The sequence below is a fragment of the Aquila chrysaetos genome, assembly GCF_900496995.4.
Source record: "Aquila chrysaetos chrysaetos chromosome W unlocalized genomic scaffold, bAquChr1.4 W_unloc_2, whole genome shotgun sequence".
NCBI classification, from domain to species: domain Eukaryota; kingdom Metazoa; phylum Chordata; class Aves; order Accipitriformes; family Accipitridae; genus Aquila; species Aquila chrysaetos.
Genome location: NW_024470322.1, coordinates 2,836,604 through 2,908,692, shown reverse-complemented (window position 1 = coordinate 2,908,692; position 72,089 = coordinate 2,836,604). Strand labels below are relative to the sequence as shown.

The following is a 72,089-nucleotide window of genomic DNA, read 5'->3' as shown; positions in this document are numbered from 1 at the left end:
GACGGTGCACCGGCGGCAATATCGCACCAACCGAGACTCTCTGATTCCCATCCACAAGTTGATTCGCCAACTGGAGAGCCAAGGAGTGATCAGCAAAACTCGCTCACCCTTTAATAGTCCCATATGGCCAGTGCGAAAGTCTAACGGGGAGTGGAGACTAACAGTTGACTATCGTGGCCTGAATGAAGTTACGCCACCGCTGAGTGCTGCCGTTCCAGATATGCTAGAACGTCAATACGAACTAGAGTCAAAGGCAGCCAAGTGGTATGCCACAATTGACATTGCTAATGCGTTTTTCTCAATCCCTCTGGCAGCAGAGTGTCATCCACAATTTGCCTTTACTTGGAGGGGCGTCCAGTACACCTGGAATCGATTGCCCCAGGGGTGGAAACACAGCCCCACCATTTGCCATGGACTAATCCAGGCTGCACTGGAAAAAGGTGAAGCTCCAGAACACTTGCAGTACATTGATGACATCATCGAATGGGGCAACACGGCAGAAGAAGTCTTTGAGAAAGGGAAGAAAATAATCCAAATCCTTCTGAAAGCTGGTTTTGCCATAAAAGAAAGTAAGGTCAAGGGACCTGCACAGGAGATCCAGTTCTTAGGAATAAAATGGCAAGATGGATGTCGTCAGATCCCAATGGATGTGATCAACAAAATAGCAGCTATGAGTCCACCAACTAATAAAAGGGACGCACAGGCTTTCTTAGGTGTTGTAGGTTTTTGGAGAATGCATATTCCAAATTACAGTCTGATTGTAAGCCCTCTCTATCAAGTGACCCGGAAGAGGAATGATTTTAAATGGGGCCCTGAGCAACAACAAGCCTTTGAACAAATTAAACGGGAGATTGTTCATGCAGTAGCCCTTGGACCAGTCCAGGCAGGACAAGATGTTAAAAATGTGCTCTATACTGCAGCCGGGGAGAATGGCCCTACCTGAAGCCTCTGGCAGAAAGCACCTGGGGAGACCCAAGGCCGACCCCTGGGGTTTTGGAGTCGAGGATACAGAGGATCCGAGGCTCGCTATACTCCAACTGAAAAAGAGATATTGGCAGCATATGAAGGAGTTTGAGCTGCCTCAGAAGTGGTTGGTACTGAAACACAGCTCCTCTTAGCACCCCGACTGCCAGTGCTGGGCTAGATGTTCAAAGGGAGGGTCTCCTCTACACATCACGCGACTGATGCCTTGTGGAGTAAGTGGATTGCACTGATCACACAATGGGCTCGCATAGGAAACCCCAGTCGCCCAGGAATTTTGGAAGTGATCATGGACTGGCCAGAAGGCAAAGATTTTGGAATGTCGCCAGAGGAGGAGGTGACACATGCTGAAGAGGCCCCGCTGTATAATAAACTGCCAGAAAATGAGAGGCAATATGCCCTGTTCACTGGTGGGTCCTGTTGCATTGTGGGAAAGCATCGGAGGTGGAAGGCTGCTGTATGGAGTCCTATACGACAAGTCACAGAAACTGCTGAAGGAGAAGGTGAATCGAGTCAGTTTGCAGAGGTGAAAGCCATCCAGCTAGCGTTAGACATTGCTGAAAGAGAGAAGTGGCCAGTGCTCTATCTCTATACTGACTCATGGATGGTGGCAAATGCCCTGTGGGGGTGGTTACAGCAATGGAAGCAGAGCAACTGGCAGCGCACAGGTAAACCCATCTGGGCTGCCGTACTGTGGCAAGATATTGCTGTTCGGATAGAGAATCTGGTTGTAAAAGTAAGTCATGTAGATGCTCATGTACCCAAGTGTTGGGCCACTGAAGAACATCAAAATAACCAACAGGTGGATCAGGCTGCCAAGATTGAAGTGGCTCAGGTGGACCTGGACTGGCAACATAAGGGTGAGCTATTTATGGCTCAGTGGGCCCATGATGCTTCAGGCCATCAGGGAAGAGATGCAACATATAGATGGGCTCGTGACCAAGGGGTGGACTTGACCATGGACACTATTGCACAGGTTATCCATGAATGTGAAACATGTGCTGCAATTAAGCAAGCCAAGGGGTTAAAGCCCCTGTGGTATGGAGGGCGATGGCTGAAATATAAATATGGGGACGCCTGGCAGATTGACTATATCACATTCCCACAAACTTGCCAAGGCAAGCGCCATGTGCTTACAATGGTGGAAACAACCACCGGATGGCTGGAAACATATTCTGTACCCCATGCCACTGCCCGGAACACTATCCTGGGCCTTGAAAAGCAGGTCTTGTGGCGACATGGCACCCCAGAGAGAATTGAGTCAGACAACGGGACTCATTTCCGAAACAACCTCATAGACACCTGGGCCAAAGAGCATGGCATTGAGTGGGTGTATCATATCCCCTATCATGCACCAGCCTCTGGGAAAATTGCGCGATACAATGGACTGTTAAAGACTACATTGAGAGCAATGGGGGGTGGACTTTCAAACATTGGGATACACATTTAGCAAAAGCCACCTGGTTAGTCAACACCAGAGGATCTGCCAATCGGGGTGGCCCTGCCCGGTCAGAATTTTTACGTACTGTAGAAGGGGATAAAGTCCCTGTAGTGCACATAAAAAATATGTTAGGGAAGACAGTCTGGGTTACTCCTGTCTCAGGCAAAGGTAAACCCATTCATGGGATTGCTTTTGCTCAAGGGCCTGGGTGCACTTGGTGGGTGATGGGGAAAAGATGGGGAAGTCCAATGTGTGCCTCAAGGGGATTTGATTTTAGGTGAGAATAGCCAGAATTAACCTGTATGATATTAGCTGCTATATAACCCTGCCACTGTATGTTATCATTGCTATAATTGTTATAGGCTATATCCATAGTACTATAGTAAGAATCACCTAGATCAAGCAAGAAAGAACTGTGATAAAACTGAGCAAAGCGCAGTAGTGATGGAACCAGAACTGACTCCAGCATGCAACAATCCAACGGTGCACACCATCCTCCTGCTGCGTCAAATGTCACCTGCTCGTCACACTGCACTGAAACCCAATTCAGCTCTACCAACTGAGAGGACTTTGCACCATCCCTCCTGCCCAGAAAGACTGGTATGACAGATGGAGCCCAGAGTCAGGAACTAAATGAACTCAACGAACATTTAATGAACATAACCCATAAACTAAAGGAATGATATGTCTGTGTATGTATACATATATACATATATCATTGTTCATATGTCTCAAAGGGATGGAAAAGCTGATGATGATTGACCAGGATGTAACTAAAGGTATGGGAACTGAGCATGACGTCAATGGTATAGAATAAGGGGTGGATATTGTCCTAGTTTCAGCTGGGATAGAGTTAACTGTCTTCCTAGTAGCTGGTACAGTGCTATGTTTTGAGTTCAGTATAAGAATGTTGATAACACTGATGTTTTCAGTTGTTGCTAAGTAGTGTTTAGACTAAAGTCAAGGATTTTTCAGCTTCTCATGCCCAGCCAGCGAGAAAGCTGGAGGGGCACAAGAAGTTGGCACAGGACACAGCCAGGGCAGCTGACCCCAAAGTGGCCAACAGGGTATTCCATACCATGTGACATCCCATCTAGTATAGGAACTGGGAGGTGGGGGGCGGGGAATCGCCGCTCGGGGACTAGCTGGGTGCCGGTCGGCGGGTGGTGAGCAATTGCACTGCGCATCATTTGTACATTCCAATCCTTTCATTATTGCTGTTGTCATTTTATTAGTGTTATCATTATCATTATTAGTTTCTTCTTTTCTGTTCTATTAAACCGTTCTTATCTCAACCCGCGGGTTTTGCTTCTTTTTCCCGATTTTCTCCCCCATCCCAGTGGGTGGGGGGGGAGTGAGTGAGCGGCTGCGTGGTGCTTAGTTGCTGGCTGGGGTTAAACCACGACACCTTCTAAAGTTTACTGTTGAAAATAAATATTCATTAGACCTTTCAACTTTGTTGTCTGTAGTGTCCTTTAAAAAAAACAAGGGCGGGGGGAATAGTTAAAGTACACACACAGCCTTGCAGTTGGTTTGTAAGTTTTATTTACAGAATACATTTATGAAAATCTTTACAAGAGATGCAGGTCTGGGGCTTCTGAAACATAATTTGAGTAGCTCTTGTCATGGGGAAAGCTCCATATTCATATTTTACAAAATGCATTACCATCTCATCATTCTGAACTAATGCATTAGAATACAGTTTAAAAAGCTGTTCAAAAGGCAATCCCTTGTTATGGTGACATAGGAAAAAGATGCAGTGGTATCCACAGCCTGTGGAGAGGGGATGCTGAAGTTGCTTCCTCTGGAAAGCAATGTCCATAGTGTTGTGTTTTAAAAAGGACATGATGTTTTCAGGAAAGTGAACGTTGTTTGGGGGATAGCCATCAAAAAACTCTGCACAGTTTTGATCTGCCAGGAAATTGCTAGCTGTTCTCAAAATCAGGTTGCAGTGGTTTTGCTAGGGTTTGTTTGCTATCCACATAGAGGGCCACAAAATTTATTGCTGCTAAACCCAGTTATCTACACATCCAATAAAAACAAGTTTGCCCCATGAACATATTTTCCTGCTTACTGACACAACTGCCAGATGGTATGCTGAACAATTTCATGCCCACCCAATCCACCACATATTTAGCGTTTGCCATAAGTAACACCTCAGCATGTTCCAAATACACCGCAGGTGCCACCTGCACTTTCTTCACAAACAGCAAGGCATTGGTAATAACCAGCTTGCAAGCCCCTGACACTGGAGAGGTCATCAAACAAAAGCTATGTTTGCTGCGTGTCAGCCTAATGTTTACATCTGCACCATTCAACAAAAGTTTGTCAGTCCCCTTCTCACAATTTCAGCTACTATGAAAATTTCTCATAACCTTTCTCAAATCTCTCTTTAGTTCTAGACACCCTGACACGGTCTCCCTATTCAAGCAGAGGCAGAAATTCTTTAATTTTAAGCACATTCCCTGTTACAGTTTCCAAACCCTTGCAGAGTTTAAAGGGTTCATTCATGTCCACAGGCCTGGATCTGATAGTTCAGTGGAAGCTATGGTTATAGTTCTTTATAAACTCCGACAACACATCAATGTAGTAAATAGTGTTGCGTGATTGTATTGAGTTTGTACGGCAAGGTTTTGGTAGTGGGGGGGTACAGGGGTGGCTTCTGTGAGAAGCTGCTAGAAGCTTCCCCTATGTCTGACAGAGCCAATGCCAGCCAGCTCCAAGATGGACCCGCCGCTGGCCAAGGCCAAGCCAATCAGCAACAGTGATAGTGCCTCTGTGATAACATATTTAAGAAGGGGAAAAAAAAAAAAACTGCTGCGAAACAGCAGCCAGAAGCAAGGAGTGAGAAAAACGTGAAACAACTCTCCAGACACCAAGGTCAGTGAAGAAGGAGGGGGAGGAGGTGCTCCAGGTGCTGGAGCAGTTCAGTTTTGATACTTTATGTTGGGCTGAACCACATATACACTTTGTCCTTCCATGCTAGCCTGGCTAGCTCAGGAAGACATTACTCTCTACTAATTATCTCAGGGAAGGCTATTTAAACAACCTGACGACCTACTGGTATAGTCATATATGTAAAACAAAGGCCATCCTCCAGTCCCCTTTGTGTTGAGATAAGTTCAGCTTTCTTTACGATAATTAGTGATTGTTCCATATGTTCTTCCCTGAGCTCATCATTCTTGCCCATCTCCTCTGAGCCTTCTTCTACTTGGGGGGGGTTGATCGGTCACATGTGGACATGAAAGTAGAGGCCAGAGTACACTGAAAGGGATCTATACAATGATAAACTTTCACCTTCCCTTTTCACCGTCCTCTTTCACATAGAATGTGTGATGGGTCCTCACCATGTCATTCCTGTATGATCTGCAGGCCTCCCTCAAAATTTTTACATCTTGCTGGCAATAGTAACTCAGTTCTTTTTGCAAGTAAAAAAAATCTTCTCCTGATTAGCTGTGTGCCATGCCAAGAATTGCTTTTTCTCTTCAAGCATTGTGCTGTCCACTCCATAATATTCCCATGATGGAAGAGAGCTCACATAACTTTGATTTTCAGCAGTGTTGAAAAATGGGGGAAATAAATAACCTTTGCAGTCCTTGATAGACATTGCCTGGGGAAGGCTGCTTAGTTTCATTGGTAAAAAATTTAAAGAGTCTATGAAACATATACTCAGGCTAGGTGCTTCTATGCACATGAGTTTACCACCTTGAGTGATTAATTGCACATCCATTTTTTCCTTCAGAAGCTGATTAACAACAAAGTAGCCATCATAGTCTTTGGCATTATGTGCTAGGATATTTTAGCCCCAAAACTTTGTGTCCATAAACAGTTGAATAAAGTCCATGAGACGTGTTCCCTTTAAACTCCCATTCTCTTTCAGTTTATCCTTCTGCCCCTTATTCTTCATTCCAAGGTGCATCCAGTGCTAACTACATGGCAAAATGTAATTTGGAACATGTGCCCCAGTTTCCTACTATGGTGGGTTGATCCTGGCCAGCAATTAAACACCCACCAGCCACTCGCTCACTCCCCCTGCAGTGGGATGTGGGGAAAAATTGGAAGACCAAAAGCAAGAAAAAACTTGTGTATCAAGATAAAGACAGTTTAAGAAGCGAAGGAGAAAAAGGGAAAAAAAGCAAGTGATGCAAAGGCAATCACTTACCACCTCCCACAAGCAGACCAATGTCCATCCAGTCTCTGAGCAATGGCTACAGCGGAAAGACTATCCCCCAGTTTTTTATTGCTGAGCACAACGTCATATGTCATGGAATATCCCTTTGGTCAGTTCAGGTCAGGTCTCCTGGCTGCGTCCCCTCCCAACTTCCTGTGCACCCCCAGCCTATTTGCTTTGTGGGGGCAGGGTGAGAAACAGAAAGCCTTGATGCTGTGCAAGCACTGTTCAGCAATGGCTAAAACATTGGTGTGTTATCAAAAACTGTTTTTGTCACAAATCTATAACACAGCACCATATGGGCTGCTATGAAGAAATTAACTCTATCCCGGTGTTACGGATGCACAACTAACCAAATCCAATGGGTGTTAAAACTCAGATTTATTCTTCAGCAAAAATTAGTTAGAAGTCCGGTAACATTTTATAAAACCACAGGCTCAATGATGTAAAGAGAATTAATACTACACGGCCGACTTAAGAATCCCCACGATTTAAAGTGATGGCTCAAAACGCGCATATCACTCACCTAAAAGCTGAGGGCTCTCTCCCTCGAGGAGTTACCTCGGGCGGTGCCCCAGCCCGAGGGGGAGTCCCGAACTGCAAACCCGCTGCTCCGAGGAAGACTGCCCACGTGTCCTCTGGCGGGACCCCGTTTATACCCCTGTCGAATCTGACCTGTGGTCATTTAATTCTATTGGCCAGGAGGATCACCTCAGTGTGCCTGGTGCATCTTGATTGGCCAGTTCAAATTTCAACCTGCAGCCTCCAGGGTTTCCTTCCCCTTCTCCCTTCCTGGAGAAGTTTCGTTTCCTGCTGGCGGGATGGGGGCCGGATGTACTGCCACACCCAGCCACCTACATATATTCCATGTGATAGACCCTGCTTCTGGATTTTTGGTCACAGGCATGAAGCTCTGATACTCGTTTACATTACAGATCTGTTCATAGCACATTCTGCATTTCCAGCCTTCACATTTGTGATGCTTTTCCACATAGGCCTTGCATTTTTCACAGAAAATCATAGCCAAATGAACTGGTTTTGGCTGGGATAGAGTTAAATTTCTTCATAGTACCTTGTATGGTGCTATGTTTTAGATTTGTGACCAAACCAGTGTTGATAACACAGGGATGTTTTAGTTATTGCTGAACAGTGCTTGCACAGCGTCAAGGCCTTTTCTGTGTCTCACACTGCCCCACCAGCAAGTAGGCTGGGGATGCACAAGAAGATGGGAGGGGACACAGCCAGGACAGCTGACCCCAACTGACCAAAGGGATATTCCATACCATATGATGTCATGCTCAGCAATAAAAGCTGGGGTAAAGAAGGAGGAAGGGGGGATGTTCGGAGTTATGGCATTTATCTTCCCAAGGAACCCTTACATGTGATGAAGCCCTGCTTTCCTGGAGATAGCTGAACATCTGCCTGCCGAAGGGAAGCAGTGAATGAATTCCTTATTTTGCTTTGTTCGTGCATGCAGTTTTTGCATTACTTATTAAACTGTCTTTATCTCAACCCACGAGTTTTCACACTTTTACCTTTTTGATTCTCTCCTCCATCCCATTGCGGGGGGAGTGAGCAAAGAGCTGTGTGTGGCTTAGCTGTCTACTGAGGTGAAACCATGACACCAAACTATTGATTTCTTTTTTAATAGCCCTGTGTCTCTGGAAACTTTCCCCAAACCTGCACAACAGCCTGCTGCTGAGGCACTTTATCCTTGTGTGGTGGGTTGACCCTGGCTGGATGCCAGGTGCCCACCAAAGCCGCTCTCTCACTCCCCCTCCTCAACTGGACAGGGGAGAGAAAAATATAACAAAAGGCTCATGGGTCAAGACAAGGACAGTTTAATAAAGCAAAAGCAAAGGAAAACAAAAGATTTTATTCTCTACTTCCCATCAGCAGGCAATGTCTGGCCACTTCCTGGGAAGCAGGGCTTCAGTACACGCAACGGTTGCTCCAGAAGACAAACGTAAATAATGAATGCCCCCACTTCCTTCTCCCTTTACTTAGCTTTTATAGCTGAGCTGACGTCATATGGTATGGAATATCTGTTTGGTCAGTTTGGGTCAGCTGTCCTGGCTATTTATTTCCCCTCCCAAGATCTTGCCCAGCCCCAGCCTGCTGGTGTGTGTGGGGAAATGTTGGAGAGACAGCCTTGATGCTGTGCCAGCACTGCTCAGCAGTAGCCAAAACACTGGTGTGTTATCAACACCTTTCTAGCTACCAATACAGACCACAGCACTATGAGGGCTGCTATGGGGAGAATTAACTCCATCTCAGCCAGACCCAGTACACCTTGTCCCCAAGTTAACTGCACAGTTGCGAGACAAGCAGAGCCAGCAATAATATTTACAGCTGTGCCCATGGTTCTACAGTTTATGACAAAGCTCACAAATGTTTCTCACTCCAAACACCTTCCTGACATCCTTAACACCATAATAATGTTCATCATGTAAAAAGAGGAAACAGGTCTTGGGATACCTGACTATCATTTTGCTTAAAAATCCCTCAACTTTTTTTCCCCTCAGACAGGAGGATGACGTGTATATTAACATGTAGCAGATCCTCAAACAAGGGGATGTCACTCAGCATGACACACAGACCACCCCAGTTTGTCATGTAGCTCTTTCACTCCACTTAACAATTCTGCATATCAGATCCCTCACTGCTCTAAGTGCTGCAAGACTCCCAGTAAGAGAGATTATTGTCGCTGTCATTTAGATCATTTAAATAGTGCTGCTTTTTATCTATAATTTCAGAATGGGGGATAGACTGCAGGGTTCTGCATACCCCACCCCCAACAGCTTTTACAATAATGACAGCCAGGTGGAAAGTCTGATCAAAACACAGCTCTCCTATAAAGTAAGAGTGCTGACCCAGTCTAAAAATTTTTCTGCATTAATATTGCTTAAATTAATAGTGAGAGAATGTAAAGAGTCATGCATGTTGACAGCTTCAAGATGGAGCTGAGCATAATCACCAGGTTCAAGCAACTGGCATAAACAATCAAAAATTTGCTCTACACCCTGAACAAATGTTTAATAAACTTCATGTAGCGATACCTGAGCTAAATTAACAAATCTGTATTCTCCTAGCCCCAAACCTCTGGATCAGCCATTCCCTCTGCTGCACATACTCCATGGAAGCCACAGGGCAGTCTGCCACCTCCTCCACCACCCCTGCTACATTGGAGGATGGAGGTAAAGATGGACTTTCAAATGTGCCAACAGGGCTTGGGAGTGCAGCCCGTGGCCCCTCCTGGCAAACAACCTCATTGTGAAATTTTTGGGGCACAGCCTCTTGCTCTGCAGAGGGCTGCAGCAACTGGGAAGTCCCTTCCAGGGGGTCAACTTCAGCCCTACTAGGAGATGTTCACTTCCCCATTAGGTTCATAAATGCAGTTTCCATTTAAGGGCCCTTGTGGTCACCGTAACCCCTTGCCAAAAAGACATTTGCAGTGACACAAAATTTGTTTAGCTTCCCTTTTGTAGCTGTAAGTCCCCCCCACACACACAAGCGTAGGCAAAAGGAGCTCCACACCAGAGCCCACACTCTCTGTGTGAAACTAACCCTAAAAAACTAACCCTGGAGAAGTTCATGGAGGAGTGTCTCCCGTGGGAGGGACCCCACGCTGGAGCAGTGGAAGAGTGTGAGGAGGAAGGAGCAGCAGAGACAATGTGTGATGAACTGACTGCAACCTCCATTCCCTGTCTGTCCCCCTGTGCCACTCAGGGGAGGAGATATAGAAAAAAAAATTGGAGTGAAGTTGAGCCCAGGAAGAAGGGAGGGGTGGGGGAAAGGTGTTTTAAGATTTGGTTTTATTTCTCATTACCCTACTCTGATTTGATTGGTAATAAATTAAATTAATTTCCCCAAGTCGAGTCTGGTTTTTGCCCGTGACCATAAGTGGTGAGTGATCTCCCTGTCCTTATCTCAACTCACAAGCCTTTTGTTATATTTTTCTCTCCCCTGTCCAGTTGAGGAGGGGGAGTGATAGAGTGGCTTGGTGAGCACCTGGCATCCAGCCAAGGTCAACCCACCACAGTGATGTAAAATATTTCTACATCGTCAATTTGAGTGTCCTGTTAAAATGCTCTATGACAGAAGCTTTTACTTCATTATTAATAAAACAAAATGGTGAACATTCTATTGCTTTAACAGCTTGTTTAAAGGCTCATTTAAAAATTCTTTCCCCTGGTCAGTCTGTAATTTGAGACATTCACCCCTTGCTTAATATTGTTTTAAAAGCCTGTGCTATTTCAGAACCTCTTTTGCCTTATAGACCAATGGCCCAGGCATGCTTTGATAGTATGTTTATCATTGTTAAGATGTACTTCACTATCGTGTTTGGAAAACTGTTGCATATCCACCAAGTCTGCCTGCCATTGTGCATCCACCTCTGCCACAATCACCTTGTTATTTTTAAAGTGCTTTCTTGCTGCCTTGTGTAAGCTGTAAGCATCCTGGCTTGCCAGCCAGGTGGCTACTTGGCTTCTGTTCAGATCAGCAATTCACCTTTTAGCAGCTTGAAAAAGGTAATTTATACCCCCCCAAAGCTTCCCACCACCCCAGGAGCATAGTAAATCTCTTTTAACAGAAGTGATGGCGTAGACATGCCTACCGACTCACTGCTATTACATGTGTGTACAAAATGAAACGCTGGACAATCAATTTAATTCAAATTCAGAGAAACTTTATTAACAAGGTATGAGGAGAGTTGGTTGCCAGTCAGGCTTCTCCAGGCATTTTCCTTTTTCTCCTTGAACTTCTATGTCACTTCTATGTCCATTCTCCTTACTTTAGCTGCTGCAGGCCTAGACAGGAATGCAGACAAATCAAGACACACTTCTGTCTTCTACCTCCTCAGTCAGTCAGCCAGAGCTTTCTGAAATGTTCTATAAGGTCATTGACCTAAGGATAAGGAAACAAATTTAGCACAAGCCTGAACCCCATAGTGGTCTAACAAGTAGCTATAAGTCCTGCCCCCCCCCCCACTGTGGGCAAAGGGAGATTACCCTCTCTGTGTGAAACTTACCTCAAAATTCAGTTTCCGATTCACAGGCCCATTGGCCAATTCTTCTGGTACATGTGGTATTTTTTGGAAAGCCTGATAGCATATGTCCATACATTCTGTATGGTATGTCTAAATATTTTGATGGTTTTAATATTTTGTACCAGCCATGGAAACTGGTTTGCTGCTAGATGACTGTAAAGGTGCGATTCGGTAAAAAATTATTAGAAATCTTATATAACACTATGATTGAAACAATAGACAAAAGTATAGCCAAGCAATTAACTAGTAGAGGCAGTTACTCATAAGTTTGGCAGTTCTTGGCTCTTATGACTAGATGTTCCTGTACGCTAGAAGAGAACAGTGTTGAAACTGACCACATGTGATTGAAACTGCGTTAAGCTTCAAGATCAAAGAACAAGGACAAGAACAAAGACTTCAAGGACAGCCAACAGAATTTCAAATGGGTCGGTGGTCGTAAAAGCAGCCCTTCGACTCGAATTCTTCATTGCGCATGATCGGATGTAGGCAGTACTATGATAATCAGTTACAATAATTTTTATGTATATGTATACTAATCTGATTAATATGCAATTGTTACTCCATATAACCTGTTTGTGCTGAAGCTGTGACATGCACGCTAGGTGGAATTGTCCCCCCATGCATCCAGCCCTGCAATAAAGAATGCCTGCTTTCTAAAACTCCAAAACGAGTATTAGAGAGTATTCCTTTACAGGCCATGAATTTCGGTTTTAAGCCTTTTGGGCTTTTTATTATTGTCCCACATACACATTCTTATGAAGCTGGCATTTTGTTCTGTTTTTCCATTTTCGCAGACAGCGTTGCCTGTGTCTTGCAGCACCGTGCAAAGCCCAGTAATCCTTCATGGTCATCCTGTTGGGCTGGGCCCAGATGTGGGAGGCCTCTCGGTCCATCTCACAGGGTTGGTCTCTTCTTTGCACAGGGTGAGGGGTTGTGCAGGGGCCCCATGACGGGCCTCCTAGGAGGGGTCCGTAGCCCTTGGGTGTGTTCTAAATGGTTTGTGTCCCCCACCCTTGTGATACCCCCTGCCCTCTCCTGACCCCAGACATGTTAAGGCTTGTTCAGCAGCCTAGTAAAGTGGATGGTGGTGGTGAACCCATCTTTTACTTTTTTTTTTAAATTCCTTTCTATTCACATTTAAACTTTAATTATTCATTTCATTAGCTCTTATTAAAGAATGCTTTCTACATTTTATACCCACACATTTATGGATATAAATATTTAATTTGTATCCTTGTGTGTGTATATATGCTACATATAAAATATATAAATATATATATAAAAAAATTGTATCTATATATAAATAAAATATATATTTATACGTTGTGGTGGATTGGCTTTGGCTGGGCAGCCAAACTCCCACCCAGCTGCTCGCTCACTCCACCCCATCTCATCAGGGAGAAAATAGGAAGAAAGGGAGTGAGAAAGCTCACAGGTCAAAATAAAGACAGGGAGATAGCTTACCAGTTACCATTGCGGGCAAAACAGAGTTGACTTGGAGAAAGTTAACTTAATTTATTGCTAATTAATATATATATTTAATTACTAATTTGGGTATTGAGAAACAAAAAGACAAAAATTAAAACACATAGGGAAAACACCTTTCCTCCCCACTTTCCTAGGCTCAGCTTTACTCCTTCACTCCAAACTCCTCTTCTCCTCCCTTATTATAGCCACAGGTTATACTCAGTCCCTTCAGTGAGGCAATGAGCAATGCAAAGGCAGGAAAGGGGTGTGTTACAGTCAGTACAAAGCAGTTTCTCTCTGACACTCCTTTCTTGTCACATTTTTTCCTCTGCTCCAGCATGTGTATATAAATTTATATATGAATATTTCTTGGTCCAAAGGAAAAGGGCAACCAGTCAGAGTGTGCTCTGAGATGACGTGGGTATGACAGTTTAAAAAAATGGCAAGGAGCCAGCCAATCACAAAGCAGTATGAAAACACATGGGGAATCGCACTGTCAAAAATGGCAGCCTCCATGTATACAGTAAGAGGGGGTGTCCTTTTCTGACATTCTTCCAGGTAAACTGGAAGATGGTGGCTGGTCCTGGCAGCCAATCTCAGGCAATGTGAAAACACATCGGGCACGACGTTGTAAAAAATAGTGGCTACCTGCCATAAAATGGCAGCTGAAATAGCATAGCAGACCCTGTGTATTTACTGGGAGGGCGCTTCCTGCTCTGGCATCCTTCTGAGGTAAACAGGAAGGGGTGGCTGGTCCTGCCAGCCAGTCACAGGACTGTCTGAGAACATGGGGTGTGACTATGTCAAAAAAAGCAGTAAGCCAATCACAAAGCAGTATTAAACCATGTGGGGGTATGACATTTTACATAATGGTGGCTCCTTGTCATAAAATGGTGGCTGAAATAAAATGCCCCCTGCCACTACCATGTAGTGGGGTGGGACTTCCAGGTCCTTATACCATGTGATGGGAAGAGGGGAGGCTCTTCTGGGGCATGCAGAATATGTGGCTGCCTGCAGGGGGCAGGACTTCTGCTGGAAGCTGGTGTCGTTGGCACCTGTGACTTCTTATCTTGGATATCAGTTGCCCTTATACTACTATGGAGTTGTGCGCCACATCTTAATATCAGGCTCATTTACATGGGGTTCATGAAAAACTTTACACAACTTTATAAAAAAATAGCAATATTTTACTGCAATATGGAGTAGGGATTGTAGGGCATTGGTAACAGGAGTCTAAAAAGGTCTAGCTTTCCTGTTCACCTCCAACTAATATTTAGAGATGGAGCTGGTAGGAAGCAGATATTTGTATGCCATTTATTTTTAAACATTTAATATATGATTGCTCAAACTTGCTAGGAGACAAGAGGACAGAGTAGTTTTTCTTTATCTGCAGTCCTGGAAAAGCAAGGGTGCTGGCACTCTGAGCTTCCCTACTCTGTTTCATTTGACCTGCAAATCAGATCATCTATGGTGAAAGCACTGTCCAGTTTTCTGCCTGTTTGGTGCTTGCTCCCTCTGCTGAGGCCAGCTTGGCTGCTTTGTGCATTTAGCTGAGTAGTGTAGACTCTAGAAGCCAAACTTAGGCTTGCCTGCTTCAGATACTCATCCGGAATGTGATGAATTATTCAATTTAGAAGGAAGACAGTGTGTGGTGGGTTAACCTTTAATAAAGGGTAAAAATGCCGCACAGGCAGAGGAGGAGGGGAAAAAAAGAGTGAGAAACAGCAGTGGTCAGAGAAGGAGAGGGAGGAGATATTCCATGTGCCGGAGCAGATATTCTCCTGCAGCATGTGGAAGACCCCATGACTGGAGCATATTTTCACATTGCAGTCCATGGGGGACTGTGGCAGTACATTCCCCCCCCCCATCCTGCCAGCAGAAAACAAAACTTCTCCAGGAAGGGAGAAGGGGAAGGAAACCCTGGAGGCTGCAGGTTGAAATTTGAACTGGCCAATTGAGATGTGCCAGGTACACTGAGGTGACCCTCCTGGCCAATAGGATTAAATGACCACAGGTCAGCTTCGACAGGGGTATAAACGGGGTCCTGCCGGAGGACACGTTGGCAGTCCTCCTCGGAGCTGCGGGTCTGCAGTCGGGGACTCCCCCTCGGGCTGGGGCACCGCCCGAGGTAACTCCTCGAGGGAGAGAGCCCTCAGCTTTTAGGTGAGTGATATGCGCGTTTTGAGCCATCACTTTAAATCTTGGGGATTCTTAAGTCGGCCATGTAGTATTGATTCTCTTTACATCATTGAGCCTGTGGTTTTATAAAATGTTACCGGACTTCTAACTAATTTTTGCTGAAGAATAAATCTGAGTTTTAACACCTATTGGATTTGGTTAGTCGTGCATCCGTAACAGGGACCCGACATAGGATCAGTTGGATTCCTGATGGAATTGTTGCCTGTGGAGAATGCACGCTGGAGCAGATTTTTTCCTGAAGGACTGCAGCCTGTGGAGAGGACCATGCTAGAGCAGTGAAAAAATGTGAGGAAGAAGGAGCAGCAGAGAGGAACTGTTATGAACTGATCATAACCCTGCATCCCCCATTCCTCCCTGCAGTGCTGGCAGGAGGGGAGTAGAGGAGTAGGGAATAAAGGAGTGATGTTGAGCGTGGGTGTCGTGGTTTAAACCCAGCCAGCAACAAAGCACCACACAGCTGCTCGCTCACTCCTCCCCGCCCCCCTCTGGAGGGATGGGGAGGAGAATCAGAAAGGAGAAAAGAAAACAAAACGGAACCTTGTGGGTTGAGATAAGGGCAGTTTACTGGGACAACACAAAACAAGAGAAGTTACAACAACAACAACGGTATTAATAAAAGAATATACAAAGCGAGTGATGCACAGTGCAACTGCTCACCACCCGGAACCCGACCTTCCACCACTTCCCCCACCAAAAGCCGAGAGAGCACCCCCCCATTTATATACTGAGCATGATGTCACATGGTATGGAATAGCTCCTTGGCTAGTTCAGGTCAGCTGTCCTGGCTGTGCCCCCTCCCAGCTTCCTCTGAAAATTAATGCTATCCCAGCTGAACCCAGGACATTATCCACCCCTTATTCTATACCATCTACATCATGCCCAGATCCTACACTTTCCAATTAATCACCACCACTTTCCCTGTCTTTGAGAGAGATATATATATATATGTACACCCACATACATGAATAGCATTCCCTTAGTCTATGGGCCATCCCTCTAATGTGACCATCAATTTTACTTAATCCATGACTTTGGGGCTCCATCTGTCGTAACAGTCCTTCAGGGTAGGAAAGATGGTGTGAGGTGTTGGATTGTTGCATGCTGCCTCTGGAGCTTGTGGCTGGTACATTTGATGCAACCCATGCCCTTGGTCTGCAGGTTGAAGATGTTGATCTTGAGGAAATCACTGGGGGTGAGTTCAAGCTCCATCACCACTGCACTTTGCTTGGTTTCAAAGTCCATTCTTCAGTCATTTGGGTAATTTTCACTGTCATACCCTTGATACGGCATATAGACACTATAGATACAATGACATACATTGGCAGGTTATTTAGCAGTTAACATCTGTGATGGGTTGACCCTGGCTGGTTGCCAGGTGCCCACCAAAGCCGTTCTATCACTCCCCCTCCTCAGCTGGACAGGGGAGAGAAAATATAACAAAGAGCTTGTGGGTCGAGATAAGGACAGGAGAGATATCACTCATCACTTACCGTCACGGGCAAAACAGACTCAACTTGGGGAAAATTAACTCACTTTATTACAAATCAACCAGAGTAGGGTAATGAGAAATAAAACCGAATCTCAGAACACCTTCCCTCCACCCCTCCCTTCTTCCCGGGCACAACTTCACTCCCGGCTTCTCTACCAACCCCCCCCCAGCGGCACAGGGGGACGGGGAATGGGGTTTACGGTCAGTTCATCACACGTTGTTTTCTGCCGCTTCATCCTCCTCAGGGGGAGGACTCATCACACTCTTCCCTGCTCCAACGTGGGGTCCCACCCACGGGAGACAGTCCTCCACGAACTTCTCCAACGTGGGCCCTTCCCACGGGCTGCAGTTCTTCACGAACTGCTCCAGCATGGGTCCTTTCCACGGTGTGCAGTCCTTCAGGAGCACACTGCTCCAGCGTGGGTCCCCCACGGGGTCACAAGTCCTGCCAGAAAACCTGCTCCGTGGGCTCCTCTCTCCACAGATCCGCAGGTCCTGCCAGGAACCTGCTCCAGCGCAGGGTTCCCACGGGGTCACAGCCTCCTTCGGGAAACCCACCTGCTCCGGCGTGGGGTCCTCCACGGGCTGCAGGTGGATATCTGCTCCACCGTGGACCTCCATGGACTGCAGGGGGACAGCCTGCCTCACCATGGTCTTCACCACGGGCTGCAGGGGAATCTCTGCTCCAGCGCCTGGAGCACTTCCTCCCTCTCCTTCTTCACTGACCTTGGGGTCTGCAGGGTTGTTTCTCTTACATGTTCTCACTCCTCTCTCCGGCTGCCGAATCTGCCTATCCCAACTTTTTTTTCCTTCTTAAAAATGTTATCACAGAGGCGTTACCGCTATCACTGATTGGCTCGGCCTTGGCCGGCGGCAGGTCCATCTTAGAGCCGGCTGGTATTGGCTCTCTCTCGAACACAGGGGAAACTTCCAGCAACTTCTTACAGAAGCCACCCCTGTAACCCCCCCCGCTACCAAAACCTTGCCAGCAAAACCAATACAACATCATACAGCCTAATTCACTGGCTATTCTTTCCCAAAATCAAATCTCCTTGAGGTACACATCGAACTTCCCCATCCTTCTGCATCACCCACCAAGTGCACCCCGGTCCTTGAGCAAAAGCAATCCCATGAATGGGTTTGTCTCTGCCTGAGGCAGGACTAACCCAGACTGTCTTCCCTAACATACTCTTCATGCGCACTACTACTATCTCTTTCTACAGTATGTGGAAGTCTTGGTTGGGTGGGACCAGCCCAATTGGCAGATCCTCTACTATTAACCAACCAGGTGGCTTTTGCTAAATATATATCCCAATGTTTGAAAGTCCCACCCCCCCATTGCTCTCAGTGTAGTTTTTAGCAGTCCATTGTATGGTATGATTTTTCCGGAGGCTGGTGCATGATAGGGGATGTGATACACCCACTCAATGCCATGTTCTTTGGCCCAGGTGTCTATGAGGTTGTTTCGGAAATGAGTCCTGTTGTCTGATTCAATTCTTTCTGGGATGCTGTGTTGCCACAAGACCTGCTTTTCAAGGCCCAGGATAGTGTTCCGGTCAGTGGCATGGTGTCACGACCCAGACTGGACAGACCAGAGAGTCGTGTTTAATTCGAAATTCCCTCGGGCTAAATTAAGGTGAAATGACACCAAACGATCAGTTAAAGATTTTATTCATGACAGAAGCAAACTGAACTGGGGAGGCATGGTAGTAGGTGGCAGGGTTTCTCACAACAGGAATTGGCATAGGACTACTTCTGTAAACTGTGTAACCATATACATCAATTCAGGGAATAAGGAGATCCCTCCCTTTGAGTCACGAGGTTCAGAGCAGACCACCCTTGCTTTCCAGACTCCTCCTCAGAGAAGGGCCCAGGGGCGGCTGGATCTACTCTTAGTCTCAGACTTGGTCAATGGTTTATATCTTGAAACGGATGAGGTGTAGGGATTGTGGAAAAGGAAAAGGAAAGAGAGAAGAAGACAGAGAGAAAAAGGAAGAGAGAAAGATTTCACCGGTCCTGGGTCCAGCGTTGGTTCAGTCAGCCGAGGGGTCCAGTCAGCCAAGGGGTCCAGTTCCGGTGGGCTTGCGCACCCAGGGCTTCAGTTGGTGTCCTTTTATCATCCTTGCCCCTCCTTCGGGGGGGGCACCCAAACTCCTCAGGTTAATGAGCAGTTTGTGAGCCTTTGGGCTTGGGGGTCCTTTGCAGAGTAACTTCTCCTTCCCTGCAGAAGTGGCCATTGTTTGATCTTTGTATCAGAAGAGCTTATCAGAACAGGGAGCTGCACCCTCCAGCACGCCCTCCCCCTCCTGTTGCTGATGTCTGAGCTGATGGGCTTTTCACCTTGGCTCCTTGCTGTGCAGGGTTTGTCTTTAAGCAGAACTTGCCCCACCGCAATGTTTGAGACATTAACTCTTTCAGTCTCTCACACATGGGGCACAGAATATGTTTCCAGCCATCTGGTGGTTGCTTCCACCATTGTAAACACGTGGTGCTTGCCTTGGCAAGTTTGTGGGAGTGTGATATAGTCAATCTGCCAGGACTCCCCATACTTAAATTTCAGCCATCGCCCTCCATACCACAGGGGGTTTAACCGCTGGGCTTGCTTAATTACAGCACATGTTTCACATTCATGGATAACCTGCACGACAATGTCCATGGTCAAGTCCATCCCTCGATCACGAGCCATCTATATGTTGCATCTCTTCCCTGATTGCCTGAGGTATCATGGGCCCACTGAGCCATAAATAGCTCACCCTTATGTTGCCAGTCCAGATCCACCTGAGACACTTCAATCTTGGCAGCCTGATCCACCTGTTGGTTGTTTTGATGTTCTTCAGTGGCCTGACTCTTGGGTACATGAGCATCTATGTGACATGCTTTTATAACCAGATTGTCTAGCCGGGATGCAATATCTTGCCACAGTGCGGCAGCCCAAATGGGTTTACCTCTGCGCTGCCAGTTGCTCTGCTTCCATTGCTGTAACCACCCCCACAGGGCATTTGCCACCATCCATGAGTCGGTATAGAGATAGAGCACTGGCCACTTTTCTCTTTCAGCAATGTCTAACGCTAGCTGGATGGCTTTCACCTCTGCAAACTGACTCGATTCACCTTCTCCTTCAGCAGTTTCTGTGACTTGTCGTATAGGACTCCATACAGCAGCCTTCCACCTCCGATGCTTTCCCACAATGCAACAGGACCCACCAGTGAACAGGGCATATTGCCTCTCATTTTCTGGCAGTTTATTATGCAGTGGGGCCTCTTCAGCATGCGTCACCTCCTCCTCTGGCGACATTCCAAAATCTTTGCCTTCTGGCCAGTCCATGATCACCTCCAAAATTCCTGGGTGACTGGGGTTTCCTATGCGAGCCCGTTGTGTGATCAGTGCGGCCCACTTACTCCATGTGGCATCAGTTGCATGATGTGTAGAGGAGACCCTCCCTTTGAACATCCAGCCCAGCACTGGCAGTCGGGGTGCTAAGAGGAGCTGTGTTTCAGTACCAACCACTTCTGAGGCAGCTCAAACTCCTTCATATGCTGCCAATATCTCTTTTTCAGTTGGAGTATAGCGAGCCTTGGATCCTCGATATCCTCGACTCCAAAACCCCAGGGGTCGGCCTCGGGTCTCCCCAGGTGCTTTCTGCCAGAGGCTCCAGGTAGGGCCATTCTCCCCGGCTGCAGTATAGAGCACATTTTTAACATCTTGTCCTGCCTGGACTGGCCCAAGGGCTACTGCATGAACAATCTCCCGTTTAATTTGTTCAAAGGCTTGTTGTTGCTTAGGGCCCCATTTAAAATTCTTCTTCTTCCGGGTCACTTGATAGAGAGGGCTTACAATCAGACTGTAATTTGGAATATGCATTCTCCAAAAACCCATGACACCTAAGAAGGCCTGTGTTCCCTTTTATTAGTTGGTGGAGACATAGCTGCTGTTTTGTTGATCACATCCATGGGGATCTGACAACGCCCGTCTTGCCATTTTATTCCTAAAAACTGGATATCCTATGGCAAAACCAGCCTTCAGAAGGATTTGGATTATTTTCTTCCCTTTCTCAAAGACTTCTTCTGCCGTGTTGCCCCATATGATGATGTCATCGATGTATTGCAGGTGTTCTGGAGCTTCACCTTTTTCCAGTGCAGCCTGGATCAGTCCATGGCAAATGGTGGGGCTGTGTTTCCACCCCTGGGGCAATCGATTCCAGGTGTACTGGATGCCCCTCCAAGTGAAAGCACATTGTGGCCTGCACTCCGCTGCCAAAGGGATTGAGAAAAACACATTAGCAATGTCAATTTTGGCATACCACTTGGCTGCCTTTGATTCCAGTTCGTATTGAAGTTCTAGCATATCTGACAGGGCAGCACTCAGTGGTGGTGTAACTTCATTCAGGCCACGATAGTCAACTGTTAGTCTCCACTCCCCATTAGACTTTCGCACTAGCCATATGGGACTATTAAAGGGTGAGCGAGTTTTGCTGATCACTCCTTGGCTCTCCAGTTGGCGAATCAACTTGTGGATGGGAATCAGAGAGTCTCGGTTGGTGCGATATTGCCGCCGGTGCACCGTCGTGGTAGCAATTGGCACTTGTTGTTCTTCAACCCTCAGCAACCCCACAATCGAAGGGTCTTGAGAGAGACCAGGCAGGGTAGACAGCTGTTCAGTGCCCTCCATCTCCAAGGCAGCTATACCAAAAGCCCATCGATACCCCTTCGGGTGCTTAAAATAACCTCTCCTGAGATAGTCTATGCCAAGGATACACGGAGCCTCCGGACCAGTCACAATGGGGTGTTTCTGCCATTCATTCCCAGTTAGGCTTACTTCAGCTTCCAATACAGTTAACTCTTGGGATCCCCCTGTCACACCAGAAATACAAATGGGTTCTGCCCCTTTATAGCTTGATGGCATTAAGGTACATTGCGCACCAGTGTCTACTAGAGCCTTGTACTCCTGTGGGTCTAATGTGCCAGGCCATCGCATCCACACCGTTCAGTAGACCCGGTTATCCCTTTCCTCCACCTGGCTGGAGGCAGGGCCCCTCTCATTCTGGTTAGAGTATCCAGTACTCGCTTCTCATAAAATTGGCTCAGAAGTCCCTTCAAGAGAATCAGAAATAAGATCAGCCCTTCTACTCTGTTTGGAAACTGGAGCGGCATTTTTCCTAGTAGAATCCCCTTTTGTGGTGGTTTTTCCTTGCAGCTCACGTACCCGTGCATTTAGGACCGAGGTAGGTTTTCCATCCCATTTCCTCATGTCCTCTCCGTGGTCACATAGGTAAAACCACAGGGCACCTTGCAGTGTGTACCTTCTATATTCTCTCTCTTGGGCAGAGGAACGCTCACTCCTAATAGCTGAGACATTGGTCCTTAGAGGTAGGCAATAGGACGTATCCTCTTTGAATTGCTGGAAATCCTGGGACAACTTCTCCACAGCCAAAATGCAGGCTTGTAGGGAGGAGGAGAGATTTTCTTTGTATTGACGGAGTTGGCGAGCCACTTCATCCACCATCGGTTGCCAGGTTGACTGGCAGATCCTCTACTGTTAACTAGCCAAGTGGCTTCTGCTAAATTTGTATCCCAATGCTTGAATGTCCCAGCACCCATTGCTCTCAGTGTAGTTTTTAACAGTCCATTGTATCGTTCAATTTTTCCCGGAGGCTGGTGCATGATAGGGGAGGTGATACACCCACTCAATGCCATGCTCCTTGGCCCCGGTGTTTCTGAGGTTGTTTCAGAAATGAGTCCCATTGTCTGATTCAATTCTTTCTGGGATGCTGTGTTGCCACAAGACCTGCTTTTCAAGGCCCAGGATAGTATTCTGGTCAGTAGCATGTGTCACAGGGTATGTTTCTAACCATCCAGTAGTCTCTTCCACCATGGCAAGCACATGACGCTTGCCATGGCAGGTTCGTGGTTGTGTGATATAGTCAATCTGCCAAGCTTCCCCATATTGATATTTCAGCCATCATCCTCTATACCAAAAAGGCTTTAGCTGTTTGGCTTCTTTGATTATGGCACGCATTTCACATTCATGGATAACCTGTGCAATGGCATCAATAGTCAAGTCCACCCCTTGATCACGAGCCCATTTGTATGTTGTATCCCTTCCTAGGTGTCCTGCTGTGTCATGGGCCCATCAAGCTATAAATAGCTCACCCTTATGCTCCCAGTCCAGATCCACCTGAGCAACTTCAATTCTAGCAGCCTGGTCCACCTGCTCATTGTTTCAATGTTCTTCAGTGGCACAACTCAGGTATGTGAGCATCTACGTGATGTACTTTCACAACCAGGTTTTCTACCCGAGCAGATATCTTGCCACAATGCAGCAGCCCAGATGGGTTTCCCTCTGTGCTGCCCGTTGGTCCACTTCCATTACTGTAGCCACCCCCACAGACCATTTGCCACCATCTATGAGTCAGTATAAAGTACTGACCATTTTTCTCTTTCAGCAATATCTAAAGCCAACTGGATGGATTTCACCTCTGCAAACTGACTCAATTCACCTTTTCCTTCAGCGGTTTCTGCGACTTGTCATGTAGGACTCCACACAGCAGCTTTTCACCTTCGATATTTTCCCACAATATGACAGTATCCATCTGTAAACAGGGCATATTGCTGCTTATTTTCTGGTAATTTATTATACAGTGGGGCCTCTTCAGCACGAGTCGTCTCCTCTGGCAACACTCCAAAGTTTCTCCCTTCTGGCCAGTCCATGACCACTTCCAGGATTCCTGGGCGGTCAGGGTTTCCCATTCGAACCCATTGAATTATCAGTGCAACCCACTTACTCCATATAGCATCAGTTGCATGATGTAGATGGGACCCTCCCTTTGAACATCCATCCCAGCACAGACAATTGAGGTCCCAAGAGGAGTTGTTCTTCAGTACCAACTACTTTTGAAGTGGCTTGAACCCCTTCATATGCTGCTGTGCTGTTTTTGGCTGGGATAGAGTTAATTTTCTTAATAGTAGCTAGTATGGGGCTATGTTTTGGATTTGTGCTGAAAACAGTGTTGATAACACAGGGATGTTTTCGTTATTGCTGAGCAGTGCTTACACAGAGTCAAGGCCTTTTCTGCTTCTCATACTGCCCTGCCAGTGAGTAGGCTAGGGGTGCACAAGAAGTTGGGAGGGGACACAGCCAGGACAGCTGACCCCAACTGACCAAAGGGATATTCCATACCATATGATGTTATACTCAGCAATATAAAAGCTGGGGGAAGAAGAAGGAAGAGGGGACATTCGGAGTGATGGCATTTGTCTTCCCAAGTAACTGTTATGCATGATGGAGCCCTGCTTTCCTGGAGATGGCTGAACGCCTGCCTGCCGATGGGAAGTAGTGAATGAATTCCTTGTTTTGTTTTGCTTGCATGCACAGTTTTTGCTTTCCCTATTAAACTGTTTTTATCTTTACCCATGAGTTTTCTCACTTTTACTCTTCTGATTGTCTACCCCATAGCACTGTGGGGGGAGTGAGTGAACGAGCGGCTGTGTGGTGCTTAGTTGCCAGCTGGGGTTAAACCATGACAGCTGCTAATATTTCTTTTTCAGTTGGAGTGTAACAGGCTTCAGATCATCTATATCCTCAGCTCCAAAACCCTAGAGTTTGACCTCGAGTCTCTCCAGGTACTTTCTACCAGAAGCTCCAGGTGGGGCGATGATCCCTGGCTGTGGTGTTGTCACGGTCTGTTTGGATGTCTCAAATTTACAGGACAACATACTCTGTAGATTAAACTTTATTTTATGAGCTCATTAGGAAAGAAAAAAACAAACACGACAAACAAGGGCTCAATCCCCTTTGTACAGACTACTCTGTCAGTTCACTAATTCATCACTTAAGTCATGAGGTTTCTCACTCACAGGTTCTCTAATTCTTTACTCACAACTCACAACTTATAACTTGTGCACTTATGAGAAAAATAGTTACCTAGCAGACGGTGAGAGTGCTCATCCTTCCTACTCCATCACAATGCCACTGTCCCCTGTATCACACCAGGAAGCACGGAAGCCTCAGCAGTCCAGCTGCTGTTGTATCCACCTCAAAAGCTTTCACAGTAAGCTGATGTTTTTATACCTTCCAGCTTGGAAGTTTGGTCTATACCATTTCCATGAGAGCAGATTCTGAGGAAACTGCTAGATAATCAATAGGCAAAGATGATAGCTGCAGGAGACAGCAAGCTGCATAATGGCAGTGTTAGGTTTATGGTTGGACTCAATGATCTTAAAGGTCTTTTCCAACCTAAATGATTCTATGATAATGGCCTTTTAGCTCTTTCTAGCCAGCTGTCCTGAGTACATATTGCCCTCGCTTTGACCTAATGGTGCTGCTCCCAGCATACATCAGGCCTTAGCATGAGTTTTGTGTTAGTCAAAATCTGAGCAGGAGCTGAGTGAACAGTCACAGGTGTAAAGCACATTTTTCACATCTTGTCCTGTCCGGACTGGCCCAAGGGCTACCACACAAACTATCTCCCATTTAATTTGTTCAAAGGCTTGTTGCTGCTCGTACTGGACATATGGGACTACTAAAGGGTGAGTGAGTCTTGCTGATCACTCCTTGGCTCTCCAATTGATGAATCAGCTTATGGATGGAAACCAGGGAGCCTTGGTTGGTGCGATATTGTCACCAGTGCACCATCATAGAAGCAATTGATACCTGCCATTCTTTAACCCACAGCAACCCAACAACAGAAGGCTCCTCTGAGAGGCCAAGCAAGCTAGACAGCTGTTTAATCTTCTCTGTACTCAAGGCAGCTATACCAAAAGCCCACTGGTACCCTTTTGGGTCCTTGAAGTACCCTTTATAATCTGATGACATTAGGGTACACTGTGCACCAGTATCCACCACAGATTTATACTCACATGGGTCTGATGTTCCAGGCCATAGAACCTACACAGTCCAGTAGAACTGGTTGTCCCTTTACTCCGCCTGGCTGGAGGCAAGGCCCCTCTATTCCTGGTCAGAGTAGTCATTACTTGATTTTTGTAATTGCAAACCAGATGTGGTGGGTTAACCCTGGCTGGATGCCAGGTGCCCATCAAAGCCATTCTATCACTCCCCCCCACCTCAGCTGGACAGGGGAGAGAAAATATAACAAAAGGCTTGTGGGTCGAGATAAGGACAGGGAGAGATCACTCAACCAATTACCATCACAGGCAAAATGGACTCAACTTGGGGAAAATTAACTCAATTTATTGCCAATCAACCAGAATAGGGTAATGAGAAATAAAACCAAATCTCAAAACACCTTCCCTCCACCCCTCCCTTCTTCCCAGGCACAGCTTCACTCCCGGATTCTCTACCTACACCCCCCCCAGCGGCGCAGGGGGCCGGGGAATGGGGTTTATGGTCAGTTCATCACACGTTATTTTCTGCCGCTTCATCCTCTTCAGGGGCAGGACTCATCACACTCTTCCCCTGCTCCAGCATGGGGTCCCTCCCATGGGAGACAGTCCTCCACAAACTTCTCCAACGTGGGTCCTTCCCATGGGCTGCAGTTCTTCACGAACTGCTCTAGCATGGGTCCCTTCCACGGCATGCAGTCCTTCAGGAGCACACTGCTCCAGCGTGGGTCCCCCACGGGGTCACAAGTCCTGCCAGAAAACCTGCTCCGTGGGCTCCTCTCTCCACAGATCTGCAGGTCCTGCCAGGAACCTGCTCCAGCATGGGCTTCCCATGGGGTCACAGCTTCCTTCGGGCACCCACCTGCTCCGGCGTGGGGTCCTCCACGGGCTGCAGGTGGATATCTGCTCCACCGTGGACCTCCATGGACTGCAGGGGGACAGCCTGCCTCACTATGGTCTTCACCACGGGCTGCAGGGGAATCTCTGCTCCGGTGCCTGGAGCATCTCCTCCCCCTCCTTCTTCACTGACCTTGGTGTCTGCAGGGTTGTTTCTCTTATATGTTCTCACTCCTCTCTCCGGCTGCAGTTTCTGTGCCCGCCGCAACTTTTTTCCTTCTTAAATATGTTATCCCAGAGACGCTACCACTGTTGCTGATTGGCTTGGCCTTGGCTAGCGGCAGGTCTGTCTTGGAGCCGGCTGGTTTTGGCTCAATGGGACATAGGGGAAGCTTCTAGCAGCTTCCCACAGAAGCCACCCCTGTAACCACCCTCCCACTACCAAAACCTTGCCACACAAACCCAATACAAGAAGGCAGGCTGTCGCGTCCCAAAGTTGGAGTGACTCAGGTTCGTGGATTTCCTTTGTCAGAATTAAGGTGAAACGACACCAGGGGAGTTCAAACAACAATCAACATTTATTCAACCTAGCTAACTTTGTCCAAGTACACGTGAACTTATCAATATGAACCTTGCAACATGTCATTAAGCCGCTGTTTGAGAAGAGAAGGGAAGTATAGAAAAATGAAATGGAAAAAGGAACATGAAACTGTGTCAGAAGGAGAGCCCTCCCGTTGAGTCACGAGGTTCAGAGCAGACCCCCTTGCTTTCTGGACTCCTTCTCAAAGAGGAGCTCAGGGGCGGCTAGATCCACTCCTAGTCTCAGACTTGGTCAACGGTTTATGTTTAAAAGGATGAGGTGTAGGGACTGTGGAAAAGAGAGAAGGAAAAGAGGAAGAGAGAGAATGAGAGAAAGAAAGAAAGAAAGAAAGCGAGAAGAGAAGGGTTTCACCAGTCCTGGGTCCAGCGTTGGTCCAGCCAGCATAGAGATCCAGTTCCGGAGGGTGCGCACTGAGGACTCGTTCTCTCTTCTTTTATAGTGTGTTGGTTGATGATCTCAACATGCGCAGTTCCCACACCTGGGGTTCACTGGAATCGGTCAGTGAGCTTTGCGGGGGGGGTTCATTGTGGAGTTGCCTCTTTTCCTGCTGGCATGACTGCTTAAGATAGAAGCACAGTCCCAACTTCCGTGGGGCCTTCTTCCTCCAGGAAGGCATAAATTGTGTTCGTTCTCCTGGTCACTTAAGATAAGGAATTGGGGCTTTGGAGAAGTGCGTTCCCACCCTCTGTGGGGCCCTCTCCTCTGGCCACATTGTCCTGTTCACAAAACTCCAGCATTTTTAGAGAGGCCATTTTCTCCAGCAAAGCTCTTTAACGGATGTTTGAGACATTGAATTTGTCAGACCGTCACACAGGCATTCTTTATTGCAGCGCTGGGTGTACAGGGGATCACTCCACCTATCGTGCACACTGTTACCTACAGCAAACAAAATTTATATTGTTCTAGTCATACATATTCATATTATCATTTACATAGTGTCTACCCTTTGGTCACGCACAGTGTGGGTCATCTCTTTCTCCTAGTTAACTGGCCTTGGCAATTTTTAATTACAAAAACTCAGCAGAACTCAAAGCTTATCATCAAGGCCCAAGGCTTCTTGTCTGTTGACGCACATCAGGCTCGAGGCCTCCTGTCTGTTGGCGCCTCCAGTGCATACCATTGACAGGGGTCAAGGTTTTCTTCTCTAATTAGTACATACCAAAAATTCAAAGTTTTTCAAGCAAGCAAAAGTTTGTTAGTACAGCGATACAGTAAAATTTTCCTTCTCCTGCCTTTGTTCAAGGCATCAGTGTTTGGAAAGTAACATTATGATTGAAACAATAGAGGTAAATATAAAGTGTAGTTGAGTGATTAACTAGTAATTACTCGTAAGTTTTGTAGTTCTTCGCTCTCATGACTAGATGTTCCTGTACGTTAGATGAGAACAATATTGGAACTGACCACCTGTGATTGAAACTGTAATTGAAACTGTGTTAAGCTTCAAAGAGCAAGGACAAGAAACTAAGGAGACCATCATGGACACCAGTTTGCTGCTTGGAAACCTCCTTACCCTTCCCATCTTGATTTCAATATCAAGGATTCCAATCAGTAGAGCTAAGTGAAATTGTCCAATGATTGTTTTTAAATAAGAATATTGATAAGGTTATATAATCAAAGGACCAATCATTATAAAGGTTAAATTTAAGAGCAAGCATAGTATGCATTTTTACGTAAAGAAACTTATGTAACGATGATTTGACAGAAAAAGTGTATAAAACTGATGGAGTTTAATACTAAGTTGGACACGCCTTGGGAGGAGCGATCCCCCGTGTCCCCAGCGCTGCAATAAACGACGTGCCTGCTTCTTAACATCACATTGGTTTTAAGGAGTTTTATTCCAGATTTCGGTAACATGCTGATGGGAAGTAGAGAATAACATCATTTGTTTTCCTTTGCTTTCGCGCGCGACCTTTGCTTTCGCTTTATTAAACTGTCCTTATCTTGACCCACGAGCCTTTTGTTATATTTTCTCTCCCCTGTCCAGCTGAGGAGGGGGAGTGATAGAGCAGCTTTGGTGGGCACCTGGCACCCAGCCAGGGTCAACCTACCACAGTCCTTTTTGGCGCCCAACATGGAGCACAACAACGGCAGTTTTGCATTAAGCGTGCTATAGCTAGTTATTAAGTGGCAAGCTCCTGTGCACATCACGGAGTTTGTTGGCTGCTTTGCTTATCTCTATTTTGCTGAGCTTGGGAACATGTTAATACAAATAATGGCTATGTGCTTTGCCCTGGCACTGATGGCCTTGCTGTGCTGTGGGAGCTATCTTGTGGAGGAGATGAGGGAATACATCTCCCTCTTCCTACCTGAGATTGGTGTGGATGGCTTTATTATGCAGGCTCCCGAGGTCCTTGTTCACCCTTATGTGAGCTGTTCAATACTAATAATTAATACTGGTGGTATATTATGGGTATTGTGGAATCTGGTCTCATCCTGGTATAAGAGGAGACAAGTTTCGGGTGAGGCAATACTGAAATGTGCCCTCAAGCAGCCAGTCCCTGGGTGGCAGGGTATATGGAAGGATTTGGGCAGATTCCTAGGACGGTTATCACCTCCCATAACCTGGGACTTTACACCCAAACAATGCGTCATGATTCCTTATATACACTTGCACCAGCATTAATCCCATGAGCGGTTGCATGGGGCACCTCAGCCTGGCCCTAGGTCCATCCCCCAGCCCAGCTCTGCTGCCGGAAGGTGGCCCCTGAGCTTGGGCCCCTGAGCACTGCATTCCAGGATGGCTACAAGACAATGCTGAGGCTGTTTCTTATCTCATCACCCAGGGAAACTTCACTCCCTTAGAGGGAGTCATTCTGTCTCTGGCATTCCTGCTTCCAGCCAGTTTAAGCTCTTCTTGTAGTTGGGCCTTCTTGCCCTCCATGCCAGATCATTCCTTGGTCACAAATTACCACTGCTGAGCAGTTACAATTTGAATTCCCCCTTCAATACCCTGCTTAGATCTGCTGTGAACAATTCAGATTTGTTGTCCAGCTAAATGAATTAAAATCTGTATCCAATCCAACAACAGATGGCATCATTCTTATATTTTTTGTCAGCACTGGTGTTATATCATATTACAGCGGGTCTATGAGCAAAACATCTAAATTAAAGGTATTGTGAGAGAAGAGAACTGGTGTCCTGATAAATTAGTCTTTTTATTCTCCTGAAAGAAGTCAATAAATCCTATAAGCTCAATTTCACCATCTGAGCCCCTGGTATGGTTGCAATTCCATATTTTACAAGTATTTTGCTGTAATTTCTTTTTTTCTGAAAATAAAGTTTTTGATTTTGAGTGTTGCTGTGTTTGTATACCATGAGCACAAAGAAAAGCAGAAAACTGAGCAGAAAAAAAAAAGAAAAAAAGAAAAAGAGGAGCAAAGCAACAAGAGGCTGATTTACTGGCATCCGCTTTTGCAGGGAAATTACAAGTGAGATAAGGATTAGGAATGTTAAAAGAAAAAGGAATCAAATGTGTTTGTGGCTGTGCTGAGAGAAGTGTTTGAAGTAAGCAGTGAGAGAGGACTGATATGGACTGGAAGAACCTCTCCCAGCGGAACCTCTGGTTAAAGCAAAGCTGGGAGATGAGGAAATAGAATTTTTAGTCGACACTGGGGCTACATATTCGGTCTTAAATACACTAGAAGGAAATTTAAGTAACAAAAGCATAAATGTCATTTGTGCGACAGGGACTCATGAGACCTGGCCATTTTTCAAATCCCTGAAATTTAAACTTGGAAAAAAATGGGTTACTCACCAGTTTTTATATTTGCCAAATTCTCCGAAAACTTTATTGGGTAGAGATTTACTTGAAAAGGTAGAAGCTAAAATCAGATTCAAGGATGGGGAAGTTGAAATTTTAATCCCAGAATCTAAATATGTTGAAGCCACAGTCTTGTTGTTACAGGATACAAATCCCAAAAGGGGCAAGATACCTCGAGAAACAGAAGATGCAGTGATTCCCATCGTTTGGGCAGGAGAAGTTCCAGGAAGGTCTAAGAGAGCGGAACCAGTAAGAATTGATCTAAAACCAGGATCATTACCAGTAAGAATTAAACAATACCCTTTAAAATTAGAAGCGAGAACTGGCTTGATACCAATAGTTCAAAAATTCTTGAAATATAAATTGCTACTAGAATGTGAGTCAAAATACAATACACCCATCTTAACAGTAAAGAAACTAATGGAAAACATTACCATTTAGTCCAGGATCTTAGAGCAATCAATCAGATAGTACAAGATATACATCCCGTAGTTGCAAACCCGTATACATTACTAACTACCCTCACCAGTGAACAAGGCTGGTTTACAGTTTTAGATCTGAAAGATGCCTTTTTCTGCATCCCTTTGGACTCTAACAGTCAGGAGCTTTTTGCTTTTGAGTGGGAAAATCCTGAAACAGGGCAAAAGACACAATATACTTGGACAGTTCTACCACAAGGCTTCAAGAATAGTCCAACTATTTTTGGAAATCAGCTGGCGAAGGAATTAGAGATTTGGAGAAAAGAAAATGGACAGGGAACTGTATTACAATATGTAGATGACATCCTAATTGCAACAGAGACTCAGGAACAATGTTTTTCTTTGACCATAAGCCTCTTGAACTTTTTGGGACATAGCGGATACCGGGTATCAAAGGAGAAGGCGTAGATTGTAAAAGAAACTGTCACTTATCTGGGTTTCGAAATTCTAAAAGGACAGAGACGCCTGGGAGTTGAAAGAAAGGAGGCTATATGCCGTCTCCCAGAGCCGAATACACCAAGAGAACTGCGTGCATTCCTAGGCATGACAGGATGGTGTCGCCTGTGGATTGCAAACTATGGACTGTTAGTAAAACCTTTATATGAATTACTAAAAGACTCACAAAGAGACACCCTAGAATGGACAGACGACAGCAGAGCCGCGTTTAAGCAACTAAAACAAACCCTGATGAAAGCTCCCACCCTGGGTTTGCCAGACCTAACAAAATTGTTTGAGCTTTTCACTTATGAACGACAAGGATTAGCACTGGGGGGTCCTGGCACAATTTCTGGGAGGACAACGGAGAGCAGTAGCATATTTTTCCAAGCAATTGGACAATGTAAGCCAGGGATGGCCCAGCTGCCTTAAAGCAGTAGCAGTGACAGTATTATTAATTCAAGAGGCTCGTAAACTAACTTTAGGACAAAAGATTACTGTATATGTACCACATATGGTAGTCACAGTTTTGGAACAAAAAGGGAGGCATTGGTTGTCCCTCAGCCATATGCTGAAATACCAAATGGTACTACTAGAACAAGATGACATCAATCTCAAGACCACTTCAGCTGTAAATCCAGCAGTATTCCTCTCCACTGATCAAGTGGAGAGTTCACCAGAACATGATTGCTTACAAACTGTAGAGGAAATATATGCTAGCTGTCCGGATCTTAAAGACATTCCGTTGGAAAATCCAGACTGGGAGTTATATACTGATGGCAGCAGTTTTGTTCGTGATGGGAAGAGACTGTCAGGATATGCTGTGACAACCTTAGATGGCATAATAGAGGCACGAGCCTTAACTCCCAAAACATCAGCCCGAAAGGCAGAACTAATAGCCTTAACTCAAGCATTGGAACTGAGCGAAGGGAGAAAGGTTAATTTCTGGACAGACTCTAAGTATGCTTTTGGAGTTGTACATGCCCATGGAGCCATCTGGAAAGAGAGAGGACTACTATCAGCACAAGGAACTGAAATCAAGCATGCTGCACAAATACAAAAACTATTAGAGAGCATTCAAAAACCGACGGCAGTTGCAACAATGCATTGCAAAGCCCACCAAACAGGAAAGACCCCACCAGAAATAGGTAATCAATTGGCAGATAAAGCTGCCAAAGAGGCTGCAGAAACAGGCATCATGGCATTATTACCAGAAAAAGAAATAACTTTACCTGAAACACCACCTAAATATGATAATAAAGATGCCAAATTAATAAAAGCCTTATAGGCACAGGAACAGACAGATGGGTGGGCTGTCACACCCACAGGGCAAGTGGTAATCCCACCCTCATTAATGAGAGAAATTGCCAGGCGAGAACATAATAAAGTACATTGGGGAACTCAAAATTTAGTAAAACATCTTCAAAAGATAGTTATAAGCCGAGCAATGACAGAAATTATTCAATCCATTCTGGGAAAATGTGAAATTTGTTGTAAAAATAACCCAAATACTAGCAATAAATTGATTTTGGGGGTTACAAAAGGAGGAAATTCCCCAGGAGACTATTGGAAAATTGATTTTACAGAACTACCTAGAAAAGGGGGATATAGATACATCCTTGTTCTAATTGACACTTTTACTGGATGGCCAGAGGCTTTTCCCTGTCGCACCAACAGAGCTAGGGAAGTAACTAAAATCTTGTTAAAAGAAATTATCCCAAGGTTCGGTGTTCCTTTAGGAATGTCCTCAGACAGAGGACCACATTTTGTTGCTGAAGTTATAAAACGATTATGTAAAAACTTAGCCATAACATGGGATCTCCATACCCCTTATAGGCCACAATCAAGTGAAAAAGTAGAAAGAATGAACTATACACTTAAATTGCAGATTGGAAAAATATGTCAGGAAACATCAATGACTTGGATACAAGCGCTACCTTTAGCACTGTTAAGAATCAGAACACAACCTCATGGTAAAAACAGTTTGAGCCCTTATGAGTTACTTTATGGAAGGCCTTACCAGGCTCCACATATACCAGGAACAATCCACATTAAAGGGGAAATGGACTTGAATAATTACTTAATGTCCTTGGGAAAGACTTTACAGGAATTGCAAAAGTACATGACAACAAGCAGGCCCTTGGAACTGGATACACCAGCCCATCCATTTCAGCCTGGAGACTGGGTCTACATCAAGTCATGGAATTTGGAGCCGCTGACTGAGAAGTGGAAGGGACCATTCCAGGTACTCCTGACTACTTATACAGCTGTCAAGGTCCAAGGGAAAGGTCCGTGGATTCATTATTCCAGGATTAAGAGGGCTCCAACCTCATGGACAGTTGAACAAGAGTCTCCCCTTAAACTGAAATTGAAAAAGTTATGACTGATTTTTATGTTTTGTTTCTAACAATTGTGGTAGCAATGAGTCAAGTGTGCCAGATATCATCCTGGGATCAGAACCTCCACTTAATCTTAACACAGAATATAACTCGAATACTCCACAAAAGTGATTGTTGGATTTGTACCCAAATGCCAACCTCCGGACACAGCCGAGTCCTACCCTTGATAGGATTGCCACTGCCAATAAATGTATCATTATTTAACAATCCACAATATGGTAAGGGACATCCAGACAATGCATGGTGGCCAAACCTTTCTGGAGAAAGGCAAGAAGGAAAGTTACAAGTTACCATGATAAAAGATAATCTAAATTCCACTGTATGCTTATATAGGCCAGGTAATGACTCTCTTGAGTACCTACACCCTTAAGTCTGGAGATGATGGGTGTGATAATTACACTGCTAGATGAAATGACAAAACTTTTGTAGGATGTTTCCCAGGATGTAACAGGACCGGATCATATTGGAGGCCCACACTAAGTCATATAGACACATCAAATCACTTTGGCCTCCAAGTCCCAGAAGGAAGTGTACTGATCCAATGTTGGGGAAGGTTTCGATATGATCCCAAGAGCGAGATTAAGACACAAACGAGGTCAAATGCCGTATACCCAAAAGAGCTTTTATTATCAAAAGTAGAAAATAGTGGCGATAGGATAGAATGGAAGACAGAAATCAAGCAAGCAGTCGGGATAGGATTGCAAGGATAGTCACCACCACGGATCCAGCGGTGTCCCGTTGGTCCTCAATCTTCAATTCTTCGGTGGTGGGAGCCCCCTCGGCTTGTCTCCACGGTTTTTATAGGGAATATTTCGATGATGTCACACACTGCAGGTTTCGTCTATCACACAACCTTCCTGTGATCAACACCAGAAACCAGTATCTTATCAGCTCCAGCCCCGTTTCCTCCCCTGGATGCCTCAATGGCCTGGTAATCGTCCTTATGGACAGAGGAGTGTCCTGCTTAAACAGGCCATCTCGGAGACAAAGGGCTCGAGATAAACAGTTAGTTCCTTGAGATGACAGTCCAGTCCCTCACACCTAACAATCTTTGAGACAAACGGCTGGAGATAACAATTCAGTCTTGTAGCAGTGCTACATATCAAGGTGCCGCGATTAGATCACTGGTCGGCCGGACCAGGGAAGAGACAGATAACACACATGGTGTGAGTGCCAACTCCATCTTTTATTGCGCAGTTAATTCCTTTTATACTAACAATGGTAGGTGGGATTACTGATATGTCATAGGGAGGCGACGACTAGCCTTCTACCTTTCCGTGACATCGCGAGATCTTCCGAACGCTGTACCCTACATTTCCCCCTCCTCATGTCCAACTAGCTCCTATTGGTTACACACACTATTCACACATTATTCATGCACTGTCCATGCGTCCAGTTGCACTTAATGATTAGTTGTATCAACACTGTACACGCGCATAAACATAAGACATAATTGGCTAGACTAACTAAAACATACAAGACTTGTTTCAGTCTAATTGGTCAAGATAAACTGCCGAATTGAGGTTGTTTGTGCCAAGTTCTCTTTATCGTGGAATATGCACCTGTGTTTTTCTAATTGGTATCTTTCTTATTTTTGTCTTCTTGTTTATTCTGTTCAAGGCCTTCTAAAGGTGTCTGGAATGCTCTTGTGACCGTTAGCTAAATATGTTCCCACAACACAGTCTCTTACAGGAAGCAGTTGGTATTGGTTATGCGGAACACATGCTCGAAAAGTACTACCTCCCAATTGGCAAAGAGCATGCACATTAGGAGCTGTAGTCCCCATTATAACAATAACTGACAAATTGCATGAACAGAGGGGATGGGTGGAAACTCTTCTCAAACGAACCAGGAGGGTTCATAACCCCCTTATAGATCATCCCACAGGATTCCATAGTTTTGCCAGATGGTTTATCCCTTGGCTTGGAGTTAGTGAATTGGAAAAGGCAATGGTAAATATATCAACTGTAATAGAGGACATTGAAAACAGAAGCACTGATGCCATACAGGCATTACAAATTGAAATATCTAGTTTGTCTCATGTAGCGATGCAAAATCGAATGGCTCTTGACTTACTACTGGCCTCACAGGGAGGTGTTTGTACAATTGTTAATATGAGCTGCTGCACATATGTAGATCAAAGTGGCAGAATTTCTACTGATCTAGCAGAGATTAGGAAACAAACAAAAATCTTACATCAGGTTACGAAGGACAATACGTCCTGGGGATTTGAGGAGTTATGGCACAAACTTACCTCATGGCTACCTAATTGGACTTGGTTGAAAAATTTATTCATTATTGCAATAATTGTAATCTGTGTATGCATCTTAGCCTGTGTAATGATTCAATGCTGTAGCTGTTGTAGTTGAATGTAGATGAAAATTAAGTTTGGGTATTGAGGATTTGGATTTGTAAGTCCAAAGTCTCAATAAAAGGGGGGAGTTGATGCCTTGAACAAAGGCAGGAGAAGGAAAATTTTACTGTATCGCTGTACTAACAAACTTTTGCTTGCTTGAAAAACTTTGAAATTTTGGTATGTATTAATTAGATAAGAAAAACCTTGAGCTTTGTCAATGGTATGTGCTGAAGGCGCCAACAGACAGGAGGCCTTGGGCCTTGATGATAAGCTTTGAGTTCTGCTGAGTTTTACAAATTGCCAAGGCCAGTTAACTAGGAGAAAGAGATGACCCACACTGTGTGTGACCAAAGGGTAGACACTATGTAAATGATAATATGAATATGTATGACTAGAACAATATAAATTTTGTTTGCTGTAGGTAACAGTGTGCACGATAGGTGGAGCGATCCCCCGTGCACCCAGCGCTGCAATAAAGAATGCCTGCTTTCTAAAACTCCAAAATCGAGTCTTAGAGAGTTTCTTTGACCGGCTTTTTCGGTAACAGTGTCGTGGTTTAATCCCAGCCAGCAACTAAGCACCACACAGCTGCTCACTCACTCCCCTCCTATCCAGTGGGATGGCAGAAAAAATTGGGAAAAGAAGCAAAACCTGTGGGTTGAGATAAGAAAGGTTTAATAGAACAGAAAAGAAGAAACTAATAATGATAATGGTAACACTAATAAAATGACAACAGCAATAATGAAAGTATTGGAATGTACAAATGATGCGCAGTGCAATTGCTCACCACCCGCCAACCGACACCCAGCTAGTCCCCGAGCGGCGATCCCCCCGCCCCCACTTCCCAGTTCCTATACTAGATGGGACGTCACATGGTATGGAATACCCTGTTGGCCACTTTGGGTCAGCTGCCCTGGCTGTGTCCTGTGCCAACTTCCTGTGCCCCTCCAGCTTTCTCGCTGGCTGGGCATGAGAAGCTGAAAAATCCTTGACATTAGTCTAAACACTACTTAGCAACAACTGAAAACATCAGTGTTATCAACATTCTTCACATACTGAACTCAAAACATAGCACCGTACCAGCTACTAGGAAGACAGTTAACTCTATCCCAGCTGAAACTAGGACAGTCCATTAATTCGTTCCACTATTCCATTTGCCTGAGGGTAATAAGGAGTATGGAAGATCCAGTCAATACCTTCCCCCCTTGCCCATTCCTGGACGATGGCTGCTGTGAAATGCGAACCGTTATCACTTTGGATAGTAGAAGGCATAGGTAAGGTACTAAACCACTCCTTTAGCACTTGAATGGTCCATTCTCCGGATGCTGGCTGTGGTTGCAGTGGCTTGGGTCAAACTGGATACTACCTCTACTCCTACTAGAATATACCTGTGTTGGTTAGATGTTCTAAGTGGCCCGATATAACCAATTTTCCAAGTCTGCCAGAATGTCTTTCCTGCTCTGATATGCAAAGGTGGGGCTTGGTTCGGATGATCCATTTTTAATCGTAAGCGGCACTGTGGACAGTGTGTTATTGTCCTTTCACAGTCAGCCACTGTGGCAGGCCACCCTCTTGCTTGACACTCCTTGTACAGATCGGCCTTTCCAGTGTGGCCACGCCTTTCATGTAACCATTCTCTCAATCTTGCCCACTCCTGTGCATCTGTGCTTTCATCCGTTTCTAATGTATGTATGCGGGTGAGATAATCAACCTTGTTATTCCAGTGAGTAGCCTCAGTAAGGTTTTTATCGTGTGCCTTCACCCATCCTACTTGTAATGTTCTTCCTTGTCCTACTTCTAATAGTTGCCTCCAGTCCTCTGTTCTCCACACTGGAACCCGGTTGACCTGCCAACCGTTGGCTTCCCAACGTCCTATCCATTCTGTTGCCCCTTTAAACACTGCATAGGAGTCAGTATATATAATTTGAGCCCCAAATTTCACAGCTAACAATACAGCTCGTAGTTCCCCTATTTGGGCACTACCTTCTCCTTTTTCAGTCTCAGTTCTTCCTGTCTTTATCTCCAGAGCCACCGCTGCATATTGCCAAGTCTGATTTTTTCATACTGCAGAAGCATCTGTAAACCATACTCCTGTCAGGTCTGATTCAACTGTAAACGGGGGTGCTTCTAAAATAGGTGATGGTTTATTAGGTTTGATTAACATAGAAGGGTCTGCGTTAACATCCTTTTGTAATTTAGATACTTTTACTGGCCCTTCAGTAATAGTAACTAACTGACTGATACCTTCCAAGTAAGAGTACCATTTCTGGACAGTGGGTTTTTGGGCAATTCCCTCGGGGGGAGCAGTCCCTTTCCTGACTGATTCCAGAAGAAGGAAAGGACCCCGAACAACAATATCCTGGCTTGTGCGAATCCGTTCAGCCTTTTTTACTGCTTGTATTAGCGATAACATATCCTTTTCCCAATCAGTGTATCGTTGCTCTGTATCATTGAATGAATGAGAAGAGAATTCCAAAGGTCTATCAGGGCCTTCTGGTCCCCGTTGATATAAGTTACAATGGGAACCATGTTCACTGGATCCCCACTCAATCTGTATAGGATCTGTCTGATGTATGGGACCTAAAGTCTGATATATGCGTAGTTCTCAAATCAGTAAATTCAAGGCCTCCTCATGCTGAGAGGTCCACTGCCAATGGGCATTCTTCTTAATTAAATTATACAAAGGTCGAGCAGTTATGGAAAATCCAGGGACATGTTTTCGCCAGTAACCTAAAGTCCCAAGTATCTGTTGTAGTTCCTTCTTATTTTCTGGAGCTTTACCAGCCTCTATTTTTCCCAGGGTATCAGCTGGTACAGCTACGGCTCCTCCTGACCACCAAACACCTAGAAATTTAACCTCTTGACTTGGTCCCTGACATTTAGCGGAAGGGATTTCCAACCCCAATGAAGTCAGTGAGGCCCAAACCTGACTAGACACTTCTCTGACCGTCTCTTGGTCGTCCCCACCAATTAAGATATCATCAATATATTGGTACACGCTTATCCCATCTGGGACTTCTATTTCCTTCAATATTTTTGCCAGTGTATTATGGGCAATAGTGGGGGAGTGTTTGTATCCTTGGGGAAGTCGGTTAAAAGTATATCGTATTCCTTCCCAAGTGAACGTAAATTGAGGTTTATCCTCCTCTTGAAGAGGAATCATAAAAAACATATCCTTAACGTCCAATGTGGACATCCATGTGTGATGTTTTGCTTGGATTTGGGTGACTAGGTCAGCAATGTTAGGAACAGCGGCTGTGAGTGGCACTGTATTAAGTCTCCTGTAGTCAACCATCAGTCGCCATCTGCCGTCGGGTTTACGTACTGGCCATACTGGAGAATTATAGGCCGAGTGTACTCTAGTTATAATGCCGCGATTTTCCAAGTCTTTGATCACCTCTCTGAGCCCTGCTTTAGCAGCAGCCGGTAAAGGATATTGATTAACATTCGTTACTCTGGAAGGGGGTAACTTAATGGCTGCTTCAAGCACCCGAACTTCACAGGGTGGGGCTCCAAAGCTCCACACTGTCCCATCAGGCAGTTTCCAGACTTTGTTTGCTAGGACATCAAATCCTAGTATATTATTTCGATACGGACCAATGACCACCTTTATCTTAGTCATTCGATTTTCCCCTGGAAGCCAAACACATATTTTACTAATTGGTCTGGTTTCAGGGACCCCAGTTACTCCTATTTATTTTTTCTCGGGTAGGGGTCAATCCTAAACTTTTAGCTGTTTTTTCAGTGATAACACTTATTTGGGCTCCAGTATCAATTAGAAAATTTACAGGTATTCATCTGGGGCCAGTGGCTAAAATAATATGTGGATCAATATGCTGGTTAGGCCATTCTAAGCTGGATATTATGCTGAGACAAGGGGAGTCAAAAGAATCTCAGTAGACATAATAAAGGGGGATGAAAGATGATGTTTAGCGCTTACATTGTTGAAATTAGCTGAGGTAGAGACAGTCCTTGATAAGAAGAGCTGGTCCCAAGAACCAGCCAATGAGGCAGAGACAGTTCCTGATAAGAAGCAGGAGCTGGCCCCAAGAGCCAGCTAAGACTGGTCTTGCAGCTTGGGTGAATACCAAGAAACCACTGAGCCTGCGCAAGAAAAGAGGTTACTAGCGGTGATGAAGAGGAGTCATCTATCTTCATCTCTGCGACCACCAGACGACCACCATAAGGAGGCACTGCGCAAGCGCAGTTGAGAGGAGGCTATGGAAATGACCTCTCGGAACTCATTTTAATATGAAGCGGGGATAGGTCATGCATATGTATAGGCATATTGTGAATATGTAACACTTGACTGTATAAACTTGAAGCGAACTGCCGAGTCGGGCACGCACGACTTTGGTGGGACTACCCCCTGTGCTGCCCAGCGCTGAATGAACATACCTACTTTACAATCTCACTGATTGTGGAGTCTGTTTTCCGCACGTCAGTTTGGTGAGCCAGGCAGGAGACTCTCTGCTCCACTGCGGGACCCCTAGGCGTGCCCCGAGCACTTTCCTCGGAGGAGCCTCCGCTGCCAGCCACTCACCGCGGGAGCAGACAACAACCTCCTGAAGCCGCGGACCAAACGGTATGTGTCTTAGAGGGAGCCTGTAAAAGTACGGGCCAGGGCAGCTGGTAAATCGCGCAGAGATGTCTGGCGTGCAGCAGAGTCCCCGTATGGGAGGAGGGTACCCTGTATGGTAACAAGGGGGGATTTGCTGACCGATAGAGCGGCCGCCAGCGATCTTGGGGGTAGATCGAGCAAATCCGGGGTGACCACTGTATCCCGGTATCGGGAGCCAGGACGTACCTGTCGATGACTGGTATATAAGAGGCAGGAGAAGGGTAAGCGCACCCCCTCGCAATTGCACTTGGTTTATTTTTGCAGCTGCTGAAAGGTTGTCAACTGGAGCGATGATTGTATGATGTGAATGTTTGGAAATTTAATGTTAAAGATTTTGTGTGGGTGTGTGGAAATGATATGTTGAAATTTATAGGTGTATGTATGTTTGTTAATGTGTGAATGTCTTTACGTATTAATAGGGGTGATTCCCTGCTTTGTATGTGGGTTTGCAACTGGACTATATAATAATTAGCATCCGGCTTGGGTTTTGTTGAAGTGTAAATCTTGTGGGAGGAGGTGGTACTGTACATCTAGCAGACGGAAACCAGACTGCCTTGAGTGTTTTCCCCAAATTCCATACTTTTATGATTGGGAAAGAGCTCACTAAGAATCCGAAATAGTGAGATTGGTGTGTAAGGGAAAATTTAATTACAGAAATTTGGGACGTGTGGGAGGAAAACTGGGGGAAGACTATAAAGAAGTGTAAGAAACGATTTGCATGGAAGCTTATTAAAAGGAGAAGCCAAAATCAAACTTAAGAATCATTAGGAGGAGTATTAAAATGGGAAACAATCAAGGAGGAGTATTGAGGAAGAGTCCTCTGGGTTGTGTAATTGCCCACTGGAAAGATATTGTTGGGACCGGAGGTACGGAAAGTAAAAAAAACCTTATTAAACATTGCAATCAATGGTGGCCGTTGTATAAGTTAGAAGGTGATGCTAAGTGGCCACTTAAAGGGTCAATAGATTATAATATTCTATTACAACTAATGCTGTTTTTAAGGAAAGAAGGAAAATGAGATGAGGTTTCATATGCAGACATGTTTTTCACCCTCCAAAATCATCCAGAGTGGCAAAGGGACTGTGGAATGGTACCCCCACAGGACCCCATGGTGCTTGCACTTGAGCGAGAGAACAACAAGGAGCTTAGAGGTAAACTGAGGCGGTGTTGTTTGGCATGTAGTATTGGACAAAGATGTACAAAGACAAATAAAATCCATCAGGCACCAGAACAAGATCTAACTGATTTGTTTAAGCCTCCCCCTCGACCACAGGAACAGGATGCGGACTCAGACAGAACTCCGACCCCCCCGAACAGCCCTGTATCTTCCCGTACTAGGAAGAAAACTACCTCAACAGCTTTACAAGCACCTCTCCGAGAGGCGGTGGGGCCGGATGGTGGGACGATGTTAATCAAAGTACCCTTTTCTACTGCTGACCTAGGGGAATGGAAAAAGGTTGCAAAAGATTATAGGCGTGATCCGGTAAGTGTAACTAAGCATTTCCAATTTATTGTAAAACAGTATAACCCTGATTGGAAGGATATACAGCTATTATTGGAATATATGACTGAGACAGAGAAACAGCTGATTTTAAAAACAGCAGGGAACCTTGCTGAAGATCATTATAAGATTACAGGAGGGGACGTTAAGGAATATTTCCCTCTCCAAGACCCAAAGTGGGATGTTAATAGATCTGCACATATGGAAAGATTGCAGGGGTATCAGGAGTGGATTACAAAAGGAATGGAGAGGGCAATCCCCAAAACTATAAATTGGTCAGCTTTATATGCAGTCAAACAGAGTCCTTCCGAGTCTCCATCTGAATTCCTGGATCGACTGAGGGATGTAATGCGCTGCAGCGCACCACTGGATCCTGGGTCAGGGGTAGGAATACAACAATTAGTCTCCCTGTTTTTGGGTCAATCTACAGGGGATATAAGGCGCAAACTTCAGAAATTACGCCCTACAGAGGGTAGGAATTTAGAAATATTGTTGGATGAAGCATGGAGAGTATTTAGTAACAGAGAAGAAGGATATAGGCAGGGGCAAAGGAAATTAATGGCTGTTATCCAGGAAGAAAGAGGAAGAGGGCCTAGACAAGACTTGCCCCGACTGGGCAAGGATCAATGTGCTTTGTGTAAGAAATTCGGTCATTGGAAAAAGGAATGCCCAAAGAACAAGAAGGAGGATCAGAGGGCTAAACCAGGAAGAACGGTAGCCCATGTGAAGGGAGATTGACGGGAACCTGGGGAATCTACCCTAGCGGATCCACTGGTTATAATTAAGCTAGGGAAAACACAACAAGAGGTAGAATTTTTGGTAGATACAGGAGCAACATACTCGGTTCTGAATCAAGCTTTGATGCCCCTGGGAGATGATTATGTCATGGTGAAAGGAGCGACTGGCCAAAGTGAAAAGGCATATTTTTGTAAACCTTTAGAATATAAATTAGGAAAACAGTGGGGTATTCACAAATTTTTATATATGCCCAAATCCCCAAAGGCACTTTTGGGAAGGGACTTGTTGGAACAATTGGGAGCAAAAATTGTATTTGAAAAGGGAGAAATTACTCTGGAGGTAAAAGATCAGCAATATATTCAAATATTGAGCCTAACCTTAACCAGTCTCTCCCTAGAAGGAAGCATTAACGACGACATCTTAAACCAAGTGTACCCAGGGGTATGGGCTACTGATGCACCTGGAAGAGCGAAAAGTGCTCCACCTGTTGAAGTTAGGATCAAGGAAGGCCGAAAGCCAGTAAGAATTAAACAATATCCCCTAAAGAAGGAAGACAGAGAAGGAATCCGGCCGGTGATAGAAAAATTTTTGCAGTTGGGATTATTAAAAGAGTGTGAGTCTGAATTCAATACCCCTATATTACCTGTTCGGAAGCCCGATGGGTCATATCGGGTGGCCCAAGACTTACGGGCAGTGGATAAGATAACTGAAGATCTTTACCCGGTAGTGGCGAACCCATATACCTTGTTGACCGTATTAACACCTGAATTGACTTGGTTTACTGTTTTAGATTTGAAGGATGCTTTCTTTTGCCTCCCTCTCCATGAGACCAGCCAAAAATTATTTGCATTTGAATGGGAAAACCCCAAGAGTGGTCGAAAGACCCAGCTCACTTGGACAGTGTTGCCACAAGGATTTAAGAATAGTCCTACCATTTTTGGAAAGACTTAGAATCCTGGGAAGCCTCGTCTGAGGAGGGGAAGCTGTTGCAGTATGTGGATGATAACCTGATCGTCACCAAAACAGAGAAAGATTGTATGACATGGACGCCACTGAGCAGAAACACCTTGAGTGGAGCAAGGAGACCGAACGAGCCTTTGAGCTACTGAAAATGGCTTTGATGTCGGCCCCGGCCTTAGGACTCCCAGATGTGAGTAAGCCGTTTCTTCTTTACTCCCATGAGAAGCAGGGCATTGCCCTGGGAATATTAGCACAAAACCTGGGTCCATATCGACGGGCAGTTGCCTACCTCTCTAAGCAGTTAGACGCGACTGCAAAAGGTTGGCCTGGATGCCTGCGGGCAGTTGACTGAACATACAGGAAGCCCGAAAGTTTACTCTGGGCCAGAAAATGACTGTTTTGGTGTCTCACACAGTATCAGCAGTACTGGAAGCAAAGGGTGGACATTGGCTCTCTCCACAAAGATTCCTGAGATATCAAGCTATATTGGTAGAGCAGGATGATGTGGAGATTGTAGTCACTAACATTGTCAACCCAGCTTCTTTTCTCAGCGGGAACACAGGAGAACCAGTACATCATGACTGTTTGGAAACCATCGAAGCAACATACGCCAGCCGCCCAGACCTGAAAGACAGCCCCATGGAAAACGGGGAAACTTGGTTCACAGACGGAAGCAGTTACGTCCTAAATGGTAATCGACATGCGGGATACGCCGTCACCACCAGCCAAGAGGTAATAGAATCAGGGGCTTTGCCCATGAACACCTCCGCACAGAAGGCAGAAATAATTGCTCTAACCCGCACCCTGGAATTGGCCCAGGGCAAAGTTGTGAACATTTATACAGACTCAAAATATGCCTTTGGAGTTGTACACACACATGGAGCAATTTGGAAGGAGAGAGGACTATTGAGTTCCCAAGGGAAAAATATCAAACACGCAGAAGAAATTCTGAAGTTACTGGAAGCTGTCCAGCTCCCTAAGAAAGCAGCAATTATGCATATTAAGGCACACCAGAAAGCGAGCTCAGATTTGGAAAAAGGGAATGAACTGGCGGACAGAGAGGCAAAACAAATGGCCAAAACAAAGGTAAAAATAGAAGGGGCCTTAATTCCTGATAGGCAAATCTCCCTAGAAGGTAAGCCAGAATATACCAGGGAAGATCAGAAGCTTATGACAGATTTAGGAGGGTCATATAATGAAGAAGGATGGGCTCATACCCCACAGGGAAAGCTAATTATTCCCTCTTGCTTATTATGTCATTTGATACGGGAGGAACATAGGAAAAGACATTGGGGAACAGACGCTCTGTATAATCATTTGATAAGAGAAATTGTGGCTAGAAATTTATACACCACGGTGAGACAGGTGACTCAACAGTGTGATCTTTGCCTCCAGACTAATCCTAAGAATACCCCCAAGCCGGAAATGGGCTAGATTGGAAAAAAGCAATAAGCCTGGACAACAATGGCAAATTGATTTCACAGAACTTCCAAGAAAAGGGGGGTATCGATATTTACTAGTATTAACTGATACCTTCTCAGGTTGGCCAGAAGCATTCCCAACAAGAACGGCTAAAGCTCGGGAGGTAACTAAAATACTGGTACAAGAGATAATACCATGTTTTGGGGTTCCAGCAACCATCTCCTCTGACAGAGGACCACATTTTGTCTCAAAAATAGTACAACAAATTAGCCGCCATTTGGGTATAGATTGGCAGCTTCATACTCCATATCACCCCCAGTCGAGTGGTCAAGTGGAAAAAATGAACCACTTAATCAAACAGCAAATTGTGAAATTAGGACAAGAAGCAAATTTGACATGGCCTCAGTCTCTCCCTTTAGCCCTTCTGTGTATACGAACAAGACCAAGGGCAAAAGAAGGACTGAGCCCCTTTGAAATCCTGTATGGACAACCCTATGGGATACAGAGAGGGGTGTCTGTACAAGCAGGGGATGAAATTATGACTTCTTACATGGTAGCATTAGGTAAGCAACTTAATAAAATCAGGAAGCATGTGGCTGGGACTCGAGGGAGAGGTTTGGATGGGCCTGTACATAATATACAACCAGGAGATTATGTGTATATAAAGTCTCTTACAGAAAAAACTCTGGAGCCGCAGTGGGAAGGACCATTTCAAGTATTACTCACCTCCTTTACTGCAATCAGAATCAAGGAACAGAACGCTTGGATTCATCACACCAGAGTGAAAAAGACACCCAAAACTCCATGGAAAGTCACCACAAAACCCGATGGACACTTAGTTTTTACGCGGTAATATGGGCAACCGTGGGGACAAGGAGTGTAGCATGGGATGGGAACGTGTTTGTTCAACTCACAAGATGATACTTAATAGAGATTTTCTGAGGTATGGGAAAAACTAACTTCCTGGTTGCCAAATTTAACATGGCTAAAACAACTGTTTGTGCCAACAAATATTTTGAGAGAATGCTAGATAGGGAAACAATGTATTAGAAGTACTAGGATTAGATATAGTAAAAGAATTTACTATTTTCTAGAAAAGGGGGGACTGAGACAAGGGGAGTCAAAAGAATCTCAGTAGACATAATAAAGGGGGATGAAAGATGATGTTTAGCGCTTACATTGTTGAAATTAGCTGAGGTAGAGACAGTCCTTGATAAGAACAGCTGGTCCCAAGAACCAGCCAATGAGGCAGAGACAGTTCCTGATAAGAAGCAGGAGCTGGCCCCAAGAGCCAGCTAAGACTGGTCTTGCAGCTTGGGTGAATACCAAGAAACCACTGAGCCTGCGCAAGAAAAGAGGTTACTAGCGGTGATGAAGAGGAGTCATCTATCTTCATCTCTGCGACCACCAGACGACCACCATAAGGAGGCACTGCGCAAGCGCAGTTGAGAGGAGACTATGGAAATGACCTCTCGGAACTCATTTTAATATGAAGCGGGGATAGGTCATGCATATGTATAGGCATATTGTGAATATGTAACACTTGACTGTATAAACTTGAAGCGAACTGCCGAGTCGGGCGTGCACGACTTTGGTGGGACTACCCCCCGTGCTGCCCAGCGCTGAATGAACATACCTACTTTACAATCTCACTGATTGTGGAGTCTGTTTTCCGCACATCAATGCGAGTGGGTCGGCCTGAAATTCCCCCCGTGCTTCCTAGTTTTTTAGATCAATCAAATCCTTCCTTAAGCCTGAGTAAGGGTTGGCAGGAGCAGAGGGTTTACTTTCCTGCGTTTTGGAGATATCAGTACATCCCATAGCCTTGCTAATAGGCTGCTCCACCAGGTTTATCAGTGTACGAATATTTTCTGTGGACTGCCCATGTAACACTGAGCGTGGTATTCCTAATGCTAATGCCTTTTTCCATAGTTCATTGCGCTGAGAGTCGGAACGAGAATAGATTTGTCGAGGGGGATGGGAGTTATTCTCCTTGAAAAATCGTGCCTGTTGGACTCGGCGCTGTGAATCTGAACCTTCCTCTAACCAGCCCATCTCTCTACCATAAATCACTATTTCCTGTAATAATTCCCCCCATGTTAAAACAGGCTGTTGTCACTGGTTGGGCTTGCAAGTATTATGATCAATTGCCCGTATCGTTTTTTCTTTTAGGTTTTGCGCATAAATTTTCAGGACGTCAGGGAGACCTCTAATTAATGGTTTAAGGTGGACCGGATCAACCAGAGCAGCAAGGGGAATACCCTGCTCCCCACGCTTGTACATGGCTTGTATACAGGCAGCCTTTTGCACTGATTCAGCCAGCCTAGATAATCCAGCTGTTTTAATAGTCAGAGGTTCACCTCGTTCTCTAGAATCTAGTCCCCCTGCCCAATAGGCAACTCTGAGCGTCAAGGATTGGTTCCCCAAGGGACCCTGATCAAGGAACACACCAGGACCCCAATATCCCCTAGCTTCCTCCTCGCTCAACAAGACTCGATCCCCTCCATTCAATGACACACACCATAAAAATTCAGTTTCACTTTCCCCCAGCTTGCGTGAAAATTTCTCTTGCATTTGTGCAAGCTCAGGTCCAGACCACGGGGTGGTTTGGGTCGTAGATAAATTTCAATCATTCCTGGCCCTCGACTGTACCTCCGTTTTAATGAGGGGTCGAATTTCAATATTACTTGCCCCATCAGATTCATCATCTGGGTCGCCCCAGATATCCCCGTCCCAAGTGTCAGGATTGGCACACATAACTAGATTCCTGACTTGGGCGGGAGAGGGAGTTGGAGCACTTGATAACAACAAATTTAATTTTTCTAGTAATTTTCTGTTCTTCTCCCTTTCAGAATTTAATTCATCTCTCAAAAACACATTTTCAACCTCCAATTGTCCATTATGAACACTCAAGGCCGCACTTATCTTTCGTTCTGCCTCTAAAGCAGTTTTGGTCACTTCAACTTCAGTTTCTAATGCCCTGAATTTTGTAGCTTCAATGAGATCAGCTGCACCAGTTATTTTTCCCGTCTCAGATTTCAGTGCCTCCTCCTGTGCACAAGTTAGACATGCTCCAAAAACAGTGCACAGGATTCCTTTACCTTTCCCTTTTTTCTTTTTCTTTTGTTCCTTCCTACACTGCTCTACCCATGCCACCACTTTCTCTTTACTTCTCCACAACTTATTTGCCTTCTCCTTGTCTGCGGGAGAAGGTTTACGACCATGTTTCTGCAATAGTTCCTCCATTGTATCCTGCCAACTACGCCAAATTAATGTGGTAGAAAAAGACTTAACTGCAAGGTTCAAGCAAACAACTTATTTGAACTTCACTTACAGACTTAACACGCCACTATTGCAGGTTTTACAGATACAATGGAGGAATGCACTATTGCAATTTTTTAAGGCAAGAGTAGTACATTATTACAACCACAAGCGATTCACAGACAACCACAAGCACACACGCGTTTACAAATTTAAAGCATAAACAATATTCACTTACCCCTCCAGGTAAGGGCTCTCAATCCCAGGGAAGTTACCTCGACCGGCGTCCCAATCAAGGAGGGGAAGGGTCTCCTTCACAAGCCAACTGTATAGCTGGAGAAGTGACTTCCCCATTTCCAACATGAATCTTAGGGTTATCTCAGCCCATGAGTTTTCACACTTTTACCCTTCCGATTCTCTCCCCCATCCCACTGGAGGGGGAGTGAGCAAGTGGCTGTGTGGTGCTTAGGTGCCTACTGAGGTTAAACCACAACAAACTTTTATAAAGCAGAACCAGCACACTGTTTGATATGTAGCAAACAGTTTAAGCAATTTCTCTTTCTAGCCCATCACATTAATTTCAGAGAAAAGCTATTGTAGCGTGGCTACATATCAAGGTGCCGCGATTAGATCACTGGTCAGCCCGGACCAGGGAAGAAACAGATAACACACAGAGTGTGAGTGTCAACTTCCTCTTTTATTGCGCAGTTAATTCCTTTTATACTAACAATGGTAGGTGGGATCACAGATACGTCATAGGGAGGCGACGACTAGCCTTCTACCTTTCCATGACATCGCGAGATCTTCCGAACGCCGTACCCTACATCTCCCCCTCCCCATGTCTAGCTAGCTTCTATTGTTATAAACAGATACCACTTCTATCACCCTATAATGGGGTTTCTTCTGCTAAGGGTGTGTAAGGAACATAATCATATGCAAGCATGGTTTGCTGGACTAGTCTATTTAACAAGTTTCTAATAAACGCTAAGATACAGGGGATGAGCATATAAATAATCACTAACATACATAGACCTCCTATTATGAAGGAACCCCACCTTTTCAGCCAGCCAAACCAATCTCCGGTAATGCTCAGAAGCCCTACCACTCTTACAGCTTCTTGTAGTTTCCGAATGACTTCGGCCTGCTGGCGGATGCTTCTTAGCGTGTCAGAGTTACTTGTAAAATCTAGACAACAAAACTCTATAAAGGCAGAACTATTTTGCTTGCAACCTACATCAAACTGAGCTAACAAGAAATCTATGGGTGGGATCAGCGCTTGAAGCTGATTCGTTGTTGTTTCTTGAAGTGCTGCTAATTCCTCAAGAGCTTTGGCCGTGGCATTTCCTTGCCACAAAACTAAACATGCCAAGGCTTGAATATTCGCCCGATTCACCCAGGACCCCGCGGGAAGGATTGCTGAAAGCGTTAAGAACAAAAAGCTGGTGGGTAGGCGGACAGTTGGGTCACAAGAGCCATCCAACTTTACCATCTCTAGACTCCTTTTCTGACAGATTATGTTGCCCAAGTCTGTCTCTTTTGGCGCCCAGGCTCTCAACCGGCCTAGGGAGCATAGCCCTCCCTTTAGCCCTGGGGGTATCACCTTGTATGCAGTTAGACCGCAAAGCAGCACCAGATCATCCGGCAGTTCCCACGGTACGGGGGACCGGCCTGAAAGTCGATTGATGAAAACTGTACTGCTATTGCTGGTAGCGCGGTCAGTGGTGTGACTGTTAAACTGTAACCAGAAATATAAGTCGGATGGTAGAACATCCTCACTGGCTGTGGCCAAGTTGTTTCGGTCGGGGCTCCCCTCGAACCAAACCCAGGGCACCGTCCAATTAGGTCTAAAGGTCCTGGCCAGTTGCCATGGTTGCAGCTGAAACCCAGGACGGGGTCTCCCTAGTTCTATCATTTGGATGGTCAGGTTCACCCTCCTCCCCAGTGTTCCCTTGCTCCGCTGTATGCTCAAAGGCGTGGAATTCAACCAGAGACTATCGGTGATCCTCTGGCCAATTGTATCACCGATATTATTCGTAAAGACCTCCTGAAGTGAGTCTATCGTGTCGTTCACAGTCAAGTTCATCGGTGGTATGCTGATGTTAAAGCTTACTGTCTGGGACGTCCAGATTTCCGCCTGTGACCGATTTCGACTCTTCTGTTGACACTTGTTCGTACACAATGTTTTCAGCTCCGTCTCTGACAGCCGGATCCCATAAAGACACGTATTGATGGGCTCTGAGAGGGATGTCATCCGGATACACATCGGGCCCCCCAATTGGTTTTGCATCCACTGCCAGAAATTCGTAGCAGATACCCAGGACATCACAAGCCAGGAAAGGATGACAGTGATCTGTAAAGAAAAACACTCAAACACTACAAGGTTAGGGCAGGACAAACCATACGACTAGGGACCCATTTCAGTAGCCCTTCAGGCGTCTGTACACAGGCATACCCCCGCCCGAGCAATAACCAGAAACACTGTGGGAGCTGCTATGATTTCTCCCTCAATTAAGGCATCGCGAATAATTCCCCGCGCAGGTAAAAGGGGTGCATCAAAGGATATGGCTGGCAGTTTTTCTCGCTTCACAGCAGGCTCCAGCTGAGCCAGCTTTTCTATTACTGACTGCAACTGCTGCAAAGTGAGCTCCGGCCCCTCTTCATGCTCTTGAGGCGACCCGGGCGTAGACGAAGGCAACGGAGGATATATGCTAGGTATAATTTGTTCATGTTGAGCAGCAATATCTGGGGGCTGTTTTTTCCTAGGCGGATTTTTACTCGCTTCCTGATTCTGTAGGGTTTCCTTTAAGCATACGGTTAGGGAGGCTTGGGAACTGTCAGATGGCTGATTAATATCGGCAGTCCCAGGGAGTGGAGCAGAAGTCAAGGGCACAGGAGCAGGCGGACAAGCTCCAGGAAAGCCAAAAGTTTCTCTCGCTGCATTATGTTTTTCTCCCTGCGTTTCCCCTTCGCTTGCGGTTGGAGAGAGAGCAGCAAAAGCAGACGCAGACGCTTTACGATCTGCTTTCATTTCTTGTAGAGTTGTCTTAATTTACTTCCATAAAGTTGCAAGACCTTTAACTTCTGTAGACCCGTCACTAATTTCATCCCATAGGGAGGTTCCGATAGCTTCCCAGGTACTAAGCTCAAAAGCTGTACCCACACTAATTAAAAAGTTTCTGTCCTTGTTCCATTGTAAAAGCCGCTTTAAACAAGCCTCATCATATTTTATGCCTCTCTTAGAGACAATATGTTGAAGGAGATTTAGGACTACTTCTTGCTCTTTGTCCAACCCCATCTCCTTCTCCGACCGCTCACCTGATTAGGGCGAGATTCCCTTTTTCTATTCACTTGAGCGCGCGCTTCCTTGTCTTCCCCAGCTCAGCTGGTCATCCTGCCGGGGCAGCAGGAATAATTTCGGCCGGCTTCTCCGCTCCCTCTTTCCGTCGGCTCCTGTCGTAGAATGCAACACCGATCCGAGGGTCCCTTGTTCGGGTGCCAATTGCAGAGGCTCAGAACATCACACACAGACCAATGTGATCAGGTGAAGCCCCCTTTACTAGAGCATCAGACATCATTTTATACATTGATTACATCCCTACATGCGTTTAGCTATTTTACTATTGGTTACACACATTATTCACGCACTGTCCACGCGTCCAGTTACACTTAATGATTGGTTATATCAACACTGTACACACGCATAAACATAAGACATAATTGGTTATACTAACTAAAACATGCGAGACTTGTCTCAGTCTAATTGGTCAAGATAAACTGCCGAATTGAGGTTGTTTGTGCCAAGTTCTCTTTATCGTGGAATGCGCACCTGTGTTTTTCTAATTGGTATCTTTCATATTTTTGTCTTCTTGTTTATTCTGTTCAAGGCCTTCTAAAGGCGTCTGGAATGCTCTTGCGACCATTAGCTAAATATGTTCCCACAACAATTCCCCCTTTTTCTTTAAAAAGAGCATTAACAGATCTAGTTACCACCATCCGCAACCTCAGCCCAGCAATCGGTAGGTGCCAGCTTTATGTGGGCGTCCCCACAGAGGCAACGATGGCCTTGCCGTACACCAACCCGATGCTCTTCGGAAAGTTCCGGTATTTATACATTTGCAGAGGAACGGATTTCAGCACACGTGGCCAGCGGGTGCCAAAATTCGCCTCGGTTGAAACATGGGGAGCCTATGACGCATGCGCTCGCTGGCCAGGCGCACTGCACGAGTCATAGCCATCCTGTCTATTGGTTCATGGGCTTTGTGATGTGGTTGCAATGCACAGAGAATCTTGACCTGTTATGTTGGTCAAGGTGACCTACACGTTAGTTTTTGGCTGAGGTGGTATTCACATTGTCGCACCATCTAGGGTGTTCCAGATGATGACGGTCGTACAAATCGAGTGGGAGTCCATTGTGGGCCTGTGAACTCAGCCCTTTGCAAAGATCTATGAACACAATTAATTAAAACACAGTAAAAGCAACATTATACCTAATAAAATACACAAGAATAAAAGAAACCCCGATTTTTAACAAAGATACAAACCAACTCCTAAGTCCCCATCCCGCAGCTAAATGCTCTAAGCCGAAATGACAGCTTTCTTAATTGCGTTAAAGCTCTTGCAGCTCCTTCTTGCCTCTGCAGTTCTGTTATCTTGTTTATTAATTGCTCCGCTGTCCAAGTTCCTCATGTCCGTTGTTTTTCTGGTGGTTCAAAGTCCGTTCATACTGCAGCTGTCACATACTCCGGCCCACTCATGCTAACTGCGGCCTACTTATGCTAACTCTAAATAATCAGGCTCAAAGAAATGTTCCCCTATTTTCCATGAAATCTCCCACAATGTCCCCTTTTTGTTTTGGTTTTTTTTTGTTCGTTTTTTTTTTTGCAAGCCAAGTTACAAGAAATGCTTTTGCAATCATACATTCAACTATTTTATGATACGTTGTACAATCATTACAACTGCTAATATTACAATTAGAATAACTAAGCCATGCATAAGCAAATCTTTCAACCATCCCGTAATTCCCAAACTTGCTAGCCATCCACTTAACCCTGTGTCAGTTATCGTGAGCCTTTTACTGTGAATCATATTGATATCGGGTGTTAGTAACGTAAGTCGTCCGAGGCTACATGGCCTCCCGTTAAGTTTTGATGGAATTCCTCTCCCATGCTCTATTCTCTCAAATAAAAAAACCATCCCCGCAGGTAAAGCAGCTGGAATAGAAAAAAGAGTGTGATATTCTGGAATAGATATAGTTACACCAAGCTGTAGCATTTCTATATACAGGCAAAATAGCATTTATATTCTGACCCTTTCGAGTGGTGTTATAGGTGTAATTAAACATCACACAGGGATTCATGATGACTGATCCTAACAACTCTAACTCTTGAGGTTCTTGCAATACTTGAGGCAGGTGTGCATACAACAGGAAAAGTAAACATGGTATCTCCTTGCTGTAGAGCTTTTTCTCGACAGCGTTCCATCAAGCTATGTGTATTTTTTCCCAAATCATTAAGTGAATCGTCACGGATTAGACAGAGGCACAGAGTTAGAGGGATTAGCAGGAGAAGGAGATACAGGTAGTGTAGTAAAGTCAGGTTCTGTTTTAAGTTCTGCAGACCCTGGAGAGGGAGTACCAGGCGATTGGGGGCGTGGGGGGGGGGGGGGGCAGCGGCGGCACGGCAGCGGTCCCAGCCGTGCAGAGGCCGCGGGACGCAGCGGCGGGACGGCCGCGGCAGGCAGCGGTGGAGGTAATGAGGGATATAAATCCGGCTCTTTTTCAGAGTCCACCCTGCCTGATGCAAAAGAATTATTATCGGAATCAGAATCCTGCTCGTTAGCGGCCTCCTTACAAACTGCCTCCTCAAAAGCAGTATCAGGTTGTATTGATATGATTTTCTCTGCCGGCTGTAAATGCACCAGCGTAGTATAAATAAATTTCCATGTCGACAACAAGGTTTTAGCAAGCATTCGTGAGTCATGTGGAGTTAAGGTTGACCCAGAAAATGTATGGGACAAAACTGCCTGTGTAAAAGGAGATTTTAAACCATACTGAGCAATTGTAACCTTTGCTTCTTTTATGATTTTCCAATCAAATGGAACCCATTGATTAGGTCCACCCCCAGCCCCAATCAATTGACCTCGTACTGTGGTGGGCCACTCTGGGGTCCAGACATGAACTGGAATCACGGCAACATCTGCTCCCGTATCTAACAGGGCTAGCAGACTAATGCAGGGTGGAAATAGGGGTAGTCTCACCTCTAGAACGATCACCCTTTCCGGATGGGTTTTCATGCCCGTGGTCAATGCTATTTGGGCAGTAGGAGGAACTGTAGGAACCGTTGTTACATTGCCCTGTTCCTGCCCCTCCCCTTCGGAGGTCAGTTCCACGGGAGCACTGTTTGATCCTGGGTTGTTGTCGCTGGGCCCTGTACAAAAACCGAAGGGGAGGGCCCGGCCCCCATCCCTCCCCTCGTACCGTTTCCCGACATCGGTCCCCGTTGTTTTGCACACCCTGGAGCCCCCTGCTGGGCCCCGGTGCGGCATTCTCGAGCTCTGTGCCCGAGCTTGCCACATTTCCAACAACGGAGGTTGCCCGCCCCCACCTCCTGGGCCGACCCTCCGGGTTTGGTTGCGCAATTCCTCGCTATATGGCCTCTACCCCCACATCGGTGACAAGCGCCTGCACCCGCCTGCAAAACTTGTTGCAAGGCCGCCACTATCGGACGCGCTTCCCGGTGTTGCTCTCTCTGCAGTACATGGCGTATCATGTTACCTAGGGACGAACCCGCTGGCAAATGAGAGACAAGCGCTGCGCTCTGTGGGTTAGCTTGAGCCCTAGCACATTCAAGCACAATCGCCTCTTTAGCCGCCTCCGGGAGGTTTGCCGCCTGCACAGCAAGCTGAAGCCGATCTAAAAAGGCAGTAAACCTCTCGGCAATCCCCTGCCGAACTTTCACGCAAGGGGGGTCCGCTCTATCCATGGCCGCGACACGCCCAAGTGCGGCCAAGGCAGTTGTTGCAAGTGCCGTAAAGTCACGCCCGCGTATGCCCTGTGCCTGTGCCCGAGGCGTTGCAAACCGTCCCTCCCCATGAGCTGCCGAACCACCCGCCGCAACTCCTCTCATGGATACTGGGGGGGGGGGGGGGGGCGCATCAGGTCCCGCTGGTGCCGCCTCTACAGGAAAAACCTCCGTCTCCGCCGCACCCTCCGTGCCCATGTCCGCGATCAAAGACGGCCCACTCTGCGAGCCCCGCTCCACGGCCGCCCGCTCCGTCTGAGTCCGACCCGCTGTCCCCGAGGGCGCTGTCCCCGCTGTCCCCGAGGGCGCTGTCCCCGCTGTCCCCGAGGGCGCCGTCCCCGCTGCTCCCGAGGGCGCTGCACCCGCAGACGCAGCAGCTCGCACCGCCAGCCAGCACGCCTCAGCCTCCCGTCCCGCCGCGACCGCCTGCTCCACCTTCCCCCAACTCTGCGATCGTTCAGCAGCTCCGCGCTCGCCCGCGAGCGCGGATTGGAGCAAGGACTCCCGAATCTCTCCCCACTTGGGGGGGCTCAAAACTTCGCTAGGAGACCCAACGTCTCCCCGGCGCAGCATCCATTGGATGCATTCGCCCGTGGGGCCCCTCCTAATCGAACCGCGGGCACCCACCTCATCGGCCAACGCCTTTAATACCTTAATCACTTGCGCAAGCTCCATCGTCGCCTGTGCGACCGATCACGTCGGGGTCACCACTATGTAGCGTTGCTACATATCAAGGTGCCGCGATTAGATCACTGGTCGGCCCGGACCAGGGAAGAAACAGATAACACACACGGTGTGAGTGTCAACTTCCTCTTTTATTGCGCAGTTAATTCCTTTTATACTAACAACGGTAGGTGGGATTACTGATGTGAAATATATTAACCTGATTCGTGTCAATATAAAACAACGATAGGGCCGCATGGTGAAATGTGACCCTCTCTGCATATGTAATCTTTAACCGTTTTGCTTGATCTTGTATAACCGTAGGCCTAAGGGAAGTAGGAGAGTATGTATATAGTTCTTGCAAAAGCCATATAACAGTAGGGAATTACAAAAGTTGGAAACGAAATAAAATCAGACATCAAGTAGAAATCGAAAAATACTTCACACGGTCTCTCGGAAGTAGCGGAATCCTATAGTTGCAAAGGTTTAAAGAAAAAAAAGGGGGGGGATTGATATAGAGAACAAACTGCTTATTGCTTAATGATTGTCTCTCTGTAACTTTACATACCAAGGACTGGTGTTTGTCAAGGATTAAGCCTGTCAGAGACTGGTACTTGGGAATGATGAACAAGAAGGAACCAAGAGCGATCACAAGACTTAATTAAGTGTTCGATGAATTTACGATCTTGTTAAGAAGACACAAGTAGAGGCCTTGCTTGAATAGATAAGGCCAGAAAAGATAAGAACTCCTGCCTTTTGTTCCCATCCTTGTAGATAATTTAGCTTAAACTAACCATATGGTGCTATACCACTAATGAGAACTTAGATAATAAGAACACTAACAAGCACTAAGGTATCAAAACATGTAAAGGACCATACTGCGCAGAATCACCTGAGGAGGGTCAAATAGTGGACAAGTGAGGAAGACTATGGAAGACCACCAGAGGACTCCTGAAGACCACCAGAGACCTTCAATGCGCCTGCGTAAAGGACATTTACATATGTTAACAGTTTCCCAGAAAACTAATGAATATGTATAACATCTCTCAGGAATCTAGTGAATATGTATGTAGAACCTGTACTTAACCTGCACAATTAGACCTGACGGTGTGTGCCTAGGTAGAGCAGAGGCTCCCGGTGCACCCAGCACTGTTTGCTTGCCTCTATTCATATAATAAATTGTAAACTTTAATTAGAATCCTGTTTTGGACATGATTATTTTTCACACTGATATGTCATAGGGAGGCGACGACTAGCCTTCTACCTTTCCGTGACATCGCGAGATCTTCCAAACGCCATACCCTACAGCTATGAAGGAAACTAGAAAGTCTCTTGCAATTTTGGCTGCCAAAAGGAAAGTGGTGATGCTAATTGTGAAAGTAGAAGGGATTCCAGCTGCACTGCACAAGGTGGGCACTCCACTGTGGTTATGCTTTCCAAATTTATAATTTCCAGAAAATGACAGTGAGTCACACTTGCCCTGTATCTCATTTTAAGAAACTGAAAGGATTAACTGGTAAGCTGTTGAGAAAGGCTTGTCATGAGTTACTCTGAGAGCACCTTAGCTACATGTGGGCACTGGAACAAGCTCCCGTGGCTGTTTTTAAACAGCAGCCCATGAGCAAGAGTAGTCCCTACAACATCCAGGGTAAGTGGTTTGTAGGACTCTAGTGCTTTTAGAAAGGTCCACAGTTATGCAGGAAAGATTCTGAGGATTGAGACTGGTTCAGTGTTTTAAAGAGGTGGTTTGATGCCTATGGTCACTCATTTGCACAACTAAGTTTTAGTTCAGTTCTTCATTATCCTCAGTACACACTCTCAGGCTGTCTGGGAAAAGATTTCAGAAGTCAGTAAGAAAGTATTTGTCTACCAGACATTAAAAAAAAAAGCTGCACTGTGAAAGAGGGAGGTTATAACTGAAGAGAGGAAAGTCCTTAATCTCCTGAGATCATGCCAGCGAGTCAGCACCCAGATTTAAATCTCCATCACTTTCCCCCAAAGAGTATAACAAAGAGAAGAAAGAAATGGAAAGAACAGCACCCACCCCAACAACTCTTATCTAATCTTTAAGTGCAGACACTGGTGTGCTTACCTCTGTGTTGCCACAGGGCAAAACTAAGATAATATGGCACTTTTGCTGTAGATTTCTTACTCATTTTAAAATTTCTGAATTTCTAATGCAAATTTTTGGGGAATAGTTCAAGACCCTGTTGTTGGTGTTTTACCCCAAAGTGTTTATGCTACTCTGACGTTTGTGTGGTTTTCTTGCTGGGAGTTTCTTTAGTGAGTCATCCCCATCCCCAAGCATGTTAAACAAGAACCGTAAAGAAATTGCCATTGCCATCTATAACCTCCTTAGAGCTGAGAGTCAAAACTGCAAGGCCCACCCAAGCTCCCAAGCATTTAGGGGCACATTCACTGTTAGGCTCCAATAGCTTTAAACCATTCTTAACCAGCACAGAATAGCAAGACAGTGTTGACCCTACAGGCTCACAGGACTAGTATATTCACTAGTGTTTCTGCTCTTCAGCCTGCAAGTCAGTTTACCATTTAACTGCAATTTTTGGTTTTAAATCTACAGATAAAATTGTAGAAGGGAATGCTCCCATCCGTACATACTTTCTCTGTCCTGCGTTCAGGAATGTGGATTCAGAGGGCTGCAGAGCAGAGAAACATCCTTCCCCGTCCATCCACCTGGACAATAAAGATGAGAACTGAAACAGGGGAGTAAGGGGAGTCCTGGAGCTGTGGAGGCTGCCAGCTGCAGCCTGAGGGAGCAGGTGGAGAGGCATTGGGGTTAGAGAAAAGCAGTGAGTGGGAGGCACTGAAGGAGAGGAGGCATACAGAAGGGATGGAAAAGGGGTGGAGGGGAAAGACAATGAGCTACTCTTTATAAATGTATAAAGACTAAGACAAAATACAAAGCACCAGGTAAATTTTCATCCAGCTCTTTACCTATAAGTACAGCAATGCAGGAATGATGCGATTGCATTAGAGAACATAGCTGAAGCATATCAACAAACTTGGTTTTGAGATAGGCTTTATCCAAGGCCCCTCATGCAGCCTGATGAAAACAGGCTGCTAAGAAGATGGCATGGTTACAGCTAATAACCTATTTCATTTTCTTTTCAGTTGTGCCCATAAAGCAGCATAGCTCAAGACTGTGTGGAAGACTGAGTCTCATTCTGCCTGACAGCAATCAGGGGCAGCAAGTCCTATGGAAAATTACCAGCAGTGAGACTGATCTTCTAGCTCTAGAGAGAACAAAATCCCTGCCTATTAAAACAAAAAGCAAGCGAACAAAAAACATACACTGAACAAAGGATGGTGGTTTAGACACTGCCTCACTTGCCACAGATATTTCAGTATTCAGAGCTCTCTTGATAGTTTTGCAATTCTTTGACTATAAGTACACAGGAACTCTCAGATCCAATCAGACTGAGAGACCATATAGCACAATAGTATCACTCTGAGTAGCACACTCCAGGTGCATCAGCAGATTAGTAAGAGATGCACTGAAGTAGGAAGAGCTGGTATGATATTGGCTGCTCTAATTGTCTCCTCCTGCCCTCCTGGTTTGGGTTATTTTAGCCCCTGAAAAATGAGCTTTTAGATTTCTTCCAAAACTTTATCATTAAAAGGATATATGCATTAGCCACAAAGGTAAAATTCTGGGATTTCTTTTTTTAAATTTTTTTAAAAAAGGAAGTGTATCCAAAGAGCTATAATTGGCATTTGTAACTTGGACTATTAAGAATCAGGACCTCAGGCCTGCCTGACCTTGCATATAGCAGGTTGATGTTAGGAAAGAGCTTCCATTTGACAACCTCCTTGAGCTGAGGTGCTGATCAGTTAGCACCTGCCATTTGAACACTGGCAAGTGGTGCAACTGTCAGGTCCACCAGAGGGACTACATTAAAGTAAATCAAATTGAAGCGGGGGTGGGGCTGCAAAAGCACCAAAGGGCCCTTGCTTGATTTAACTTAGGAGATAGGCAGTACCCAGGAACAAACCTTGTAATGTAGTGAACTACTACCTTAGTGCACTTTAATATTTAGAAGCCCTGCAAGGATAGGTTCATGTCTGTCCCACTCCTGGAAGGGCTGTAGCAACAGCGGAAGGGAACATCTCTGAGACGTAAGAAAGTAAGAGAGAAGTAAGAAAGCTGAACACTGTGCTGCAGATTAACATTCAACACCAGCTTTTACTCCACAGCCTCTATACAAATGAGGTGGGTTGACGCTGGCTGGATGCCAAGTGCTTACCAACGCCGGTCTATCATTCCCCCTCCTCAGCTGGACAGGGGAGAGAAAATATAATGAAAGGTTCATGGGTCGAGATAAGGACAGGGAGAGATCACTCACGAATTACTGTCATAGGCAAAATGGATTTGACTTGGGGAAAATTAACTTAATTTATTACCAATCAAACCAGAGTAGGGTAATGAGAAATAAAACCAAATCTTGAAACACTTTCCCCCACCCCTCCCTTCCTCCTGGGCACAGGTAGTTAAATTTCGATCGTTCCTGGCCCTCGACTGTACCTCCATTTTAATGAGGGGTCGAATTTCAATATTACTTGCCCCATCAGATTCATCATCTGGGTCGCCCCAGATATCCCCGTCCCAAGTGTCAGGATTGGCACACATAACTAGATTCCTGACTTGGGCGGGAGAGGGAGTTGGAGCACTTGATAACAACAAATTTAATTTTTCTAGTAATTTTCTGTTCTTCTCCCTTTCAGAATTTAATTCATCTCTCAAAAACACATTTTCAACCTCCAATTGTCCATTATGAACACTCAAGGCCGCACTTATCTTTCGTTCTGCCTCTAAAGCAGTTTTGGTCACTTCAACTTCAGTTTCTAATGCCCTGAATTTTGTAGCTTCAATGAGATCAGCTGCACCAGTTATTTTTCCCGTCTCAGATTTCAGTGCCTCCTCCTGTGCACAAGTTAGACATGCTCCAAAAACAGTGCACAGGATTCCTTTACCTTTCCCTTTTTTTTTTTCTTTTGTTCCTTCCTACACTGCTCTACCCATGCCACCACTTTCTCTTTACTTCTCCACAACTTCTTCGCCTTCTCCTTGTCTGCGGGAGAAGGTTTACAACCATGTTTCTGCAATAGTTCCTCCATTGTATCCTGCCAACTACGCCAAATTAATGTGGTAGAAAAAGACTTAACTGCAAGGTTCAAGCAAACAACTTATTTGAACTTCACTTACAGACTTAACACGCCACTATTGCAGGTTTTACAGATACAATGGAGGAATGTGCTATTGCAATTTTTTAAGGCAAGAGTAGTACACTATTACAACCACAAGCGATTCACAGACAACCACAAGCACACACGCGTTTACAAACTTCAAGCATAAACAATATTCACTTACCCCTCCAGGTAAGGGCTCTCAATCCCAGGGAAGTTACCTCGACCGGCATCCCGATCAAGGAGGGGAAGGGTTTCCTTCACAAGCCAACTGTATAGTTGGAGAAGTGACTCCCCCATTTCCAACCTGAATCTTAGGGTTTTTATCCCCTGACTTGTGGAATGGTGTGTATGACTATGTCTGAGTGGATTATGATATATGCCTAAATGGGTTATGTATATCTGAGTGGAGTTTCCCCTTATCTTTCCTTTGTTGGGCTGTAATTGTTTGAATACACAAGGTTGTCATTTGAAACTGAAGCTGAAACCCTCCAGGTTTTGGGTTTTTTTACCTTGCTTCCTCAGGCAACTGAATAGTGGTTGGATTGAGACTCAGGGCATACTATTTGTTAAGGGATTTCAAGGCTCAGTTCAGGTTTTGGTTCTTTGAATGGCACAGCCACCGCCCCGTTTAGTTTAGGGTTTATCAGAGAACCCAGGGCTAAGCTGTCTACACAGCTCCCTGTGAGTCATCTCTGCAGAGAGACAGGGCCTCAAGGCAATCCAAGGCTGGGTCACTTTTGTAACCCCCCATGAGTTGCCTGTGTGCACTAGACATGGTGAAACTCGTTTGTGAACTGAGCCAGACAATCCACACAGCTCATGGGTCGAGATATGGACAGGAAGAGATCACTCACGAATTACTGTCATGGGCAAAACAGACTTGACCTGGGGAAAATTAACTTGATTTATTTCCAATCAAACCAGAGTAGGGTAATGAGAAATAAAATCAAATCTTAAAACACCTTCCCCCCACCCTTCCCTTCTTCCTGGGCACAGCTTCACTCCCGAACAACTACAGGACCCTCATGAAGTGGTAGCATATTTGAAAGAAAAATGCTGTGGCTATTCCAGAGAGGCACAACTTACCGCACTGTGCTGGGCCCTGGCCAGTATCTACTGAACACTGCTTGATACTAGGCAGCACCCTCAGGGGGAAAAGAGGGAAAACAGACCAATAGGCACTGCGACTACCCCAACCCTGGCGACAGGCACTGCGGCTACTCAAACCCCAGTGACAGATACTGCAGATGAACCAGAGAACCAACCTGTGCCAGTATCAGTTGCCCCTGTACAGAAGAAGAAACACACTAAGAAATCAGTTTGCTTAGGGATGAAGATGAACCAGGGTCATCACAAAAACAGGAGGAAGACGCAGAACCCGAAATAGTCACCCGATCTCTATCCCTGAGTGAGTTGTGCAATATGCAAAAAGATTTTGGCCACCATCCAGGTGAGCACATTGTTACCTGGCTGCTCCAATGCTGGGATAATGGGGCCAGTAGTTTGGAATTAGAGCGTAGGAAAGCCAAGCAGCTAGGATCCCTGTCTAGGGAAAGGGGCATTGACAAGGCGATTGGGAGAAAAAGACAAGTCCTCAGCCTCTGGAGGCAACTTCTGTCAGGTGTGAAGGAAAAATACCCCTTCAAGGATGAAGTTACATGTCACCTAGGCAAGTGGACCACCATGGAGGGAGGTATCCAGTACCTGAGGGAATTAGCCGTGCTGGAGGTGATTTATAATGATCCGGAAAATGCGCAGTCACCCACAGATCCAGATGAAGTCCAATGCACACAACCCATGTGGTGGAAGTTTCTATGAAGTGCACCACCAACCTATGCCAACTCATTGGCAGTAATGTCCTGGAAAGAAGGCAATGGACAAACTGTGGACGAACTGGCTGTCCAACTCTGGCAATATGAAGGAAGTCTCTCTTCCTCCCTACGGGCCTGTGTCTCGGCTGTAGAGGAATTGTCCCAAGAGTTCCAGCAATTCAAAGTGGATATGTCCTTCTCCCCACCTGTACAGGCCCGCATTGCAGCTATTAGGAGTAAGCATTCCTCTGCTCAAGAGAGAGGAGATAGAAGGTACACACGACGGGGTACCCTGTAGTTTTACCTGCGTGACCACGGAGAGGACATGAGGAAGTGGGATGAAGAACCTACCTCAATCCTAGAGGCACGGGTATGGGAGTTGCGAGAAAAAGCAATCAGAAAAGAGGATTCCTCAGGGAAAAATGCTGCTCCAGTTTCCTGTGAGCAGTCCCCCAGACAGAGTAGAAGGGCTGATCTCATTTCTGATCCTCTTGAAGGGACTTCTGATTCACGTTTGCAAAAAGTGAGTAACGGATACTCTGACCAGGATTAGAGGGGTCCTGCCTCCAGCCAGGTGGAGGAAAGGGACAACCGAGTCTACTGGACAGTGTGGATTCAATGGCCTGGCACATCAGACCCACAGGAGTACAAGGCTCTAGTAGACACTGGTGCACAATATACCTTAATGCCATCAAGTTATAAAGGGGCAGAACCCATCTGTATTTCTGGTGTGACAGGGGGATCCCAAGAGCTAACTGTATTGGAAGCTGAAGTGAGTCTAACTAGGAATGAGTGACATAAACACCCCATTGTGACTGGCCCGGAGGCCCTGTGCATCCTGGGCATAGACTTTCTCAGGAGGGGGTATTTTTAGGGACCAAAGGGGTACCGTTGGGCCTTTGGTATAGCTGCCTTGGAGATGGAGGGAATTGAACAGCTGTCTGCCTTGCCCGGCCTCTCTGATGACCCTTCGGTTGTGGGGTTGATGAGGGTTGAAGAACAACAGGTGCCAATTGCTACCACAACAGTGCACCGGTGGCAATATCGCACCAACCGAGACTCCCTGATTCCCATCCATAAGCTTATTTGCCGATTGGAGATCCAAGGAGCGATCAGCAAAACTTGCTCACCCTTTAATGGTCCCAATATGGCCAGTGTGGAAATCTAATGGAGAATAGAGACTAACAGTAGACTATCATGGCCTGAATGAAGTCACACCACCGCTGAGTGCTGCCATGCCGGCTATGCTAGAACTTCAAAACGAAATGGAATCAAAGGCAGCCAAGTGGTATGCCAAAAGTGACATTGCTAATGCATTTTTCTCAGTCCCTCTGGCAGCAGAGTGCTGGCTACAGTTTGCTTTCACTTGGAGGGGTGTCCAGTACACCTGGAACCGACTGCCCCAGGGGTGGAAACACAGCCCCACCATTTGCCATGGACTGATCCAGGCTGCACTGGAAAAAGGTGAAGCTCCAGAACACCTGCAATACATTGATGACATCATCGTATGGGGCAATATAGCAGAAGTTGTTTTTGAAAGGGAAGAAAATAATCCAAATCATTCTGAAGGCTGGTTTTGCCAAAAAAGAAAGTAAGGTTAAGGGACCTGCACAGGAGATCCAGTTCTTAGGAATAAAATGGCAAGACTGGCATCGTCAGATCCCCATGGATGTGATCAACAAAATAGCAGCTATGTCTGCACCGACTAATAAAAAGGAAACAGAGGCCTTCTTAGGTGTTGTGGGTTTTTGGAGAATGCATATTCCAAATTACAGTCAAATTGTAAGCCCTCTCTATCAAGTGACCCGGAAGAAGAATGATTTTAAATAGGGCCCTGAACAACAACAAGCCTTTGAACAAATTAAATGGGAGATTGTTCATGCAGTAGCCCTTGGACCAGTCCGGGCAGGACAAGATGTTAAAAATGTGCCCTATACCACAGCCAGAGAGAATGGCCCTACCTGGAATCTCTGGCAGAAAGTATCAGGGGAGACCCAAGGCTGACCGCTAGGGTTTTGGAGTCGGGGATACAGAGGATCTGAGGCCTGCTATACTCCAACTGAAAAAGAGATATTGGCAGCATATGAAGGAGTTTGAGCTGCCTCAGAAGTGGTTGGTACTGAAACACAGCTCCTCTTAGCACCCCGACTGCCAGTGCTGGGCTGGATGTTCAAAGGGAGGGTCTTCTCTATACATCATGCAACTGATGCCATGTGGAGTAAAGTAGGTCGCACTGATCACACAACGGGCTCGCATAGGAAACCCCAATTGCCTAGGAATTTTGGAAGTGATCACGGACTGGCCAGAAGACAAAGATTTTGGAATGTCGCCAGAGGAGGAGGTGACGCATGCTGAAGAAGCCCCACTGTATAATAAACTGCCAGAAAATGAGAGGCAATATGCTCCATTCGCTAACGGGTCCTGTTGCATTGTGGGAAAACATCGGAGGTGTAAGGCTGCTGTATGGAGTCCTACATGACAAGTCGCAGAAACTGCTGAAGGAGAAGGTGAATCGAGTCAGTTTGCAGAGGTGAAAGCCATCCAGCTAGCATTAGACATTGCTGAAAGCGAAAAGTGGCCAGTGCTCTATCTCTATACTGATTCCTGGATGGTGGCAAATGCCCTGTGGGGGTGGTTACAGCAATGGAAGCAGAGCAACTGGCAGCGCAGTGGCAAACCCATCTGGGCTGCCACACTGTGGCAAGATATTGCATCCCAGCTAGATAATCTGGTTGTAAAAGTACGTCACATAGATGCTCATGTACCCAAGAGTCAGGCCACTGAAGAACATCAAAACAAACAGCAGGTGGATCAGGCCACCAAAGTTGAAGTCGGTCAGGTGGATCTGGACTGGCAACATAAGGGTGAATTATTTATGGCTTAGTTGGCCCATGATACCTCAGGCCATCAGGGAAGAGATGCAACATATAGATGGGCTTGTGATCGAGGGGTGGACTTGACCATGGACACTATTGCGTTCCTGTGAAAATTAACTCTATCCCAACCAAACCCAGGACACTCTTGCTGAGTTGCTTTAACTTATTAAAATGGCAGAAGCTTTTTGGATGGGAGGGATGGAGTGCATAGTTTTATCATTTTATTGATTTTTATTTACCCTTTGTTGAGACAATTTAAGAGCTCACAGAAGCACATGGCTGGGAGCAGGGAAAGATACAGATGTATCTTCCCTTTTTGTAGTGGTGGTGAGTTCTTCATGTATGTTCACCATGTCTCATTAAACTGAACACTTAGGCTGCAGTCTCAAAACAGTGAGACAGTGCCCTGAGTGGACTAATAGGCTTTAGTGGCCCTCCACCTGCACACTCTGACCATAGGCCCAGGAGCCCCATTTCAGCTCAGGTCTGATCCTTCATTCCCTGCCTGAGCTATGTTGTAAGAGTGCTGGTCTCCAGCCACAGCTATGCCTAGCCATGGACCCTGTTGATCCAGACCCTCACCCATGGGCTGACTTCCCAGCTTGACCTTGGACCTGCCTTGTCACCGTGATCTGGACTCTTGGTTGAACCTGACTGCCATCCCTCGGTCTGCCCCAATCTATTGGGTTTGTGTGGAAAGCTTTTGGTAGTGGGGGGGGGTTACAGGGGTGGCTTCTGTGAGAAGCTGCTAGAAGCTTCCCCTGCGTCCCATGGGGCCAATGCCAGCTGGCTCCAAGATGGACCCGCCGCTGGCCAAGGCTGAGCCATTCAGCGATAGTGGTAGCACCTCTGTGATAACATATTTAAGAAGGGAAAAAAGTTGCGGCGGGCACAGAAACTGCAGCCAGAGAGAAGAGTGAGAACATGTAAGAAGAGAAACAACCCTGCGGACACCAAGGTCAGTGCAGAAGGAGGGGGAGGAGGTGCTCCAGGCACCGGAACAGAGATTCCCCTGCAGCCCGTGGTGAAGACCATGGTGAGGCAGGTTGTCCCCCTGCAGCCCATTGAGGTCCACGGTGGAGCAGATATCCACCTGCAGCCCGTGGAGGACCCCACGCCGGAGCAGGTGGGTTCCCGAAGGAGGCTGTGACCCCGTGGGAAGCCTGCGCTGGAGCAGGTTCCTGGCAGGACCTGCGGATCTGTGGAGAGAGGAGCCCACGGAGCAGGTTTTCTGGCAGGACTTGTGACCCCGTGGGGGACCCACGCTGGAGCAGTGTGCTCCTGAAGGACTGCACGCCGTGGAACGGACCCATGCTGGAGCAGTTCATGAAAAACTGCAGCCCATGGGAAGGGCCCACGTTGGAGAAGTTCATGGAGGACTGTCTCCCGTGGGTGGGACCCCACGCTGGAGCAGGGGAAGAGTGTTATGAGTCCTCCCCCTGAGGAGGATGAAGCGGCAGAAAACAACGTGTGATGAACTGACCGTAAACCCCATTCCCTGTCCCCCTGCGCCGCTGGGGGGGTAGGTAGAGAATCCGGGAGTGAAGTTGTGCCCGGGAGGAAGGGAGGGGTGGAGGGAAGGTTTTTTTGAGATTTGGTTTTATTTCTCATTACCCTACTCTGGTTGATTGGTAATAAATTGAGTTAATTTTCCCCAAGCTGAGTCTGTTTTGCCTGTGACAGTAAGTGGTGAGTGATCTCTCCTGTCCTTATCTCGACCCACAAGCCCTTTGTTATATTTTCTCTCCCCTGTCCAGCTGAGGAGGGGGGAGTGATAGAACGGCTTTGATGGGCACCTGGCGTCCAGCCAGGGTCAACCCACCATACTCGGTGAGATGATTCTTATTCTAACTCAACAGAATATTAACCACTTTCTGGATTAGTTTTTTGCTGAGATGGTGAGTTGAACTGGCTCACAGGAATGCAAAGTAATTTTTGGGGGTATGCAGCTAAAAGGAGGAGAGATGGCAGTGGCTAGCTCACCCCTTTCCCCCCATCTTATGGAGCTGCAACCTGACTTCTTACAGCTAGCCCTTATCATGTATGGTGCAGATAAAGGCTTATTAACAAATCGTTTATGTATTTTGGCCTAAGTGTTCTCACAGTAATCAGAAATTGAAGATCCCAGAAATCACTATTACTTTTGCAGTCAGACTTCAGTTTCAGAGAACTTTGAAAAACAGGCTTCTTCAGTATATCTCCAGTTTAGAATCCAGAAAAAAATGAGGCCAGATCTTTTTACCAGTTTTGAAAATGTAGACCTTGTGGTTTGTGTTACTAATTTCTCTCCTGGTTGTTTACATCATACTGGAGGCTACAGCTAATCTGTTTATATCATTCTCAAAACAGCTACCATAATATGTACTTTTATCTTGGATTTTAGCCTGAAGAATTTACAGAACAACTGGCATGGCCCAGTTAAAGCAGTAGTTAAATTAAAACAAAAAATAATCTCTGATTCTGTGTGTAAGATAATTGAGTATTTTAAAACAATAAACAAACTGTACTAAAGAGATCAGACTTCTTTTGTTCTTTATAATTTCAGTTTGATACTTTAAAAAAAAATACATTGCAAGCATCTTGCAATTAGAATCTGCATTTAATTCATAAAATCTGATTTTATTTTCAGGAGGAAAGCATGCAGAGTTTAATGCCTTTAAAATGCATGAAAGGTTTATGTAGTGGCTTTCTTATGTGTAGAGAGGCTGTAAGAGTCGGTCAGAAAATCAGCATTGTCTCAACATTGTCATCAGGAACATGAACAGTACGTTACCTGACAACGGCCTGTTTGGAGCGCAGCGGCCAATCCCAAGGACAGAATGTGCGGTACAAGGCTCCTGGAAGGTACCTGGCTAGAGCCGTTAGAGATAACCGCATAGCTACTGTCAAAAAGGATGGATTGCAACCGTTGCCATAACATCGATGAAGAAATCATGAACTCTAGACGAACTTTGCTTCATTATAATACCAAAACACACCTCCTGGTCGAAGGCTACCCGCCTCCAAGACTTACCACACCTTGGACACTGACCCTGCGCCTGCGAGATAGCCTCGCTCGAGAAGGGCAGAGATATGATAATTGTATTCTGAGAAGGGTGGAGACTCCTGAGGCAGAAGTGGAGCAAGGTGTGTTACTAGGCATAAAAGATGACTTCTGAACAATGGGAATTTGAAGCTTCCCCACCAAGGACCATGACGATCGACGACGCAGCATTAGCTGGACCCGGGATCGTTAGGACGTCTTGAGATCAGCGGTGGTAGCTATAACCTCTCTTTCTCCTCTCTCTAAACTTAACTTTACTTTTCTCTTTTCTTTCACCCATCTCTAACTATCACGTGCCTCTTCACAGGCAATACAATAAAGTTATACTGTGTGATTACTGCTATCCCCTTTGGTGTTGGTCACCTTAATTTTGCACTTTCGAGATCGTAGCAAACGAACCATCACGAGTCCACCGAGTGGACCGTGACAGAGGCAGAACTGAATTTGGCTGAGAGTGCAGTTCATATTGTTGTATGCTCAGGGCAAAGCTTTGCCAAGGCATTTAGTTGGCATTTGGCTTAGTTTATCCCATTGAAGTAATTGCAGCGGGAACACAATTAGCCAAAACAGAATGTCTGTACACAGCAGCATTTTCAGGCAAAGACAAGACAGTATTTCAGACTAAAATTTTGTAATCTCAGCTTATTATGCCTTCAAAGCACTGCATAAACTAATTCCAGGATTCCTTTGGTGAGGTAGGTAAATGAGCCTTTTCCTATGGAATAACCTGTACCAATGTGTGTCATGGGGCAAAGGAGGAGTTCTTGACATAGTTGAACAGAGCTGTAGGAGAGGCTTTGCTTGGAAGGTTAGGGTAGCTAAAGGCCCACCCCTTTCTTTTATCAATTCTGGCACTATTTGTGTCTTGTTTGTTGTTGCCCGCCCTCCTTACGCTTCCCACCAATTCTGCTGTTTTACTGAGCTGCATTGTCTCATGTGGGTACAAATTAAAGGGGTGGGAGTACATAGCCAGTCAAGGAAGGAATCACAGGACCAACCCTTCAGCAAGGGTGTGCTGTTATATTGATTCACCATGTCTTATGGAATCAGTTTTAGATTCCAGAACAGAAAAAACATGTGGTCATACAGCAGACTGCTTCTATTGCTCTACTGATATATGCCAACAGCATAGGAACAGTTCTTTAAAAATTCTTTCTCTTCTTACTTCTTGAATGTAAGCATTTCTTGTTTGCTTTAAGTACATAAGAGCAATAGCAAGAAGACTCAAAAGCACCAATTTGCACATATTTGTCTTATTTCCAGAGTTTGTGTGGGTGTATGCATGCAAACAAAAAAACAAGACACAAACAACAATCATCTGAAAATGCAGAACTTCATGAGGGATATAAGGTCCCTTTGAATGGCAGCATAACCATCTGGTGTATCAGCCACTCCTCCCAGTTTTGTGTCATCTGCAAAATTGCTTAGGGTGCACTCTGTCCCATCATCCAAGGCATTAATGAAGATGTTGAACAGTACTGTCCCCAGTATAGACCCCTGGGGTATACCACTAGTGATTGGCTTCCAGCTGGACTTTGTGCTGCTGATCGCAACTCTTTGAGCTCAGCAGTTCAGCCATTTTTCAATCCACCTCACAGTCCACTTACGTAGTCTGTACTTCATCAGCTTGTCTATGAGGATGTTACAGGTGACAGTGTTGAAAACTTTGCTAAAGTAGAGATAAACAACATCCACATCTCTCCCCTCATTCACTGAGCCAGTCATTTTGTCATAGAAGGCTATCAGGTGGGTTAAGCATTATTTCCCCTTTGTAAATCCATGCACCCTCTTGTCATTAATATTTGGAAGTGGTTTCCAGGAGGACTTTCTTTGTCACCCTGAGGCTGAATGGCCTGTAGTTCTTTGGACTCTCCTTGCTGAAGGTAGAGCAACACTTGCTTTCTTCCATTTCTTGGGTAGGGCACCAAGATCTGATTGAATGTCACAGAATATCTCAGGACACATGCTGAGCTGTGCAAACTCAAGTTTTTCCTGCTTTTGGGGAAGTGCACTCTTTACTGGCTAAAGCAAAAATAAATTAAAAAAAAAGATGACATTATTTGGATCATCCAAAAGTATGTTTTAAGTTCAGATCTGTGTGGAGGATGGAAGGGACAATGTTTGCCATATAATACAGTCTTTGTGGCTGCTCTACAAGAGAAGACACGCCAGGAGTTGAGGGTGGCAGCAAGGCAGGGAGGAGCAGCAAGGTCAAGCTGTTCCCTAAGGGAGAGGCACCTGGGTATAGTAACACAACTATCAGGAGAGGGACCTCACAAGCCAGGGCCCTGTCCCATAATACCTGAGCAGGGCAAGCCAGGGAATAGCATCTGGGGTCAGTAAAGAGTCCAGATCATCAGGCAAATTCATGGTGATGAGGCAGGACTGAGGTCAAGCCAGGAAGTCAGTTTATGGGTCAGGGTCCAGATCAACAGGGTCCATGGCCAGGCATGGCGGTGACAGA

The 72,089-nt window shown here is 45.8% G+C and overlaps 2 long non-coding RNA genes across 2 annotated transcripts; both read left to right on the top strand.

The window, feature by feature from the left end:
- The first annotated feature begins 18,389 nt into the window (after positions 1 to 18,389).
- LOC121232983 lies at positions 18,390 to 31,639 on the top strand. The gene is made up of 3 exons (XR_005931789.1): positions 18,390 to 18,399; positions 28,776 to 28,780; positions 31,439 to 31,639. It is a non-coding gene; the product is annotated as an uncharacterized LOC121232983 (long non-coding RNA).
- Positions 31,640 to 35,787: 4,148 nt separating this feature from the next.
- On the top strand, positions 35,788 to 55,464 carry LOC121232967. The gene is made up of 3 exons (XR_005931773.1): positions 35,788 to 35,813; positions 36,241 to 36,246; positions 55,382 to 55,464. It is a non-coding gene; the product is annotated as an uncharacterized LOC121232967 (long non-coding RNA).
- Positions 55,465 to 72,089: the final 16,625 nt, after the last annotated feature.